The sequence below is a fragment of the Ceratosolen solmsi genome, unplaced genomic scaffold, assembly GCF_000503995.2.
Source record: "Ceratosolen solmsi marchali unplaced genomic scaffold, CerSol_1.0 scaffold30, whole genome shotgun sequence".
NCBI classification, from domain to species: Eukaryota; Metazoa; Arthropoda; class Insecta; order Hymenoptera; family Agaonidae; genus Ceratosolen; species Ceratosolen solmsi.
The window spans coordinates 4,490,419-4,562,507 of NW_011948421.1; the positions used below are offsets into that span (position 1 = coordinate 4,490,419).

Genomic DNA, 72,089 nt, shown 5'->3' on the forward strand with positions numbered 1-72,089 from the left:
AAAAATGAAACTTTAACTATTTAATAAAATAAACATTAGATTCAAATTGTTGACATATGATGCAGAATGATATTAATTCTATTTATTTTTGCTATCTTGATTATCAATGATTAATAAATACATCAAATAAGTGATGTCACAATTATATTTATATATTTTAATTATCTAAAAATTAATTAATCAAAAATACATATTTTTCATTAATTAATAGAAAAATTAAGAATACTTTAGAGACAAATAATTTCATTAAATAGATTATTATTAGTTCAATAATAATTAAATTTTAGTTTTAAAAATAGCATTTTTACAGTAGCTGATTAATTTCGTAAATGTATATTTTCTATCGATATTTTAAGGTTGAAATGAAAAACAAGGAGCAAGAGGTTTTGACAGAAGAATTACTCGATAAGCAAGCTGCCCTTAACTCAACGGCTTCAGAACTGCAACAACTTCGTGACATGTCAACTCATCAGCGCAAACGTATTGCTGAGATGTTAACGAATCTGATCAAAGATCTTGGGGAGATCTGTGTAGCCATTGGTGGTGATGAAAATCTTAAAGTACTACCCGATGGCAATGGTAAGCTTGAGGAGGAATTTACTGTTGCTAGGCTTTATATTAGCAAGATGAAGTCAGAAGTTAAAAATCTTGTTCAAAGATGTCAAGGGCTGGAATCTTCACAATCGGATTGTAATAAAAAGGTAAGCATATCTATTATTTCTAATTTCTTATCTGACAATCATTTAAATGTATTTAATATAAACTATTTACTGAATTTGCAATTAATAAGTACATATATATATTTATATATACACACGTGCAAACATACAAAAATATTGATTTAGATTTCATGCATGTAAAATGTAATAATATAAAGAAATGGTTTTAATTTAATTGATTTAACAGATTATTAATATAAAAAAATATAATCGAATTTTTTTATTGTTTTTTTTTTTTTTTTTTTTATTGCAATATTTTGAACGGCTAATTAAATTATATTAAATAAAATAATAATAAAATAATAATGATTGGTTATTCACAATATGTATATCAATAGTTACAGGTACCAATACTTTGCAAAAATTCTTCTAATTTGATTTATTGCTTTTCGTGTTATACAATAATAACAAACTGAATTATCAGTCTATTTGGGTTTAAATATATACCTGATATTGGAACGTTGACTATAATTCTTTATTCTCATTATTACTATCTCGTTTACAATTTTTGGTCTTTCTTATTGAATCTACTCCAATTTTTCTTTCATAGAAAAGTTGCTATTGCTTCAATTTTTATAAGTTTAATTATTTTTATTAATCTCAGCGAATAATGATAATGACTATCTTATATTGTTATCTTTAATTTCTTTTAATTTTCTAGCGTCTATTTTTTTAACAATATAAGATAAAGTTATTGTGATATCAATATTATTTTCAGATAAGTTGCAGAGAGGATACATAATATGGTTAAACATTTTAGGTTTAACTATTTAATATCACTATTAATTAAATTTTAATATTAAAATAAACAAAGTTTGTTGAAGTTGTATTAACTTTTACATTATTGTAAATTGCATTATTAGCAAACTACAGGAAACCCAGTTAGATATTAACGTATGATGTTTAATATCATTTTATGAATTTTAAATTATCAGGTATCCGAGTATGAAAAAGAGCTCGCAGAATGTCGGCTACTAATTTCACAACATGAAGCACGAATGCAAACTTTATCTGAAACAATGAAGGAAGTTGAAGCTCGCAAGCGTACCTTAGAAGAGGATGTGGATGCTATGCGCGAAGAATGTGCCAAGCTTAAGGCTGCAGAACAGGTACAGGCTGTTAGCAATAAAGAAAAAGCTGAGGAAAAAGAAGCCGCTACAAAAATGAGATTGGCACTTGAAGAACAAATGGACCAATTAAGGGACGCGCATCAGAAACAGGTATAAGAACTATTTAATGAATTATAAAACGTAGTATATCATTTTAAATCATTTTAAACAAAGTATAATACTGCTGTTAAATATTTAGTAGTATTTTAAAGAGAATCAAATTTTACATTTATTAATATTTAAAAAGATAATAAAAAATATAATTACATTTTAAAGAATTTAAAGATCAAAATTTTATATTATTTATTTTCATTGTTAATATTTTATATATTTTTTAGTTTTTAACTAATTAATTTTATTATTTCATGAATAATGTAAATTGATATATTTTGCATTTTTAATAAATATAAAATATACGAAAGTTTAGAAAATTAATTTTAAAATAATTACGAGACTACTTAAACATATATAATAACATCATATTTACATCACTTTATAATTATAAAATTCAACAAAATTATCAATAAAATATTAAATATTTTTAGGTTGCAACATTACGAGATGAAATCTCTGAAAAACAAGAAATGATTAGCGAATTAAAAGATATTAACCAAAAGTTCACTTTGGCTCATCAACAAATGCAAGCAGATTATGAAAGGTTGAAGCAAGAAGAGTCCGATAAGTCTGTCAAATTACAAGAACTTTTATTAATGAATGAACGTCGTGAACAGGTATTCTAAAATTTACATTAATTAATAAATAATGGTATAAACACATTAAAGAAATTCTCTTAATTATTGATTTATTCACAATTTAAACACTACAATTCAAATAAAGTTGAACTTAATATATAGTAAAATTTTATATTTTCTATTGCAGGCAAGAAAAGATCTGAAAGGTTTAGAAGATACTGTTTCTAAAGAGCTACAAACACTACACAACTTACGAAAACTTTTTGTACAAGACCTCCAAGCTAGAATTAAAAAATCAATAATTGCTGAGGATAATGAAGACGATGGTGGTTCTTTGGCTCAGCGACAAAAGATTAATTTCTTGGAAAATAATCTTGACCAGTTAACAAAGGTGCTTTTAAATATTTAAATTAGTCTTTGAAACAATTTTGTTGGGTATGTAAAATCCATGTACAAAAGTTATAACATTATTAAAATTAATAGAATAGAATATTAATATAAAACGTTAACAAAGAATAATTAATTTTTTATTTTATATTTAAAAAATAATTTTTTGTCAAAGTTATCATTAATTACATTATACATATTTAGGATTTTTATTGTTTAGTACATAAATAACAACTGTATGCGTAATTTTGTTTATATTTCTATGTTTGTTATAAATTTGATTATTTAAATTTAATTAATAATATTGAAAAATATTTAAATGAGAAAGTATTATCTAAAAGAAATAAAAGTCATGTTTAATATATAAATAAAAACTATATAATAATTATTGTATTCAATTATAGTACAATTTTGTAGTTAAGACATACTCGTATTTGCAATAATTTTTTTTTTAATTTTTTTTCATATTGATATTTTGGTAGGTGCATAAGCAATTGGTACGAGACAATGCGGATTTACGTTGCGAATTGCCAAAACTTGAAAAGAGGTTGCGTGCAACGATGGAACGGGTGAAAGCATTGGAAACGGCTCTACGTGATGCAAAAGAGGGTGCTATGCGAGATCGTAAACGCTATCAATATGAGGTTGATAGGATCAAAGAAGCCGTAAGACAAAAGAACTTAGCGCGCCGTGGCCCAAGTGCACAGATCGCCAAACCCATTAGAGCGGGTCAACATCACATGAGTAATCTCAATGCGATCAAGATCTGCTGCCGAGGTGAGCAAGATATGACAACAAAAGAGTAGAGGTTTTTATTTTTCTTTCATTTTCATTTCAATTATAATATGAAGAACTTTACATATAATTATAATAATATATGTATTTTTGTTAATCTATAAAATTTGTTTTATTTCTCATTGATCTTTGGACTTCAAAATAAATTTACTGGATAATTTAATTTATAAATATAAGTGTTTATAATACAAAATTATTTTCACTTTTCCAAACTTTATTTTCTGTCCTTTGTAATTATTTTAAATATTTTTGATGGTAAAAAATGTATAAATATTTCTTTATCCAGATTCATTTTGACAGTATATTTTATTTCATTGAGTTAGTAATATAAAATTGACCACAATGCTCGTTGCTTTCTTTCTCAAAATATTCACCCTTTTCTAAATTTCGCATATAAGATTTTTAAAAAAAAAAATACAAAAAATGAATTATTTTAATTTTTATTAAAAATTTATCATCCAAAAATTAGTATTAAAGCAAAAATTTTAATACAAGATCTTAAATTTGTATTGGAATATAAATGATACATTCTTTTTCTAAAGGGTTATGTTACACATATAAGCTCGTAGAAATCCGTAATTCAGATTTACAGTAATTAAAAGTAATTTTAATCGAATGCTAACACCAAATTTTTGTTGAGAATTGAGCAACTTATTGGAACAATTGCTTGTAATATATTGTTTTATTAATATCAGGTTATTAGTAGATTTAATCTAAAGATATCTTCTCTCACTATTTATCTTAATAATATCAGTAATATTATTTTGATGACAATATTTATATTAGATTCATTAAATGTTTCGCAAACTGTTTTAAACTGATGTATTTTAAACTGATGTAAATATAAGAGAAATTTTATAGTTTTTATTTTAATAATTGGAAGTATCCGCGTTAAACTTAGCAGCATCTATTCGTGAAATAAAAGGTTTAAAGGTTGATGACAAAGAATTTTAATTATCTTTAATATCAACAATTTATGTAGGACTTGGCTTTAATGATTTTAAAGTGAATTATTTTTATTGTTTATATAAGTATATTTTTCATGAGCTATAAATACATTGTGTGAATCTTAGATATTTTCACTTGAGTCTCTAATATTAAAAAATTTCTAGATGAAAAAATAAATTGTAGTGAACAAGTTTCTAATTATATTAACAATTTAAATTCAGTTAAAAATGTAGTTTGCTACACAGCACTTAATGTTCTAATGTTCTTATCCTACCATATATTGCAAAGTTTAACAATTTACATCTATGAGTACTAAGTTACTTAAACTGTTTGTAGTATAATTATTTTCTGGGCAGGGCTTTGCCCTCATTTTCTCTATTTCAGCTCGCTAAAAATCTGTAACTAGCACATAAATACCTTTTCTTACTTAAATAATTTATATGAACGAGTGTTAAATTATCAGTCATTTATATTTATTAAAACTAAGATAATTCATATATCAAGTTGCCCTATAAAAATTTATGTTTGTAGATATAAATTGAAAGATATAAATTATAATTATTTTTTTAATGGTGCATTTTTTTAGTAAATATAGAGTTATATTGCATATGCATTGTTATAAATTCATCAAAGCTATTCACTTTTATTCAAACATATTATTAATATTATTGTCAATATTGTTAATAAAGAATATTTGTTTCACTAAAAAAATTAACTTTTTTTTTCATTTGTCTATCGGTTAATATTTCCAGAAAAAATTATAATTATAAACAAGTAGATAGCATTTAATGTATGAAATTGTAAATATTTATTTTTATTATAATTGAATGCAACACTTGTAAAAGCAACAGGTTACGTTTAAAATATTTATATGTTCATTTTTTTGCTTTCATGCCTTGGTCTTTTGCCGCTGATTTAGATGGCGACTTTCAACCGCGCTTGTAAGCGTACACAATTGAAGCAATGTAGACAATGCCAAAACGAACTTGTCTTCACTCTTTTACCAATAACAACTGCGAGAGTGCTTTTGTAATGGATGATGAAAAAAAATTATTTCAAAGATAAACTTTATTTATAATTAAAAAAGAAACACTACTGCGATTCTAGACGTATGATGAATATGAAGCGGAAGTACTAATTACGCAAAATCTATTATAAATATTAATTATTATTACTATTAGCTCTATAATGATTAATGATTAATTATAGTTATAATTAGCAGTAATTTTATCATAATTATTATGTTAAAATAATATATTCACAACGAGCATTGCGTGGCTGGCGTTACGTTACCAACATCAGGTGCGTGACGCATTGTATTTCTTTACGAGGCTTAAATAAACGCGAGCAATCAGGGAGTCGTGCGTGCGTGCCTCACCGATAAGCGCTCGAACGCGCAACGTATGTATGTGCACTACTTTTTGTCCATTCGATTTGTACATAAATAATTTTTTTCTTTTTTATATATACTTATAAATTATTATTCTTAATTATTATTTAATTGAAGTAATAAGGAGCAAGCAGTCGAAAATAAACAAATAATGAAAATCACACAATGTGCACGATGCTAAGTAGAATTGTAACAATTGTGTATGAGCTCGTTTTGTTGTATATCAAAAAAAAGTCCTTGAGCATAGAAAATGAAGGAAAATGGAAAATTGTATTTACCAAAATTACTCAACTTATATTTGCACTAGAGCTTTGTCGAAAATTTTCAATATTTTTTCAAATTGCTTTACTCGCAAGCCGTTTATATAAATAAGTCATTTGAAATTTTTAAATAGTGGAAATAAAATGAATAGAACGAACAATGAATCATGTGAAATAAGCGAAGTGATCAAAGTTCTATTACTTGATCTACATATATACTTTTGAATAATGATACACGAGCAAGGTGAGAATTTTTTAAACTGCAGAATGTCGCTTTCATCAATCAGAGTCAAAACTATAGGTTTACAAAGGGGAAAATCATCTACATTGTTTGGAGGATTCACTTGATTCTCGGTCAAGTTTTGTTAATCCATCCGAATACAATTGTTTTTATTTGAATATAATCGAGGAAAATAATTGTATTGATGTGGGTGCACTAAGGCTGACTGTAAAATATGTTGGCCAACAAATTTATGTAAAAAATATATTTGCGAAAATCATTCGTCCAAGGAGGTTTGAAGTGCACACGCCGTTGTTTTTGCTATCGCGCGAGCCGCTTCAGTTCCTAAATGACTTTTGTACGTGATCGTTCACGTTGTATTGAATGGTGCGCTTGAAGCGAGATATTTTTTAATAGTTATTCGTTATTTATGATGGCACTTTTGAATCAATTGTAACGTCGATTCGCTTTTGACCATATGTTAAAGTACGCCTATTGGATGCTTTCTTATGCACGATATTGTAATATGTCTATGTATTTACTAGAAATGGAAACTCCACGCATTGACGTCACATTTATTTTTACCTTTCAATAAAAATGAAAATTAAGTTTACTTTTGAAATTTGTTGACTTCATTGGTCATAAATTTTCTAGTGAATGGGTTGGACAGACTTACAATCTATGCGATGCTTGTTCTCATCATTGTGAAACAATGTGTCTGCTTATGTATTGTTATGAAATGAAATTATTCACCATTATGGAAAAAGAAATTATAATTAATAAACGATCATTATTTAGATGATGTGTATAAGAAATTTAATTTCAGAATCAGATAACTCAAGAAGCTCTGCCGTCGCCCTTATCCCCTATTTAAAAAAGAATTAATTGTCGGCAATAGCTAGCCTTACATAATTTAATGACAAATTATTCTAAAGCCAAGTATTACACTGTCATAACGAGTATATAAGATCTAAAAAATAACGCAGAGGGAAAGGCAAAAAAAAATGATGTAACCCTTTTCGTAATACAAGGGAAAATCTTCGACAGATCATTATGGATTTGAAAATATTTATTTTTATCTCGTACTGTAACACTGCAATGTGCTTAATAAATATTTTGCATAAACAGTAATTGATTTACGAGAATTCAATTTTCTACCTTCTATTAATTCAAATATTAACAGAATTTTTTTAATATGATACACAAAATTATTTTCTTTTTAAAAATAATCAAATAAATTATTCACTGTTACTTTGCATAGTAGATCACGATTTCTACTTCTCTACATACTGCTTTAAAGTTATCACAAGTTATTATTTATTAACTTTCTATTGCCTGAAAATAAATATTTTTTTATATAAAACTACTATAATTATTGATGTTCAAACAACAAATGCATGCAAATAAAATTATTTATATATCTTGTGTACTTTTATTTTACGGCTTATTTAAAATTTTAAACAAAATAACATTAAAATAATACTTTTCTCTCAGTGTAAAATAAATAAATTAGTTTATTGATTGTTTCCTAAAAAGTTCTTTAACTTATCGTTACGCCTCTATAATTAATGATCATTATTATTGTGAGTTCGTATACTATGTTTATTAATTTTTATATATATATTGATAATTGATAATTATTGAACTTGTATTAATATCCAATATGAAAAAATTGAGTTTAATTTATTGGAGTTTTAGCCTTTTTCAAAAGAACTTGCGCGAATTAATCATAATTTTATTTTTTTTCTGCATGATAAAGGATAAATTTTTAAAAGATTCAATATTAAATACAACTTCTGAGATTTGAAATAATTTACAGAGTTTCAATGTATGATAACGGATGAATACTTGGGCATTGTGATATACATTAATTAAGAATTTATCAGGCTATATGCATTGATTTTAAATATGCATAATCGATTTTAAATACAATTTTACAGATTATTGAAGTATTTTCAATACAATGTTTAATTTTATTTCTTGTAAATTTGAAAACAAAAATATTGATTACATATTAACAATTTAACTATAAACTCACGTTTGCTTACCATAAACTATTATGTTTAAAATAATATTTATCATTGTATTCATTTAAGACGTAACAAATGGCTTTAATATGAATGTTAAAAATATTTGTTTTATTAATCAAAAAGCTTGTTCTCGCTGGATATTATATATGTAAGACAAATCGAGTAAAACATTAAAATCTGAATGGGTCGTTAAAATTTAAATAAACGCTCACTAGCTTACTGTTAGCTTTAAAAGACAAATGTGAAATATATATATATATATCTTTTTATTATACATATTCTATAGAATCTTTTGGTAGCTTGAATAAATATGTAATTGTTCGTTATACTAAAGTACAATTACAATATTGATACTATGTATAAGTTAAATATTAAATATTATTTGTCTTTAGAGTACAAAATGTAATATGAAATCAATATTTATTTTACAGACTTAATATTATAACACTTAAAAAATTTCTTATTAAAATTAAAGTATCTTAATAAAAAATAATAAATATCCATATACATATTTGTTATAAAATTATTTTAGTGATTAATTCTGAGTTGATTTAATAATTAATTTTAATGATTAATTTATTACAATTTTAGTATTTAAAAGGATATTATATTTTATTAATCACAAATTACTTATTTACATGTTAAATTAATGGCTCTATTATGATTATATAATTGGTACGATGATAATAAGGACACCAATAAACCCAATACATTGAACAATCTACGATACAATTTGATTAATTTTAACATTATTTTGTTATAAATTATTTATCAAGCAATTTCTATATTATCGTATAGGCTTCAAAACACACATAAAATCATATAAATATAAAGTCTATATAAATTTCAGGTTTGACATCAACCTCCTTCAAAGTGCCTAAAAGTTAGAATGCTACAATGACATTGAATAAAGCGACGGTTTTTAAGGATAGATTTAATTAGATTATAAAGTAGACATATTTTAATTAAATTTAAACTACAATTAAATATAACATTTTGGTTTCAATTTTGAATCGATAGTACTTAGATTGATCAATTGTAACTAGATTGTATCAGGCAGCTTTTGATAAATTATATCCCTATATTATAATTATATTTATATTTTTATTTTACACTCATTATAAAAATGACTTAGTCTAAATAATAATTAACAATAATATACTAATACGTATATAACATTTATTAGATGTTAAACAAATAAGTAAAAAATATATATTGATATTGTAATTTATTAGTTAAACAAAACAAATTATATTTACAAAAGTAATCAGTCGATAAAAGCATAAATAAATAATTACGAATTCATAGTTTTCTATAAACAATAAAAGTTTATTTCTACATAATGAAATAAAAGAAAAGAAATTTTTAATTTGTATTTATAGTTATTTTAAATTAAAGAATAATTAAATAAAAAGTATGTGCTACGTCAAAATTTTATATATTCTGAATAATTAAAAAATATATTTATTTGCTATTTAAAGAGGAAACGAATAATACGATATACTCATATGAAAACACATTTCATTTTTATTTTATTTATTTGTAATAAAATTATTAAATATTGAAAATCCTGAAATTACATAAGTTAACAAAAATTTTATTTTTTGGAAATACTTATTCATTGTGCCAATTCATTTTTATTTATAATATTGGAATACTATATTGAGCCTTTTATTAAATGAGATTGAAATGGAAGATTACAGTCTATATCTAAGTGATTAAGGTAAGGCTCATTCATTTTTCCTTTCGGCTTAAAACGTCTAAAAATAATAAAATTTTTTAATATTTTTAGCATTCTATATATTGTTAAACATTTTTTAGTCACTTGCCTCTTTTCTTGTTCTGTACTAGTTGATTCTGATTTTTTGTTTAAGCAAAATTTAGTTAAGTTTCCAAAATTCTTGGTTAAGTCTATTTCTGGTAACCACTTATTTTTCCTAATAAAAATTATAATTTTATATACTAACAAGAAAAAGTGAATTCTAAAAAAATTTTGTCCAATTTATTTATAGTAAATTATTTTAGAAAATATATATTTTACTTCTAATAATTGCTGTAATGGATATTAAATATTTATATGGTTTATAAATATTGAAGAATAAAAGTTACTGTTATTGCAACAACTTTTTATTTTCAAACTTAAATTGTTTGTTTTTGCATTGAGTAATCACTCTATAGCACTTACTATTATCTATTCTATTCTTAATCTTTCATATAATCAATTATATATTTAATTATCAGTAAAAATACAAAATTGAAGAACATCCATTAAAATACAAAATTAAAAAACATTAAACTTTGCATAAATTTAAATATTCTGTTTAATTATTTTAATTATGGTTTTAAAATAAAAGAATTATGTAATAATACTTATGAATAGAAATTATGAATATAAAAATAAAATTGTATTCGAAGCATTGATACTTCTAAGAATAAGCTTATGATGTTAATTCGTTTTAACAAATTTATTATTTCTTTTTATTAATTTTACATTTAAAAATAATTTTAATACAAAATTTGTTTTATATGCATTATTAAAAATTGTTTTTGATTCAATGTAACTACCAACGCTAAATTCATATATGGATCTTTTAAAAATATACACGTTACTTTCATTCACATTTTTCATGAAAATAATTAAAATAAGCAAATTACAGCGTTTTTCGTCATATAAAAAAAAAAATAAGGAGCTTATTTCCTTTCGAAGTAATACACACCTCTTGACAAGTTCAGTGCATGAAATTAATTAATTATGAAAATATATACAATTCCTATATTTTAATTTCAATGTGAGACGGAGTTATTTAAAAAAATATATAATTATAGATTTTTAATAATATAGAATACTGATTTTAGTGTTGTTAAGCATGATATGGTATATATTAGTATTTACAACAGTGTACAAAATGAAAGGTTCTTGATCAGAAACGGTTGTAAAATATATTACGATTGAACTGTTTAACTGTTGATTGAATAACAACAATGATTATAGATTAAACGCCAAATTAATTATAATTATAGTTTTCATTAAAATAATAACGTATTAAAATAGGATTCAGCTAACAGCATATCTACCTTCCACTGAATTTTCGTACTTGTTTACCGTATAACCCTTTTGGTATAATTCGAAAGAATAAATCATTTGTAGTAGTGAAATTGTTCTCAAAAGTATTTCCATATTCTTTGATTAAGAATTCTGAGCCCAAGCCGTGCTGTTGCACACAAAAATTTTTAAAATTAAATATAGTATGGAAACAAGTTTTATAAACCACTTTCATATTAAAATTTTATTTTTTAATTATTTGATTAAAGTCAAATAGTAAGTCAAATGTAATGTTACGCACCAATGTATAATACATTTATAATGATTAAATAAAATAGAGTTGGACAATTGTTAAAAAAAAGTGATACCGAGTAGTCTTATTTTGGACAATAAAAATGATTTTAACTAAATGTTATTAATAATTGAAAACATAGTCTAACTAAAAATTTATTAAAAATATTGAATATAAAATTTTTAATGTGTTATGTAAATTTAGTTGTATTATTAACAAATATTGAATATAAAAATGCAATGTTTGAATTTTGACACATTTATTTATTGTCTTTGTTACCAATGCAATCTTATAACAAATAAATAATTTTTTCTTTTTACACAAATTAATTATACGTTGGATAGATTAGATTTCTATATAATAAAGTTTTTTGCGTATTCGCAGAATCTAAATTGATAATATTGCTTATAGTTAAAAGTTACCCTTTAATAAATTTGTAATCATTTAATTACTTCTAATTTTATTTACATACACTTGTAAAATATTATTCCATATTTAATTACATTCGAATACATACATAGTGTACATACTATTAATAAATGAATTTATAAAATATAAATTGATCAAATTATCAATTCAGTAATAGGTGAAAATATTTTTAAATATTTCTTCAAAGAAGTAATAATCGTGTTTTTTAAGTATCAATAATGAGAATAAGTTATATCCGTATTTATAGATCATTATATATATTCTCCGCGTCGTTACATTTAGAATTTAATTTCGAAAGAATACAAACTTTATCTACACAAGTAATTGTTATTATGAAATATCCTAATGTACCATTCATGCAAATACTAGAAATGAGTATTTCATCATTTTTTAAATGCTAATCCCAATAATTAGATTGATTATGCATTACTTTGCGAGAAAGGTACATTTTTATTTTGCCTCACCTCAGCTTTCGTCTTGTTATCACTGAGTGCGATTCTATCTTTCTTAAGAGCCGGATTCGTTTTACAAATATAAGTGGTTGCATAAATAGTGAGCCAATCGTTGGACGGACGTTCATATGTAGCTCTCTGGTTAAACCAGTTGCCGACAAGCACCGTGGACTTGTACCTACATTTGGTCGGCTCTGCCGCTGACTCGTCTTCCCGTGCCTTCGAACCCAATGATTGACCCTGCTTCTTTTTAGCCGGTGGAAGAGGAGCGTTTATCAACTGAAACTTCTCAAATTCGAAATTCATAGAGGCCATGGCAAACGAGAATTTTGATGAGCGCACGATATGTACAAAAGTGGCATGTGTGTATGAAATTTACAATTTGAAGTTAAAAAAAAAAAACAAGAGACACACGGCTAACGCATAGAATATGACATTTTTCAATCTACATTAACATATTGCATTGGACATTTCACGGTTTTTTCTAACTTAAGTTTTGAACACATTTTCAAATGTTTAAAAATTTATCAATATCCAAATTTTAAATAAATAATAATCTGCTGAATCATATATAAATATATCAATTCGATACCGATAAAGTATGACGCAGATCTAAAAACTTGTGGTTTAAGAATGAAAAAAATTGTTTTAAATTATCAGTTTTTTAATAAAATTTTATTAAATAATCACTGGGCAATGAATACTAATCAAATATGTTTTTATAATATCGCATACAATAAAACTTAATCAACTAATATGTAAGTATAAGTCCTTTCAATTTGAAATATTTATAAATGGTAAATATTAATATTATTAGCAATGAAAAGAAAATTCTTTTTAAAAAAGATTTGGCAAAGTATTGAAAAATTCTTAGTCTTTGCAACAATAACAAATTAGATTTTTTAACAATATATGTATAACAGCTTATACTCAACTAATCTTAGCAAACAAAATGAAATTATGTTTCTACAAATAATTTTGCTAGTGCACATATTATGACATGAAAAAAAAAGAAAAGTATTATTTTAAGTTACGTATACAATAAGATAACTAAGATAATTGAACTAAGTTCTAGTAATTACTTAGGTTACCATCGATTTCATAATTGCCATAGTTACTTTTATGAAAATATAATTTGTATGCGTCATTGATATACATGATTTGTTTCTTAAATGATCAATTTGGACATTTAAAATTTTTTTAATTAGACCATTTTTCTATAAAATATGATAACTATTATTTTTATTAAATAATTTATATATTAAAGAAATTCTTAAATTAAAAAATTTCAAATGAAATTTGTGAAATAATAACATATTGCTTCTTAAAATGTATAAAAATATATTGATAGTTAATTTTTAGAAAATTCAAAAAAAAATTATAATAAATAAAATTTTAAATTTTAAAATTCAAGAACCTCAATAAAAATAATATCCATTTTCATTTCACTATTGCAAAATGAATCAAAAGAATATAAGTCTTTTAAGTCGATTGTCGACATTATTCTATATACGTAAGTAAAAATATTATCAAAACTGTTATGTTTCAACCGCGCAAAATAAAGTTATCTTATAATGATATAAAGATATTAATATCTTATAAAGTTTTTATTTTATGAATATTCAATTTTTACACCTTTTTTCAAAAATTAATATTTTTTTAATAAATATAACTACATAATGATAATAAATTAAAAGTTTGCTAATAATCGCAACAAGAGAGTAAGATTTATTTGGGAAGCTATCTAAACTACTGTTTACCAGAGAAACTACTAATATTTAAGCTCACAGAAACATATTTTATTTAAAAATATTTGATAGTTAAGCAATTGTAGTTTTTGTTTATTATAAATATAAAGTTGTAATTTACTCAATATTCTATGAAGATGTAAAAATATGAAACTTTTCATTCATTATAGTGATATCACAGACTCTGGGTACACGTTACATTAAAATTAAAAAGGATGATATTTACATACAACATCTAATGGGTTTCTATTGTAATTCAGTTAAGTATTGAATTGAGTAAATAACTTAGAAATTAAAATGTTTGTAAAATTTTTTTTATATATTTTAAGAATTTCCTTAGATTCTATAAATAATTTCAAATTATCTAACTAAAAAGTACATTCCATAAAAATAATTAATTTGCATTAATTATCAAAAAGTTGCAAGTTTTCAATGATTTAATGATTTTTCTACACATTAAGAATTATAATGTAAAGAGAATATTTTTATAGAGTATACTTTTATTATAATAGATTAACAAACTACATGCTTATTCAACCTATTCCGTGAATTAAAGTATTAATATACGTTTATCCTTTCTTCCCTTATCAAACATTATCAAGTATAGAGTTCTGTTAAACCCTCAACGCAATAAAATAGTACATAGTACTACCATATTGAAAACGAGTGATCCACATAGTAGAGCTGGTAGCCAAACAGGATTCGTAACGACGGTTGTATGTCTGCTACAATGGTTATCATTTCTTAAACGATGTTGTAGTGACTCAGTATTACAAATCATTTCAGTCATCTGTGAACACCTTGGCGAGCAATTGTCACCTCGTCTCCTAACGGTGTTTGAGTTTTTCGTAGAGAGAGGATTTTCAGGTCGGACAAAGCAACAATGCTCAGACGCCACTGAGTATTGATCAAACTCTTGAACCGAGGGTTCACGTGACAGGCCACAATTCGAGCCTGATGATCCAAAACCCGAACTTTGGCTAGATGATCGTGAGAGCGTCGGTGTATCTATGCCCGACTGCCAATAGCCTCCAGCAACCCATGATGTTTGTGTAACTGATCGTAACCTTGCTGGTGCCAGGATAGAACGCTTCTGACAATAGCGCTGTTGCTTATTAAACAGATCAGGCGATGCTGTACCATAAACACGCGTTTCGAACATACGTGGATAGTGTAATGTCGGAATCTTTTCCTGTGTTCCTAAAGACAAAGAATTTAAACTGGAAAGGCTGTCATTTAAAGAATAAGTTCGATTGATGTAAGATTTCTCTGTTTCAGGTACAAAAGTTGATGCTTTAGATAAGGTGTAGTTTTGGGCATAACTAACTTTTTCTCCTGATAACCTATGATTATGCAAAAAGCAATATAATAACACTAAACATTGTTTTATATAAAATATAAATTAAGTTATTCAAATTAATTTTAAATATTTACCAATGTGACAAATTAGTTGGTTTTAAGGGAATAGGTGTTTCTATAGTTGAAGGAGTGACTAAAGTATCTGTTAGATTAACTGGTGAATTTTTCCTTGGTTCCTTTTTACTCAAGATCTTGTAGCTAGTTTCTTCATTAAGCAATGCTGCAGTTTCTAATGAAGAGGGATGCATAAAAATATTTCTATTAGGAGATTCTAATTTTTTAAAGGTTAGATATTCGCTAGAAAGTGTTTTGTAAGATTTAAATTTTAAATTTACAAGAGCTATTGCTGTTCCAAGAGTAATAATCTAAAAATAAATAAAAAATTTTAAAAATTGAAATATTTTTTTTTAAATAAGTATGTTTATAATAAAATTAAAGGGTGCCTATAAATTTTCAAAGTAAAATTTAATACTTACAAAGTACTGATAGGTGCTATCATCAACAGGAGTTGAATCGTAATATATTTTAAGCATTTTCAAAATTGTACTACTTGAAAATGCACTAACAAAAATTAAGCAAGCCCATCCAGTTAATGGTAGAATATCAGATGTTTTTTTATTAACTGGGCTAACAAAACATGCAGATAATTGAAAAAATATTCCACATAGTGGAAGGTACAAAACTTCAGCAAAATAAGTAGTTACTATAGCAATAATCGATAAAAGTATACGCAAAATTTGTTCCACCTTCTCTCGATTCTGAAATAATTTTATTTATTTATTTTCAATTCAGATACAACTTAGAAATAAACTTACTTCCACTACTCTTCTTATAGGCTTTTGTTTAAAAAGAAGCATTTTATATTGAGTAAGCCATAATGTTTGTTTGTATAAAACTTTTGTTACAATATTTTGACATTTAAAACATAATGGATACTTTTGCTCAAAACTTGCTTCAAATCGTGCAATTTGTTTATCATTATATACATCAATAGAGTCTTCAAGTTCTCTTAATTTTAATAATTTTAGCTCTTCTTTCCTATTACACTGTTTACAAAGACTATTGTTGTTGATTGAAATATCCCTTCTTTCACAATACGATATATTTTTATTACAACTATCATTTGTTATTTTATACTGGTCAGGTATTTCATAATTATAATCACCATCCTAAGAGCATAAATTTATTTTTATGTTATAACGTTATATTAAAGATTTATTTTTAAACTATTTTAAATTTACCTCAGAAAAGCCATTATGCTGGTTGCAAAAAAGACAAAGCCACCAATCAAGTGATTTTCTTTCTATTCTTGAGTTATTATTGCAAAACCAACAATTTACTTTAACTGGCCAGCGATTCCTATTAATAGGAAATAAAAAGATAAAATAAACAATAATTGGGATACTATTGTAATACTAACTTCTATAAATGATATCGAAAAAAATTTTATGTATACTAACTTTAATTTATAAAACACGGTGATCCAAGTGACAAGTGTTAAAACTGTAGCAGAAATTATAGGAATATAATTTAACAATAAATTTGCCTCCAAGTCCATTTTTATTAAAACATTTATTGTTCTCCCGCCAAGATTGCTACTTCTAACCTTAAAATTGTACGTGTCTTACTTTCATGTACAATTCAGAAAAATAAATACTATTTTATATTTTATCTATTACATGACCTATTATAGAATATTTTCAAAAGAACTTCGGTATTAAATATATCTGATTTATTACAAATTTTAGTAAGTGTATGTCACGAACACGCGCTTTCACGTGTATTTTTGACTAATGGTGGTGTTAAGGAAATATTCCAGTGATTTCTAGTTTCTTTTCAAAATTTATAATTTGAAGATAAAATTCCCTAGAATCGCTCTTTATTACATTTATAGACATTAATAGCGCAACTTTTGTTTAAGTTTCTTTCTATTTTTTCCCAAATTTACAATTATATGAGAAGTTGTTCTTAAAAAGAAAAAAATTAATGATTTAATATTAATATAGTTAAATTAAGATACAAACCTAAAAGAGTATTGCAATAACCCATTTCATATTTTTTCATAATCGTTAAATTTTATATAATCAAATATGTTATCAACTTTTTATTCTTATAAAGTTTTCTATAAATTAGAATATTGATAATAATCAATACTATTTATTATATAAATGAATTAAATAATTTATGTTATAAAAAAATATTTTTAAAATCTTCAATTATTTACAAATATTAAATTTATGCTTTATACAGTTAATTGATAATTCTACTTAATATTTAGTTTGGATAATTTTAAATAAATTAACTAAATAATTTGAATCCAACCATATTTTTTACAATCAACATATTTGATTACAATTAAATATGAATATATTTTATATAAACATTTTTTATTGACCACATAATGATATTTGTTTAAATATTTTTATCTTTATGATAAATCAATAATCAAAATTAATTAAAATACATAAGATGCAACGATTAAATTTTACAAAAAATTCTATCAAATAATTAAATATATTAATTGTTATATTTATAATACGATTAATACTCTCCAGAAAATAATAATGTAGTAATACTATTAAAAAATATTAATGTCATCATATATTAGTTTAATATACTGTAATTCTGAATAATAGTATTAAATATAACAATAAATAAATTCAATGATGAATATAACAATAAGAAATTAACTTTATACTGGTTATAATATGTTTATTTAAACAAAACAACAAGAAATAAAAATATTTAAAATACAAAAAAATCTTTAACAACCATAAAAATTTTTGTTTAAACACAGACAATTTTCATTTAAAATTGTACAAAATTCACACATAAAATATTTATTTTATTGTAAAATTTATTTTAATCTAAAATTTTGTTTAATGGCAAAATATTAATAAAAGCAGCTGTTTATTTTTCATGATTATTACAACTATATATACTGATTATTTATATACAATATTATAATATTAATTTTAATCAGATTAATTAAATTATTACATTTATCTTATTGCAATGAAAGATATGAATAATATTGCAATTTACTAGTTGTAAAACTTTATTTTTTATTCTTTGATTTAGTTTTCTTTTTTTAAATATTAAATTAAATATCAATATCAATTCATTAAATGTAAATTAAAAATACATGGATAAAGGTGATTACTATAATTAGAGAATGTAAAATAAAATTGAGAAAAACTGAAAAATTACTATAAGTTCTATCCATAAATTTTTTTGTAAATTAAATTTTCTTTAAGTATAGAAAAAGTCATAATATTTTTGGAATAACTTTCGAATAATTAAGTGTAATAATAATACTAAAATAAATTATTATCAATAAGTTTATAACATATTATAAAATACTTTTATGATATTGAATGTTTGATCATTTAATAATTTAATATTTTTTATTGTAAAGAACGTATAAAATAGTAATTTTTAAGTATTTTTACAAAGCATATAACATTACAGATAAAGTTTCTATATTAAAATATTATTGTAATATATATATATATTCAAAATTCTATTGAAATTAATAGTTGACAACATATTTTCAAATAGCAATATTTTACATACACATATATCTTTTGTATAATTGTGATTTTAGTTATTTTAAATTATGAAAACAATTTGATGTTCCGTTATTCTAATGATATTGGTAAAATACATCTAAACTAAATTTCATACAAATACTTTTTACGCATATATAAATATTCTGAAGAAACTTTTTCGAAGCATACGTTTATAAACTTGGTGTAAGACTTAATTAATTTTTCTTGATTACCACACTTATATAATAGCTTCCTTGACTTTTGTAACAGTTTTAGGATTCTACTGTTTTGTAATATTCTGTAATTTTTGTAACTTGATTAATCTGAATGAGTTGTAGTTCGAATTCTCTAAATTAACACTGTTAGGAAAAATATAGATATCTGAACTCGCATCAGGTAGTTTTTCCGTTCTTTGGCTGTAATACAATAAATCAATCATCTTTTAGATTTCGATCTGGATTTATAGTTTAATAACTTTATGAATGAATGAATTAATGTAATGAATTATTCAATAAACGAAATATTCAATAATAAAGATTAGTTATGTATTTAAAAGTATTGATACACCCTTGATAAAAATTTTGCAAGCACTTGCTTTTAGTAAGAGTTTTATCGACAATATATATCTTAACAGAAAAATGGAATTGAAAGTATTCACCAAAGAACCATTTAATCCTATATTGACTAGCTTTCGAATTATTGATAAAATTGTTATTACATTATTGATAAATATTGATAAATATCATTATATTAAATAATCTTTTCGAATTCTTAAATGTTTTCCTATTTAAGAATGAATTCAAATAAATTGAAAGACAGTTTTCAATTTTAATATGCATTCTGTAATTCCCTACAAAAAGAAGGTACCGAAATATTTTGATTTTTATGACGTCAGAATTTTACAAAAAAAAAAATGTCTGCAACATTCATCCATAAACGATTCAATGCTTAGCTTATTTCAATGTAATTTTTGGAGGTGGATAGTGGTGGTGTGAATCAATGGTCAGTTCTAACAAGAACGCAGCTGGAGATGACGAGAGCGAAGTATGAAGAGGAGCGGCAGGGAGAGTTACGTGGATCCGACGCTGCTTGTCTTTCGCCCATTAACCCAGTGTGCCGGGAGTCTGCCTACATCTATAAATAGAAGCTCGTCCGACCGCGTCCTCACCTTGATTTCCAGTTCTGGCCTCGGTGCCGATCGTCCCGGCGGTCGTTGCTCCGACGTTAACGGCCCTCGGCGAGGTCATCCCGAGACTGCCGCACCTCCATTAATGTTGAGTTCAGCCTCCTCATCCGCTGGGCCGAGTCATGAAGCTCGGCGCGAAGTTCGTAATTCACGTGATTCAGCCGTGTGTTCTTCTGCAAAATCCAGAAGATGTAGAAAGGCGTTTAAATAGAGTTAGGAGCTTGCTTGATTAATTTCTTGAGGTTTCACGCACGAGTCCTTACACGGATAAGGCTATCTATCGTAAAGGCGGTTACCAGGCCAAAATAGTAGTATTGTTAATAATAAAAGCATCCGCTTCATATTTGGAATTGTTACAACCTCCAAGTTGGTGCATTCCCATTACTTGTACATTTTTGAATATATATTAATTCTCAATTAAAAAAGAAAGTCTTCAACGAATCACATCGAAATATGTATTTACAATCTAAAATTATTAACGCGCTGTCCAGTTAAGTAACATTATTTTAAAACTTCAGCATATATATTATTATATATATTAATTTAATATATATATATATATATATATATATATATATATATATATATATCTTATATATTAATTTAATTATTTGAAATCTAATTTGTTAACATTTCTTGAAATAGTTATAAAAGAACTGATGACATTAACGCTTAATGGGTTAAAATTAAAAAATTTTAATTCAATTTTGGTGAATATAGAATGAACTGCGCAATCTTAAATTGGTCAATATTATGTTCTATAAATAGTAAAATATCTTCGAAGTAAATTAAAAAAATAAATAAATAAATAAAAACGAACAAAATAAATATATTTTTTAGTTACTCTAGCGACTTGTATTTAACTTATTTTTGAATAAATAAAGATATTACATCTTTATCGCATATTCATTGTGTTGTAGAATGCTTAATTTATACTAATTAAATCAATAAAATAATGAAGCAGAGACTATATAATAAATTTGTTTAAAAATATTTCGAAAGGTATTGAAGTTTTTTCTTGTTATTCTTATTTGAATTATATTTCCGAATTTATATTATATTTTTATTCGTACTCTTGTAATGATTTTCCACATGGACGTATTGTCAAACAACATGAAATAAAATTATTTAACCTAATTTTAAATAGATTTCAATATAAATTTAATATAATTTAATATAAATATAAATTTAAATAAATTCAATATATTCATTATAATAAACATTACTATAAACAAATTAAACCGTAATTAATACGAGATTTGTATTGTTTCATATACTCATGTGATCATATATTTCATGGTAAAAATATTTTACTCATCTAAGAAATAACGATTTAATATTATTTTTTTTTATCTTATTTAATATCATTTTAGATGGATTATGCTTTTTATTTTTAATTTCAAATTTTCTATAATAAATAAAAATTTGTATTTTATTTAATTATGTTCTAAGTTCACGATATGATTAGAAATCTATTTTACATATAATAATACTAACATTATAAAATAGTTTTAAGCAGTCTTAACTCTTCTTCATTTGAGTATAAATTTAATTTAATTTTAATTAATAATAGATAATATCAAATATGTTGTAATTTCATATGCATATTATATCTCATTCACATTACAAAATTAATTCAAATTTAATAGCTAAGAAAATTATAAAAGATACTTGTATAGCTTTAATGAGTAATTTATTGAATATATAATTTAAATTTATAAAACTGTTATTATGTAAAATTATAAACAACAGCTCCACATCGTTTGATATAAATACATTATTTAATATTAAAAATAGCGAGTTACTTTAATTAATGAACAATAAGTAATAAAAATAATTAAAATTTTAATGTTTTAAATAAACGATAATAAAATATTCAGTATACATTATATAACAGTAATAAATAATTGAAATAATATAGTATATTATTTTGAATAATATATATTGTTTTCGTCTTAAAAAATGAATACGTTATTTGGATAATCATAATTATTTATATAATCATAATTTTTATTATCAGCTACACATATTTAAATTTACGTAATTGTAATATTTTATAAATTTATAATAATAGTATAATATTAACCTGTTCATGGAACTCCTTCGTTAATTTCAGTTTCTGTAATTTGATAGATCTAAGTAAGTCATCATGTTTTAATCTCACCATTTCCTTTTGAATTTTATGGTATAATTCAATAAATGTTATATTTGATTCTTCAATTTTTTTTATTATTTTGTCTTGATTATTTATTTTATCATGTAATGATAGAATCTATAATTTATATTATTATTTAAATACACGATCATGTAATCACTAGATAAATCAATTTAAACATCATTGAAATCCGTTTAATTAATTACTGAAATTCATGTGCAAATTTATTATATTTAATATGTTGCTAAATATTAATAACACTAAAAAATATATTTTTGTATATGAACTCTAAAATTATAAAAGTATTAAATCAATATTTAAATAAGAACAGGAATGTACTTTATATTTATTACAAAATTTCTCAGTTTATTAGAAAGTAATAAGTTTGTTTTTCTAATAAACGTATTTCTAAATACTTTATCAGAATTATTTGATTTATTTAGCTTCGAAATTTTTTTTAGCCTGGATAGATTATTTTTCTTATTAAATATGAATTTAGTTATTGATTTAAAAAATCTCTCATTCGGAAGAATGTTATTCAAAAGTAAATCATAATACAATTAACTCATAAACTCTTTCAATTTATGAAAACTAAAATTTTTAATTACCATAATAAATAATAAATTATACATTTTTTATTTTAAGATATTTTGAAAACCGCTATTTAATATTTTAAAAAAATTTGTATATCACATGAATAAGAAAATATATCATAAAAATACTAATTTAGTATTAATAAGTAAATATATTAAATTTTATCTCATTCTATATATTGAAATTACAAATAGTTTTTAGTTAATTCGAAAATTGAAAAATAGAAAAAAGAACTTATCAAAATTTTAAACAATAATTATGTATTTACATAATTTACTTCATATAATTATAGAAAATACTACCACAGCTCATTTAACTACTAATAAGGTAACTAATAACTAATAATTTTACTGTAATTGATTTTGCTTGCCTCTTTTGAATGAATATCTTTTAATTCATTTACATATTTTTCCAAACCAGTCCATTGGGTATTCGTTGAGTCTTTTATGACTTCCAGTTCAGTGGTAAAAGAATTACGTTCCTATTTTTAAAATCGTATTATTTAAAATATATTCTTATATCATATTTTATATTATTTTCTGAATATTGATAATAGTTTTTAAAATCTTTATTACTTATTTGAATGTACGAAATATTTATTATAATATTGAATACTAAATACCATATCTGAATAAGTGAAACTTCCAGAGTTTCCAAAAAATGTTGTTCTTTTGCGAATTATGGACGAACAGTTGTTCAAAATTTTATTCTGAAAGTAATTCCGATCTTGCACTACGATTTCTTTAACGTCCCGTAGTGTCCTCTCTAGTTCTCTTGTTTGCTTTATTTGTGAAAGGAGTTTCTTTTCTGCTTCTAATAGTTCATAGCGGATATTTACATCATTTTGCACTAATTTTTTATGCATAATCTGTACAAATTTTAACAATAATAATTATATGTTAACCTTAACAAATGATAACAATAAAAATTATATATTATATCATATAATATTATTTATAATTAATAGCTAAACAAGGTTCAAATAACAATATATTGTATACAAACAATAAAATATAATTAATTAAAAATACTATTAAATATTTATAAATTATTTTCTTATAAATACGATATAATTTATTAGTTTCATTAATTTAAATGTTTTAATGTTTTATGAATTATATAATTTTATAACATACCTTAGTTAAATTACTTAGATCATCACTTGGTTTTGTAAAATCATTTTTCATATAAAAGTTAGTTTCTAAATTTTTAGAATTAAATATATTCTGATCCCTATTTTTCTAAAATAAGTAATGAAAAAAAGATGTAATTAGTTATGGAAAGATAATCAAGCAAAAAATATATTTTAGAAAATACAATAATTTATCTTCTCTAATAAATTATTGACTAAAATTATAAATTAATAATTATAATGAAGTAATGTTTTCTTATACCTTGATAAAATAATCGATATTTTTAGAACTCTTACAAAATAACTTTTTAAGCATACTGCTCCAAATATTGGCAAAATTTTCACAAAATAAATATTTTATACTTAAGGCCCAGCAATAGCTATGAAATATACAAAATGCTAAAAATATTTTATAATAAAATGATAATAGTATAATATATATTCTACATCTAAATTATTAACAGATTCAAGTAATATTAGTCAAAACTGATGTAAATATTGTTCATGATTTATATTATGCAATTAATAATAAATTAATGTTTTTAATAATTAAAATTTTATAAGTACTCAATTATTGTTAAATAATTTAATCTTAATAATTCTTAATAATATTTATATAAATAAATAAATTATATATTTTTCTTTTATTATATTACGAATGTTGTACATTATTTAAACTTGGTATTATTAATCAATTGTAAATAAATCATAAATTAATTAATAGTATAAATATATATACATATCTTTAATATGTGTATAATTATTATACTTACTTTGATTTACAAATTATTCTAATAAAAGTATATATATTATTTAAATGTTTGAAAATTGTTAAATTAAGTATAAAATTTGAGTTATCTGAATTGTTGGATGGCTTATAAATATTAATTCTTGAGATGTCATTAATCGTATTAAAATCCATTGTTAATATGACTATACGAAATGAACGTTTAAAGTGTAGTCAAACAAAGCTTTAAAATTATTAGATACAATAAAGATAGAAGGAAATATATGATCATATAGCAACACTGATACCGAATTCCAATAACATATTTCGTCGATTATCAAAGTTAAAGTTATATTGTTTTTGTTTTGATTGGAAGTACAGTAGGTAATTATAATTAGAAACTTGTATAGCTTTTATAAAATAAATTCAGATTTATATTTATAAAATATATGTTGATCTATTGTACATTTATTTCAAATTCGACGATAAAAATCTTTATACATTAGATTCCTATAAAAAAAATTATGACGCCGCAATAAATATGTATACTTTTCATTATAAAAACAATAGAAATCGAGTATCAATTATCAATAATAGTAAGATACGGCTTACCCGAACTGGTATGATATTACATCAAGATAAAGAAACCAATATATGCAACATAATACATTATACAGGCTAATATTATACTCACATCAATAAGAAAAAATCACTCAGCATAAACGAAACAATTACAGCTATACTTACTTATGTTGGTTTAATTTTACTTCACTATCATTTCATTATTTTATTTTATAATTAAAAATTTTTTTAATTTTGTAAAATTAATGTTTATTTCCGATATTTAAAAAATGTTTATATTTAATATGTACTCTGTAAACAATTTATTTTTAGTAACTATACATAGGCATTTTCAAAAATAAAGCATTGAAATTGTTGAATAATGAGTAAGAAATAAAATTATTTGACTTAACGATTATGTATGAAATAGAATATACTTAGAATACAGTTTCATTTTTTATTCCAATATACTTGATTGTTCATAATAATATAAAATTGAAATGTATTACATTGAGAACTTATAATTGTTAATTAATGATATGTTATAATATTTATCAATGTATCCTTTACATGAAATTATATATTTTACATATCAATCTTTTTTACTTTTTCTATACTTTCGATTAATTTAATATAAAGGTATATTTTTATAAATTAATAATGTATTATAATCTTTAATTACTTTACAAATAATTCAAATGTTATACATACACACGTTTGTATATATAGATTCTGTATATGTAACGCATGCATGCATGTAACTGATCGATTATATATAAATTAATAAACCTATATTTATTTATTATTGGTATTAATAATTAATTACTTAATATTCTCTTAATTCTAAATATAGTCGTAACATAAAACTATGTTTATATCTTTCTTTTTTCGTTTTAAGCTTACAAACAAATGATAAAAGAATTTTATCTTGTTATCAATCAAAATTTTATATTATTTACATGCATATTACCGAACAGAACCAGTTTACATTCATTTCTTTTAATCGTTGATCGTTATGTATGATCAATTTTATATGTCGAATCTATGGTCCATTAGATTCCTACAAATTATTGATAGTTCTTTATTCTTAATTGTCTCTGTATTATTATTATTATTATTATTATTATTGTTATTAATAACAGTTATTTATAGAAGTCGTTAACACCAGTGCTGTAAGTTTTATGAAAATTTACTTCTTAGAAAGTTCATTGTCAAGAGCTCGAGAAGAGTTGAAACTGGGCTAGATCGAAAGAGACATTCATAACTCAGATATAGGAACAGAAATTGTAGTAAAATTTCTGAATGTATCGATCCATTTGATGAATGTCTGTATTGCAGTAAATACAGGCTAAATCTTTATTTTTTCTTGTTGCATTTTCTAAATAAATATTTTTATAATTCTCGAAAGTTAAAATTATAATTTTTATTAAAAAGACTTATTTATTTTTAATAATACAAACAATATAACGTTATAATATTATAATTATTATGTGCAAAAAGTTAAAAATAGCAGTAAGCATATATATTAAACATAAGAAGTCTGTAATGCAGGAGGAAATCGTAAAAAGTTGTAAATCCCGAATAATTAGTAAACATTTTAATCGTGTGAACATTAAAAGTAAATATTTTAATCTTACTATGGTTTGAAATGCATTCCTTTGAATCTGGAATTCTGTCAAAGTCTAGTGTTGATATACAACCTTCTTTCATTTCTTTCTATTTAGATGCATAATTAAATAAATAGAATTATACTTGAAATATTGTATAATGCTCATCGCACATAGGCTAAATGTTAAGCATATACGTATTTGATAGGATCTTATAATTTTTCACTACACAATATACTATATGCAATTTTTATTAATTTAGAATCAATTGCGAATATAATTACACATACGAAAGTATCAGAATATAAAACAAATTGTTATTCATAATTGCGAATAAATTAAGTTAAATATATGGTAATATATATAATATATAACTCGAATTTAGTCATGAAACATTTAATACACAATTATTCTTTACTTAATAACTTAATGTATATGCATTATTTAATTTCAAAACTATAAGAATAAATTTATTAGAAAGTCATTACAATTTGTATCGGTGAGTCTAGGGATTTATTTTTTGTATTGACTTTATCAGTGATTTTATTTAATAGTTTTATTCAATAGTTATATATGTATATATATACAATTTCTTTCCATAGGACATAAAAAATCATGCTGGTTTAAAAATATAATATAAGCTATCATCAACAAGATGATCTATCGGAAAATTCGCAGATTGTAGAATCTGAAACTCAAATGTTAAACACCGACAATGTAGAAGATTTTTAAAAGCTTGACTCTTGTATGATATTGACGATATGTTGCAAAGACTTTTTGTTTAGAAATAACTTAAATTATTTTATAGAGAACTTGTAAACACTACTAAAGAGTATTCTATTGTGCAAAACTTCTGCTAATACTGTAACGACAATTATTTTAAATTAGTAAAAGCATAGGGCACTAGAATATGTAGTTTAAAAATATGACTCAAATCAATTCGATATCAAGACACTATCTGTTTACAAAAGCATGTTACAATATAGCATTATCGAGATCAATCGTATAGTTTATGAAGACTGAGAACCTTGATTTTATATTCTTTAAAATGTTCTTTCATTAAACCTAATTTATCGAAAAAAAATTTAATTTAACAAAGTATAATAATAAAATAGTAATAGTAAACATAGTAATAAAAATTAAATAAACATAATAAAAAAAATTATAAGAAATGAAATTATAAGTAATTAATAATTTACTTAAATATTATTAGTTTATATTGTCAGAATTTTCATAATAATTTTTTATATATAAAAATTAACATAAAAATTATCTAATATTAAAAGCAAAATATTTTCTGTCTCCCTAATACGGCGATCATAATATTACATACCCAAAAATGTATATATTTAATTTAAATATAAACGTTAAAATTAAAATACTTAATTTGTAAATAAATTTATGAAGATAAATATAAATAAATTTAACTTCATGCTTTCAAATATTTTAATTTGAATCTAAATGAACTTTTATTATTCATTGAAAGCAATTAAATACTTTCTGAAAATGTTTGAAAAAGCCCCTCCAGCAGTAAAAGAAATGAATTTTATTATTTTTAATTGAAGGCGTGTGAAAATCAATTTTCACTATAGAAATATACCATATTAAAAATATTATCTGACAAAATTCGAATTATCGTATGATAAAGAAATATTGTAGGAGTTTTAATACAATAAATAATGTCATTTAATTTGTAGATGGTATTATTATTATTATTATTATTATTATTATTATTATTAATGACAGTAGCGATAAAGGTCAGTCAGGTAATACTACTTTATGTACAGGCAAAGTACCGTATGAGGCATGTTAAATGACATTGCAACAGGTTACTCCAATTACTTATTTTCTAGTCTTATTACCTCACTGAACAATAACGGAGACCGTAGCCGGAATACTTTGAAAAAGATAGAATTTCGAATTCTAGAACAGAAATTTTCTTTAAATCAATTAAGTAAATTAAGGTCAAGTATGTTCGACACTGAATGTGATCATTCATCAATTTATACATATTCAAAACTTGTCGATCATGCGCATTAACTATAGTAGATACTTGTATAGTAGATACATAACTGTCCTTTATCGAAAAGTTATACATGCCACTGTATAAATATTTTGTATTATTTCCGGTAATAAATACTTGCAAAAGACTTTCCTTGAAAATTTTATTGCAAATTCAAATCATATTTAAGAATTTAATCTAAATAATAAACAAAAAAATATATCGTTTTCTTATCAAATAGATTAAGCAAATACACAAAAGCACTAATATGTTCTCGAAAATACGAAGCAAGGTCAGAGTAACCGATATTAAGAACCGTTTGCATCATACTCAAAGAATTTTTCGAGTTCTTAAATTTATATTCTCTATAAATTATGTTTGACACCCGATCGAAGAACTCGAGTAGTGATTGTAACACAAGCAAAATATTTTAAGCTATTGAATGTGTATATAAAAATTTCCAAACATCCCGGTATTAAAGGCGTGTGGCACTGACCGTGGAAAGTTTGAAGGACAGACAGGTCATTTATAGCATTTTTGTATTGACAGTGCAGCCAATATTAAATCGTCAGTAAGGAGATTCATTTTTTTTTTTTTTTTCTTCATTTGTTTTTTATATACATGGAGAATGAATGTTCTGTGTTATAATTGTTTTTTTTTTTTTTTTTTATAGAAAACATAAACATTTAATAAACGAATATAGCACAACATATTCGAAATATAAGTCGTTATAATTAATAAATAATTTATTTTTATTTATTTAATGAATTATATTTTGGGGTAAGCTCAATTGCTATTTAATAAATAATACCAAACACATTATGGAAATTGAATGAAAAAATATTTCTACCTAAAGTATGTTGCAAAGTGAAAATAATATAAATACCTATAGATTTGATGGACGGTGCACGGAGACTACTTTTTATAATTTGATAGAATGGTTTTTATGCTTAGCTCGATTTACTATTGTTCACATTAACTTTATCGTTTATACTAATAAAAGATCATATTTCAGCAATTACTTTTAATTATGTCCGTAGAGTATTACATTCATTTACGTATTATTTTTTGTATTAATTTTTTTATAGATTATTTATTTTCAATGTTTCTAATAGATAATGTAATTCTTATATATTGTAGTTTATGCGATAATCTCAATTATTATGTTATTGCATTTCTTCATTCGTAGTCTTATATCCGAATATTGTATAGCATTCTATTTGGAGTACTCACATTGCAACTGCTATTACCGTAACAACTATAACGTTTTTTATATTATATTCTTATTATATTACAATGTTTTTGATCATTAAATTCTTATATCAACTAGGTTTTATTTTATATAATTAATTATTTAAAAGGTTAGCTTTATCATAGAAAAACTACTAATTCATGTTTGGTCATTCATTCATATAATTGCAGCAATTGTTTGCAATTATTTATACAGATATTATCATAGAAGTTATATAATTATTAAAAATTTCCTTTTCTAATGTTATGTTTTATTTAAGTATATTCTACAGTGTATATGTACAATTTATTTCTGAATGAGAATAATATTATATTGTATGTACATTTTTGACAGATATAAAAGTAAGCTTTTATCTATCGACGGAAACTGTTAATTCTTTTCTGTTGATCTTAATAATACAATTATTTACGGCTTATCTATGATATCAAGTCAAAGTCTGATATATAATTTTGTTTTAATTTAAAACTTGTTTTACGTTACATACCAATTTTAACGAAAAATTCTATAATAGGATATGGATACTATAATAAATTAACATATTTACTTTTTTATAATTTTCAAGATTTTCATTTTGATTATATTTTTTAGCTAATAAATTACACGTTTTACAATATTAAATTATAATATAATAATTAAAGATTAATATTCGGTAAAGAAAGAAACTTATGTGAAAAATAACATAAATTTTAAGTTTTAAATTTTAAATAAATTACACAATGAAATGTATAATTGTATGAAAATATAATAAATAAACGCGTAAAATAGAAAGTAAATGAAGGTATAGATCGATAAAAAGCGAATATAGAAAAAAAAGTATTTAAAATGATGTAAAAGAGATAAGATTTATTATTTAAATATAATATTATTTATTAATTGTAAAATTTACTCCGCTAAAATGATTATTGTAAAAATAAAAATAATATAATTTAATCAAATGACATCAAATTGCATTATTCGTTAAAAATATGAACATATTTCAATTATATGAATGACAAAAGGATATATATATATATATATATATATATATCTATTAAAAATTTATTTATTTATATAATAGTATAAATAAATGAAATATTCGGAAATTAATTTTATAATTATAAGTTCTACAGGTAGGATCCTCAGAATTCAAAAGTTAAGTTATTTAGAAAATAAGTAGAACATACAATAGTTAATAATATTAATTAATAAAATATTTAATAATAATAATTAATAAAATAGTTAATTTTTTAAATAAAATAGTTATATAAAAGAAATTTTTTTTACTATGATTATGTATCTATAAATATTTCTTTAATAAAGTATTTAAATAGCAATTATTAAGTGTACAGTGTTTAATGTTTATTAAAGTAATGCATCTATAATACATAAATTCGGCGATAATAATCTTTAAAAATGGTGATTAATAAATAAGAATATGACATAAAATAAAAATATGAAATATCAAATAAAAGCGAAAAATTTTAAGATTTTATTGTGTTTGTATAATATAATATTTTAATAACTTTTATTATTATAATCATCAGAAAAGCTATTTTATTTTATAGAATTACGTGTCTAGGTATTAGCTTTCGAATTTTATGCAATTAATTGACGCAAAGCCTTAGGTGTAATAATAGAAAAATATGTCATCCATTAGATGAAAGATTATGTATAAAATTTAGTCATAATGCGTAAATAGAAATATACATAAATCAAATAGTGATTGTCTTTGCAATATAAAATTTTTTCGTAGCGTAGGCATTGGTTGGCTGACTAATAAAAAAGAGACAATGTTTATATTTTAATGGCATGACTACATAGACAGGATGGCTATTGTATGGATGTGTGAGGTTGACATCCCACATGAAAGGCCGCGGCGCTACAAATGATCGCATACGTTGTCATTTTATTTTGGCACCTCGCGTTACATTATTAGAAAATAAAGATGAGATTATGAAGAAGAAAAAAAAGATAGAATAAAAAAATGAGAATTCTTTGATTCAATTCTTTGAATACCCAGTAAATTTAAAATTTAATATATTAGAATTATAATAAAGTGATAAATTATATCCATTGAAAATTATATTTACATGTAGTAATACAAAATAAATGTTTTGAATTATTCGTATATTAAGCATTATTAATATTGCTTTTAAATAATCCTTTTTTTTTATAATTTACGTTGAAATTATCAACAAATATTGGAATATTATTATTTTATATAAAAATGAAAAAGTATACTCGTACAGTTTTGTACCAAATTAAAATATGATTCAATACTTATATGAGAGATTGTTAATTACTTTAAAAAGTTTTATGATTTATATTTAAAGTACTTTTAATTTTGCACATGCATTAAATATGAACTGTGAATAAATGTATTTGTAATTGCAAGATTTTTTTTTATCACAATTTATTCAAAACATAGATTAACTTTTAAATTTATAAAATCTCTTGTCGGCATATATATATATATATATATATATATATATATATATATATATATATATATATATATATATATGTAGTCTTATAAAAATATACTCCTATAAAATTTTAAACTACTAATTTAAGAATAAATAAGTTTCTATATTAGAATAAGAAAATCATTATAGTTTTTTTATAGATTACCTATATTTAAAAGATTAGTTATTAAATAGAATTACTACCGAGTTTATAAACGGTGCTTTATTTAAAAATCATATATTTAATAAAGTAAAAATTAGAAAGAATTTGAAATAAAAATGTTTTATAATATCTTATCTATATAAGATAGAAAAGATAAAATCTAAAAAATGTATAATAATATTATGATAAATTTTTAACATAATTTCCAAAAATAATTAAGATTCACGTTATAAAATCATTTGATTCAACAGACAATAAAATTTAAGGAACTAATATTTAATTTTATATTATTTTTATGAAATTTCTTATTACGAAAAAGTATGTATAAAAATATGGAAAATTTATAAGCAATAGATTTTTTTTTTATATACTTGTAGACTTCATTATTAAATATTATTTCTTTTAATATAATATTTACTTAATTAGATTTTGTAAATTCCAAGATTATAAGTTTATATTTTTTCAAATTCTAATATTTAAACAAATATAAAATATAAATATATTTATTTTTCTAGAAATTATTGTTCTTATTATTACCATTACTATTACTATTATGATTATTATTATATTATTAATCTTGTATGAAATTACGAATCGAGAATATACTAAATATATTTCTGCAAACTAGCTTGAGAAATATCGAATGCAGTTAAAATTTTTTTTATTTCATTTTAGAAGTAATAAACAGTAATTGATGCGTTTGTATCATTATTTTAATAAGGAATTTTTTTAATTAACTCAACATACGTGAATAAAATATACTATAAATATAAATATATCTACAATATAAAAAATAATTTCAAATAATATGAGTGAAAATAAAATTGAAACAAGTAGCAAAAACATCAAAATTTTATGAAATTAAGGTAGTTTATACAAAAAAATTTCTATCGGGGCGATAAACAATATTTTTTTAATTAAATTAAAAAGAATAAATTTAATGTAATTATTATTAGTAACATTTTTAATTTTATTAGATGAAGTAAATTACAATCAAGGAAAGGTTTTCAAATCCTTGCATTACTTTAATTGTCTTCATATCTATTCTATTTAAGTACACCTTAAATTAATATAATTGATTAAAATAAAATTTTTTAAAATTTTGTATTTAAGTAAGAAATTTGTAATATTGTATACAAGAAAAGACAGTATAAGCTCACGAATGTATAATGGATTGTACAATAATCTCGTATTAATGCATTATGGATTATGATTTTGTCCTATACATTTGAAATTTAAAATATCAATTTAAAAAAATACATTTATATAATTTTTAAACAGGTATTTAATCTTGTTATAGTAATTTTAAGTGCAAGGTAATTATTAATATTGTTTCAATGCTTAATAAAGATTAGAAGTACGTATTCAAATCTACGATAATTGAAATATTATTTATATTTAAAAAAAAACGTGAAATACACTTATATATAATTAAATAAGATGTTTTAAATTATTATTATTATTATTTTAATTATAGATGTGTGTAATAGGAAGTTAACATTTATTTAGAAATACGCCATAAAATAAGTTTCATTTTAAAAAGAAATGTGTTATTTAAAAGCTATAGTAAAATTAGGACTATCCGATTTAAAATTTTATGTTCTTTAATACGACCATATTACAATATTTATGGAGTAATCACAAATTATTTTTAAAATATCAAAAAAGTTATCTATTTGTGTAATAGATAAGCAAAAATACTAGCTGATATAGTAAATATTGGAATAAGTAGAATAAAATAGAAAGTAAAATGAAAAAAATTCCGGACGGAAGGACCAGGGTAAACAAGAAAGTAGCGAAAACGAACGCAATCACACGAGAATCGAATAAGAAAAAAAAAATATTTATATATATATATATATATATATAATGATTATTATATTAACAGTTGAAAATTTAACACGTAGTAATTATTGAAATTAGAATTTTCTGCTATAAGCAAATCATTTAGTTTCATTTATCATTTGTTTCGTTCATAATAGTTAATCTCTATATTATTTAATTATTATTACTTATTATTTAATTATGATAATTTTTTTAAACTAATCATATGAATGTGTGTATATATGCGCGCGCGCGTGTGTATAAACATGAAAATAATATAATGTTTTTTCTGAAAATATATTTATATAAATAAGAGAAACGCCATGATATTGACGGTTTTTAATTTCTTTTATAAAATAGACATTCGAAATAGATAGAAATTATCAATGTAAACTAATACAAGAAAAAATGATAAAGAAAATAGAACGAACGATCTTTTATATTTAATAGTGTTTACGTATTTGTATTGTTGCGAAGAAGAAGAAGAAGTATAACGAAAAAAGAGGAAGTATAGGAACGATGGTCAAACTGTTCGTATACATGAATGAGTATTCGAAAGTGTAGTTTGTCCTTCAATCGTGACTCGCCGTATCTGTGACACCAAGAATTGATGTGTCAGCTTCGGTATTTTGAACTAGTGTTGCAGAATATGAGTTCGCAGTTAGCCCCATATATACCTACACATATCAGGGACAAGTTTCACCGGAAGCTGTTTTTCAGATTACGATTCTTTTAAAGAGAAATGCTTATTTGTAATCGTTTTCGTAAATGACTATTAAACTATGAGCATATGCGGTCAAAATAAAATTTAAGTAAAGTAAACAGGCATAATTAAATTTAATTGTAAATATATTAGTTTAAATTCAATTAATTAAGTGGATTTATACAGTCAAATAAATAGTTATAAAAATTTCTTCTATTATTAAATATTTAAATGTTAGTTTTTATTTCATTTAAACAATCTTATTTCGATTTCTATTTTCTTTCTGATTTTTTAATATTATTATTAAAAATAATTCTATTAACTACCTATCATATAAAAAAATATACATGTATTTATTTATTTGTTTTAATGTTAATGTTTTAATGTTTTAATATTAATGTTTTAATGTTTTAATGTTTTAATGTTTTAATGTTAGATGTTTTAATGTTTTAAGGTTTTAATGTTTTAATGTTTTAATGTTTTAATGTTAGATATTACACTTATATTAAATTATTATATCATCCAATATTTACTTTTTAATATAAATTTTTTTTGTGTGTTTCAAATTTAATACGAAAAGAATAGAATAATAACTTATTAAAAATTTTTTTAATTTATGCAAAATATTTTCATTATTTATGTGATGTAAGCGAATTAAAATTTAACGATAAATTTTTCATAAGTTAAATATTTATTAAAAAATAAATCATTTTGTAATAATATGTATATAAAAAAAACTGTATTATTTACGAAATCAGATTATGCGTATAAAAATTTTGCGGTAAGCCATTTCATTAATTCAATTACTTAATTACGAAATTTGATATTCTGCAATGAGAAATAATAAAAACACATATTGTTACATATATACCCGATTATTCCATATGTAAATAATTTACATTCTTTCACATCATGTAAAAATAATTACTTTGCGTAATATTAAAGTTTACAAAATAAAGTCGTTTACAAGTGCGTGAACAAAAAACTCATGATTATTATTCATGTTTTGTGTAAATTGAAGTAGTATTATATTTCGATAAGTTTAATTTAACAACAGATTATTCCACTTCAAATGCATTATTGGTCTTTAGAACTGATTGAATATATTGCTTATATTATGAATTTTTAATTTTGCTACAGTAGGGATCGCAGAGCCCATCGAGGTGAATTTTTTTTTTAACTTACTACACAGTACTACTTACTACATAAGACAATAGTATATTGTTATTCTCTTTTGTTGTAAGACTCAAATATATTCTGATTTATCATTTTTATTCCTTTAATAACTGACATAATTGACGTTGTTGTCGTTCATGCTACCTACCGGTTTTATCATTAAATCCATTTTTTAATATTTCTGAACAAACAATAAACTATAAAATTATATTTGGTAGTAATTTCTCGCAATTTTTACGCAAATATTTGATCTTGTTTGCGCATGCGTTTATAGATGCAATCCGCTTATAATGCAGGCATGGCAAATGTGTTTAGGCACGTGAGGCTGTACATGTACATATAGCAGGTTAAACCAGATATATGTTTGCATTTAACAACGCAATTGCTGATTGTAAATTATAGAAATATTTAATATTCGGGTGTGATACAAGAATGCTTCAATTGTAATATTAAAATTTACATAAATTATATAAATTTTTACATATTATATGCTTAAAAATTATTTGTACAGTGTCCTTTAAAAAACAAAACGATGTCACTGAAAAAAAATTGCTGTTTTGGTTAGATTGTTAAAGCACTGTAAATATTAAGATTCCTAATGTTATATTATGCACTATATATTAGAAATATTTTAGTTGTAATATTCCACAAATATTAATTTACTTGTGCGCTTGTGACAAAGGCTTAAAAATATTTCTACTTAATGTTTCAAGCATATAGAATTTGGATTATATAGTATGTAGTATGTAGTTGTTATCCATTACGAACATTGTCAAAAAATATATTGTTTAAATATGATTCATAGATAATAATACATTTGTTGTAAAGCAATTAAATATAAGTATTTCTGAAATATTAAGAATCCTAAACGAGCTCATTTTATCTTATAGGATAACCAGAGTTTTCTATTTTTTCTAATATTACATTAACTTTAATAAAATAGAACAAGTTATTTGATCATTCGCAGTATTTGGCATGACGCGACTTCATTCTAGTAACGTTTATGAGAATTAGTTATATTATACAGTAAAAATTTTTGTTAAATAATTGTTTTTTATACGTCACTTTGGTGCATGCAAGACGGCTGTTTCGCAATCTACAATTAATGAGAATTTGTCATTTTAAAAAATTGAACAAGTATTTTCAAGTGTGATGTCATTTTTATGATACAAATATTTTCACAAATGTATGAATTAATATTATCACGAAAATGTTGTAAAGCGGTCGTAATAAAGCATAAACAATGTATTTTTCTACATATGTGTAAATTGTAACCACATAGTCGATAAAAATGTGTATGTCAGTCACGTAAACGGTTTATATGATTGCAATGTAAGGCTACTTCTACAAAGTTTTCGTGTCTAAAAAGTTACTAAATAGTCAAATGATACGATGCGAGGACTAACGTCGATTTTAAATAGAAACTCTTTATTATCTCCCAAACGAATAATGCCAATTTGAAAGTATAAATTCACTAATTGTGGAAAATTGTAACTATTTGAAGCTGCAACTATATACGCAGTTCAAATACGTACGCACACGGGCGGTCGCGATGAAACGCCTTCATAGGCGCGCGTGCGTGCGCAAAGCAAGTGCGCATGTGTACGTGCGGTCTCTTGCTCGTGTGGGTACGCGTATAGCCAATGTGCAGTGCAGCAGCTAAGTGGCAACTCGCGCAGCACACGCGCTAGACAGAGACGCAGCCGATAAGTAGTTCGTTTGGAGGCGAAGGAGAAAGAGAGATGTTACACATGACTCGTCTATAGAAAGGGAGGTTATATGTCCGTGCATCCGTTTCGTGCCTGTGTACATTTATGGAGGACGGGCGAGAGCGGGAGTGACAGAGATCGAGAGACCGATAGAGAGTGAGAGCGAGCGAGCGCGAGAGGAGCGAAGAAGTGTGCGCGCGTGTAGTGTCCGTGGTGGTGGCTCTCTACGGTTTGTCTTTCATTGCGCTCTATTCAACCATCCGGTGGCCGCGAGTGTGTGATACGACGGAACGACAGGTCGGTGCAGCGAATACGCGCGCAATGCACCTCGTGTCCAGGACGTTCTGATTGAAGTGCGACAACGAGCACCCGAGGCGGTTCTAGAGCCGGTGCGGCCACATAACATCAGAGAAAAAACCCGCCGCTAAACTAACGAACCTCTTCTGGTTTTCTCCGTTTCTCTCTCCTTCTTTCACTCGCTCTGTCTCAGTCACTTCCTTGTGTCCTTCTTTCACTCGCTCTCGCTCCCTTCCTCTTTCTTTTTATCTTCTCTTTTGCTCTATCTCTTCGTTATTCTCTCCTCTCTCTCTCTCTCTCTCTCTCTCTCTCTCTCTCCCGCAAACGCATACACGCGCGCGTGTGTCACCAGGAAAACGTGAATAGGCAACGTACACCCTTGCACACATTTTTATACGCGGGTGCACATACGTACCTATACTGTCCCGTGCCATGGTGTGTTTCGTCTGATATAAAAATCCAAAGACCACACTTGTACTATATATCGAATTGAACGACAAGATGTTCGTACGTTAATTTGAAGTTCGAGTAAAGAAAGGAAGAAAGAATATATACATACATACTTATGCATGTGTATACGTATAGGCAAGGAAATACATAAGTTAGAATTGTTCGGCAGGCTGTGAAGACGGCAGAGAAAATATACCATATCGATAGAACAAGACAGAAGGAGATATATATATTTTTTTCCTTTCTTATTTCTCATATTCGTTCACTTTTTTTGTCTCTTTTTCTTGCTGCGTGTCCCTTTCCTTTCCAAGGTTCGGTTTTCGTTTATCTGTCTCCGTTTTGCTCCTTCGCCGATTCTTCGACTTCACTTTTTCGTATTTTTCTTTCTGCTTCTCGCCTTAACTGCATTGTTAAACACATATAAAGCATCAAATATACCATTTTGCTCTCTTATCCTGATCCTTGGTAGCCTTGAGTTGTACGAAGCACTTGCAGTGCTCCATATACATTATCATAGTTCACTACATCGATGCATTTATAAGAAAGCTTTCAAACATCTTTCATAGTATGCAATAAGAAGTTTCTGATTTATTGTGCATATTTATTGATATGCTTGTGGCTTGGTGAACTTTCCACTGCATTATTAACAACTTGTGGATCAACCGTATGTGTCATCAGTGTCGATATTATCTGTTCCTGTACTCAGTGTGCGCAGCAGTACTGATGTACCTGGCCAAGCTGCTACCTTCCATCAATCTGTAATAACAATTCTTATTGATCAAGAGTAGAGTGTGTGATGCCCGGCAGTCGCGCCAGCACGGATCCCGAGCACAAATCCCCTAGGGAAAGTGGTGAGGACTCCGAGGATGAGAGCGAAATACTGGAGGAAAGCCCATGTGGGCGATGGCTTAAACGCAGGGAAGAGGTATCTATTTTTAATTTTATTAAATATCTTATTTGTGATAAACAATTTATATAATTAATAATTTATTTGCAGGTATTAAAGCATGGAGTTTGAAATATATTAAAATGTGATTAAACTGTTATGATCAAGCATCTAAAAATTATATAGAATTGAAATGTTTTTTAATATTATTAAAAAAATATTTAGTGATTTTATCATTGAACTGAACAATATTTTTTGCTAAATTAGATCATAATCAATCGATATTTTAGTATTTTTAGTTCATAATTTATAGATGAATATAAATTAAAAAGTGTAGACATCAAGATCTTTATTTTATATTATGTTAAGCTATATTCTTAAAATTAATTGTATAAAAAGAATTTAATCGATTAACTCTAGTTCAGATTCGCTTTTTGACGTAATTCCAACCTTACTTTTATAATATTATATTGTTCAGAAGTTATTTAAAAATATTATAGATTAATATTAAAGAATCTTTTTTACAAGAATAATAAAATATTCGAATATGAAAAATTTTTATACATAAATATAGAAAAGGTTATTTTGGAACAAGAATTATATATAAAATTAACATTGTTTATATATTCAAATTTTAAATAATATATATTTAAAAGTTATGATTTTAATTATAAACACTGGTCACCTTTATAAAACAATATCATAAAATCGTACAAGTTTATTTTTATGGAAAGTTTTTAAATATTCTTTGATATATTTTTTTATAATTTATGAAATATCTTAAACTAAAATATTTGTAATACATTTAAATGTTTTCTTTTTGTTACTAATTTGACAATAGTACATTAAATTAATATTATAATTTTTAAAAAAAATTTGAAACAGCCATAGTTATTCTTAAATTTTGTTATATTAATTCTTTACGTATATTGGATGAAATGGTATGATATATTATTATATAATATTTGAAAATGTAAACATCATTTTATTAATACTTTCTTAATTTGTTCCTTTTCAATTATTGTTATTTATTCAATATTAAACATAATTTCTAATTTTAGATTCAGTATAAAGTAAAAATCGTAAATCATACTATAAATATTTAAAACTGTTACATAAATGTATTTATAATAATTAAACATCATCTAAATAGTTTTGGAATTCTTATTTTTAAATGATTTTTCCATAATTTTTTTGTTAAATTAATGTTAATATTGTGGCATTATGTAAATATAAATGAAAATAATATCCTAAATAATTAATAAAAATAAATGTTTCTCCGTAATATTCTAAAATTGTACTTATAAATTAATCATGAATCAGTAATTGAAGGTATTTAATAATTTAATTCCGGTCTTAAATAAAAATTTAGGTAAAAACAATTAAATATATTTGGCTAAATGTAATATTAAGGTTAGATTATTAGACTAGAAACAATATTTAATATAACACTATTAAAAGTAATGTTTTTGCATCCACCTTATCGCATATATATGTGACTTTATTTAGCATCAAACGTAACTTTTAAAGATAGAATAGATTTATGTGACATTAAGATCTAAAGTATCTTCAAAGTAATCATCTTTTATTCAAATCTTGGCAAGAATAATTTAATCTGTTTCCAAATTTTCAATATTAATAATACAACTATTTTATTTAATTATTGGGCATTGCTTGGTTATTGGAAATTTGAATATATTCATCACTTTTTGCCAATATTTATTTTACTATATTTATTGAAAAATATAATTTTTATTCAATAGATTTCAGATTAAGAAACATATTTATAATCTGTATATTAAATTAAAATATCAACAATAATATCATTTCTTGTAGGTGTACGTAGGTTCCAAATCCACAATAAGTGATGGCACGAATTTCAATACATCTAGAATCAGTGACAATGACATAGCCGAGTCAGAGGTAAATTAAGATACTACTTATATTAAAAATTATTCATTATGAAACAGAGTTCTTATTATCAAAAAACATGTGGAAAATGTAACTAAATAATATCTACAAGATGTGCATGAAATTACATGCTACTTTAATTTAGAAATGGTTTTTCTAATAGACTTCAGAATATAACTGTTTGGTCATTGCAATATATATCTGATAAGATATTCTATGATTCATAATATTAATTTTAATCTTATTTTTTATATAAAGAATTTACAACGATTTTGACAATTTGAAATTTTTAATTTATAATTATATTACATACTTGACAATAAGTATCACCACTAAGTAATGGTTTGTAAGAAATAATTATTAAAAACTTTTGGAATATATATATATATATATATATATTATATTGCACACGCGTATGAGCACATTAATTTTAAATTGAATTATAAAAAAAATTATTTTATTAAGAGAACTTATTAAAAACTAATTATTATTTTGTTAAAGTGCTTACTTAATATTATAAGAGTAATTATCATTTAAAGAAAAAATTATAAGTACAAATAATAATATGTAATAAAATTATAAAGTATTATTTATGGATGTTTAATTTTGAATCCATTTTAACAATAGTAAATATTAAATTTAATTTAGTTTTTATTTTGATTGTATTAGACATAATAATGTAATTATCAATAAAGAGTTAATCTTATTCGACAATAATAATATGTGTTTATGAATATTGTCAGTATATAAAATATTTTATACATTATATCTATTAGATTTGTATTTAATTTTTTACATATAATTAGTTCTATTATAAATATAAACAATTCTTAAACTATTTTCTTCCATATGAATATATCGTGGTTTTGACAAGGTTTTTTTCACAAGTTGGTTTTGATAAGCAAACTAATTTACTGTTGTAAAAAGTACTTTAGATCAAATAAATATTGATGTTTAAAATCAATTCGGAACTCATATTTTAAATGAATTTTGTGAAAAATTTTTTTTTTTTAACGTTCAATTTTAATTATTTTTAATTCTGAAAAACTTTACTCCTTTTTATTGAAGTATTATTTTGAACAAATACGTCATTGAATAAATCGTGTTTCTTATTTTTCATCATTATATATCCATATTATTAAAATTAAGAATTTCTTTCGAAAAATATGTTTTGTATTGATAATATTTATACAATCGTAATATAATGTGGTTAAAACGGAGTTGCATATCTTTTAATTGAACTAGTATATTTGGATAGAAATTTTCGGTAGGTGATATTGCCAATGTTATTATAAAACGAGATTGTGATAGCTTATGATAGAGAGCAAAACAGAGAACTTATGCGAGTTGCGTCAGGAAAAGACAGAGAGAGAGAGAGAGAGAGAGAAAGTGAACGAATGAATGATATTGCTCGTTATTTCGACCACAATTTTGATTATTCTCTATTCTGCTTTTGCCCTGTTACTTCACGGCGGCTCTGAAATACTTGGCAAGGTCACATCCATGTAATGGCCAATGAGTATGAAAGCGCTTCAATTGCGTTGTTCTTTCCACGCGCGCCTTTTGCTACATATTAAGAGGATTAACGCAGCTAAGCAGAGAGGAATTTGCATGTGTATACGTGTGTGCGTGCGTACGTACGTGCGTATGTACGTACTTACGTGCTTATATCACGGATAGTTGGCATTTACCAGATATTATTATAATAAATTTGTAGCGATATCCAGCTTCATGACGATAAAATGAAATTGACCGTAGAAAACGAAATTCCTTTTGATCAAATGATTTAACCGTTAATTTATGCATTTATATATTCAATTAAGATTATCTTTAGAATTTAAAAATTTCGAATATTTGAAATAATCAAATAATATAATTTTATACATAATTTTATCACTTTGATAAGGTTTAGAAAAAATCGATTAAACTGTAAGTTTATAAAAATTATTTTAATTGTAAATAAATTATAATAAATTTATATTATTTAGAATTGAAATGTTTTATAAAATAAATATTTTCTATTCTTTCTGTTCAAATCATATATTAATCTTAATCAATCTTAATAAAGAATATATATATAGCAATGAATTAAATTAACTACAATTTTAATTCAATGTTAAATTATTGTTTTAGATTTAAATGAAATATATTAGTATGTATTTTAAAAGCCAGAATTATTATATTATTACTAGTTTTAACAATTTAGTAGCTATAAAAATTATCATTGAAACATTTATATTTCACTAATTGTATTATACTATTATATTATGGAGGAAAATAATTTTTTACATAAATAGATTTTTTTAAATTCGTACTGTTAAATGATTTACGGTTACGTCCAATTGTATCGGTGGTATTATGCACTTTAAATTTTAATAATTTTTTATATTATAAAATATATTATTTACAGCATTTTAAATTATTTCAAAAAGTTACTATAAAACCCTAGTTTGAAAATTATACGTAAAAGTTACGTAATATTTAATCAATTAATAAAATATTCAACAATTAATTATATTAGATATTTAATTAATGATTAATGCAACTCAGATATAATTTATATTATTGGAAATAAATTTGCTTGATTTCTGCTTGTGAATTTATAATAAATAAGGAAGAATTACTCAATTATTAAACTCAATTAAAAAAAATACTTTTATATAAAGCCAAGCAATTTAATAATTTTATTAAAAAGTCTTGTTTTAGACAATTTAATCGTTTCTCATACAGCTCTATATTAAGTTTTATATAATTATATTTGTATAATTCTTGATATAGGGAATAATTAAATATATTTATGTTTTAATATTACAAGATTTTAATTAAAGATCTTTTTTTTTTGAATATTATTAATGATATATTTATAATTTATAATAATGTGTTTTAAAGTTATTGGATACGTTTTGGAATTAAATATAATGGAAAGTTAAATTAATTTGAATTTATTAATTTTCATGTATTATGTATGTGAGTTTTATTCAAATAGAATGAAACCGTTAATTCTTGTCTAAGCTTATACGTAGCTTAAGCCAAATAATCGGGTCGCTTGAATGTCAACATCGTTCCAGTATTAAGCACTATCAGTATTAAACACTAACTTGTCTGTCATCCATTGTACTCATTTTCTTCTTGAGTTCGGTTGTGGTTTGACCCACTTCAGTACCTTGTAATAAAGCAATTATAATCTATAGTCCCTCATCGCATTGTAACTATTGTCTTCCGCTATTGTATCAATCAAAGTATTTTAAAAAATTTTTGTTTCGTTCGGTTTGTGACAAAATAGAAACTCATGTTTATAATATTTTTATTATAATATTAATACATTATGTTTTTACACGTTCTACTATTCGCAAATATTTTTAATTTTACTCTTCATTACGTAGAAAGACGTCAGGTTTATCATAAAGCATGAATATATGAGTAAGATAATGTCCTGTATGGATGATTTATATAGGATTTATAAATAAGACATTATATATATAAGATATTATAATTATCTTATATAGGATTATTTGTTTGCTATAAGTTAATATTATTAGGTAACTATATATTTTTGATTACACACATAGGTCAAATATTTCTATTCTACGTGATACTAATGAATGCAGTAAATGAAAGTAATTGAATTGCAAATATGATTTATACTTAATCACATCAAAAAGGCTGTTAGGTCTATAATTTTATTGTTTGTTTATATTGGTCTTCGAATTCGAAGACGAAGCAAGGAATTACGAGTGTGTAGCGTTCATTAATTGACATAACTTGTCTGCAGTTGTTCTTTCAAAGTAGGTTTTTAAGTGAATATTCATGTGAAAACTTATTTCTTTTTTAAAATTTGTTTCTTTATTAATTCAATATCAAATAATAGCTAATTAGTTAACAAGTGCGAAATTGTTGCTAGTTGAATTATGCGAAATTAATTATTTATATTTTTAAAATATTAATACATTAGCTTCTATTTATACATTTAAATGAATTTCTTTAATTTATTTTCTAATGTTAGATATTTCACTTTTTAATATTTATTACTTTCTTTCTATTACCTATGTAGGATTTTTTTAAATTTGTAACTGTTTCCTTTGATTATTAATATATTTAGAGTAAAATGACACTTGTGTTACGAATAATTTTTTTATTATAATTAGAAATTTACCTTGATATATAATGAGTTGTATACAATAACAATATTTTTAAATCATTTAATTTATTCATCTTTTTTTGTGTAAACAGGTGGAACAACAAGACTTGCCAGGAATAGATTGTGCTTATTTAGCAATGGATACAGAGGAGGGTGTGGAAGTCGTTTGGAATGAAGTGCAGTTTTCTGAACGCAAAAATTTCAAAGCACAAGAAGAAAAGATTCAGTTGGTATTTGAGAACCTCACTCAACTTGAACACCCAAATATTGTTAAATTTCATAGGTATTGGACAGATACCCATAATGACAAACCCCGAGTAAGTTTTCTATCATAAACATTCTGCCTTTTCTGAATTTTTGATTAAATAATTATTTATGAGATCAGTTTTTATACAGAGCTATATTGTAATAATATTATATTTTTTATTAACGTATATTTTTTATTAAGTCATTAAAATTGATTTAATATTGTATATATTACAATAAATTATATTTTCATAATTATATATTATAAAATAGATAATTTATTGATATATAAATTTGTTTAGAAGGTTTTAATAAAAAAAAGAAACAAAGAAATAATTAAAGATTTTTTTTATTAAAAATTAAAGCTCAAATTAAATTTAAAATAATTTTATTTGTATTAAACATTATTAATAATGTGCAAAATAATCAAATAATTTTTTATATTGATATTCTATAATCAATACAAATTTTCAACTTTTTAACAAGTTTCTGTATTAAATATTTACTTTCTAAAAATCTTAACATATTAATTTTGTAATTATGTTTGCTGTAGCTATACATATTATTGTAACATGTTTTATGTATTACATATCAATTTAGAAGAAAATAATCGATATTTATATTCTTCTAGGTTATTTTTATAACGGAGTACATGTCATCTGGATCCTTAAAACAGTTCCTAAAACGAACAAAACGTAACGTAAAAAAATTACCGTTACAAGCGTGGAAACGGTGGTGTACTCAAATTCTTTCAGCACTCAGGTGACTATAAATAAATGCATAATTAATTTCTCATTTGTCAGTGGTAGAGATTTTATGTAAAAAAATTTATTAGTATAAATAATATTAGTAACATATTATAGTAATTATTATAAATTAAAAGCTATTAATATTTAAATTATTCTTACATGTGCGAGAATTGTTAGATAATTGTAAATAATAAATAACATTAAGTTAAATTACAAGTAATACTTCATTATGTGCTATTAACGATTATATTCAAGGAAAATTAATATATTAGAAATTAATTTAGATGAAAAAATGCAACTTTCCAATTTCCTATGCAATAAGAAAAATGTTATTTTGGGCTTATTTGTGCTAAATTAATATTAAACAATGTTTTAGAATTTAATGTTAGTTCAACAGACATAATTTTATTCTATATTTTTACACAATGCCTCTACAAAATATATTTTATAAACAAAATTGAAAATAGAAAAATAAAAAATATTTTAATATTCAATTTCAATTATCAGTTTTTTTAATGTGTATTGCAATTTTCATCTTAAATAAATTTTAAGTGTTTATACAATATAAAGAATCGATCTTTTACTACATAAAGACTAAAAATCTTAAATTATTCGGTTTTTTTTTTATTATAATTTTTCATCAAATAATGAAGATTGTATATTATTGAAATACTGAAAAAATAAAGCATTATAAATTATTTCATACAGAACATAATGAATTTTATTTTACGAGTTAGTATATTAATTTTTAACTGTAATTTGTCAATTAATCTTGAAAAAATATTTTCAGTCTCACCTCCTATTATTCATGGAAATTTAACTTGTGATACTATATTCATACAACATAACGGTCTAGTCAAGATCGGTTCTGGTAAGTTATTACCATCATTGACAGTCTGACATTTATTCATAAAAGCAACATTTAAAAAAATAATAACCAAATATAACCAAAATGTAAATGTATAAAATATAAGTATAAAAATATGTTTGTGTATAAATAAAATGTATATAAAAACTGAGTGATTCATGTTAAGAGTATCTCGATTATTTTATTTTGTCAATGAGATAATATTCAAAGTAGTTTAATTGTTTTAAAATAAGTGTTTTTAATCGAGAATAGCTAAATTCTATTATATATCTTCTATAGCATTTCTATTTACTCTGTCGGTAAGGTTGACAATCTTAATGTATGCATACATTGTAAGAGTTTATAGTAAGAGTAACTTCCAAAAATCATAGATTAATCAACACTGAACATTTAATATACTTTCAAAAAATTATATTACAAGCATTATATTAGCAGATCAACAGATTAAGATAACGAAAAATATTTAACTTGAGTAGTTTAATTGTAGTATTTTAGCTTAATTGTAGTTTAAATTTATTTTATATTTTATTGTTTTACTGATTACAATTTGAAACTTCTAGTTTGTTAGTATTTTAATACATTCGCTTAATCTATGAATTTTTTTTTATTATATGAGGAATTATCTGTATAGAAGGACTTAATTTACTCATAAGATAAATTATCTAATACAAAATATTGAATAATATTATGTAAAATATAGTCAAATGTTTAATGAATATTTTATTAATTGATGCTTTTGTTTTTGCTTTTAAATTTCAGTGGCACCTGATGCAATACACCATCATATAAAAACTCATAGAGAAAATATGAAGAATATGCATTTTGTTGCTCCAGAATATGGAAGTTAGTATTTTTTATATAATTAATTTAATTATATAAGTAAAAAATAATTTAATAATTTTGAATTGCAAAATAATAAATTGTTTTATTTTTTAATACATAATGATAATATATATATATATATATATATATATATATATATATTTAAAGAAAAATTAAATAAGGTATTACAGTTTAAAAGATAAAATAGAATACTATTATATATGAATTGTAATTGATTTTGTATATTATTTTATAAATATATTTGATTTAAATTTTTATTATATTATCTTTTTTTAATTTTAGACTTAGCAACACCTGCCATTGATATATACTCATTTGGCATGTGTGCATTGGAAATGGCTGCATTAGAAATTCAGGGAAATGGAGACAATGGTACAGTTGTTACAGAGGAAAATATCAAGAAGACAATAGAATCTTTGGATGATGCACAACAAAAAGATTTTATTCGAAAATGTCTTCAAGCTGATCATTTGAATAGGCCAAGTGCCAGAGAACTGCTTTTTCATCCTGTTCTTTTTGAAGTTCATTCATTGAAGTTACTCGCAGCACATGCTTTGGTTAATTCAGCCAGTAAGATTAATTTTTCTTTTATATTTAAAGTTAAGATATTTAGACTGAATATTATATTATGAAATATTAATTTGTAGCAAATATTTCCGAGACTATAACGGATGAAGTGTTGCAAAGGCTTTATGGTCCAGATACCGTCGTTGCCGAAATTAAGTATCAAAATAGGCCTTCTCATCAAATTCGATTTAGTGATATACCTGTAGCAGAGAAGCTAGAAAAGTTTGTTGAAGATGTAAAGTTAGTAAAATTATATTTAATATAAATTCAGATATTATAAATCTATTATAAATAATTGAATAATATAGAACAATTTTTAACAAAACTATTGTTTTTCCTTTAATAGTAATGAAATAAAATAATTTGTAAAATAAAAGTAAAAGGAATTTGTTAAATTTTAACAAATAAGCAGTTAAAAAAATTTAAATCATAAATGATTTATGAGAATAATAATAATAAATGAGAAAACTATGATGTTTGAATAATTTTAAGTAATAATTGAATATAATAAAATCATATTGTCAATATATACAAGATTGTAAAAAATAATTTTAGATATGGAATTTATCCATTAACTGCATTTATGGCCAAACTTCCACCACCCGTCCGGCCTCGGGCAATTTCTCCCGAGGTTACGGAGTCTGTGAAGTCTGTGACTCCAGAACCTGTTGATGTGGAATCTCGTAGAGTAGTTAATATGATGTGTAACGTCAAACCTCGAGAGGAGAGCTGTGAATTGCTTGTAAATTTTTTATATTTTTTCTATAATTTAATTTATAATTTCTTTTAACAAATGCTATTTTATATTGTATCTGCAGATGACAATATTGTTGAGAATGGATGATAAAATGAATCGACAGTTAACTTGTCCAGTTTCACAAGCCGATACATCAATGCTACTCGCACAGGAACTTGTACATTTTGGTTTTATTAACGAAGTGAGTGTAAACATTTTAAGTATTGTGTTAATAAAATTGATACCGATTTTTTTTCGGTATATTAAATAATTAAAATTTTAAAGGTTTGTTAATAATAAAATTCTTATATAGAAAGATTTTTTTATATTATATTATTACGCTTATAACAATAGTATTTATTTTTATTTAATGTAAATTTGTTATCTATGCCAATATATTAAGTAGTAAGATAATTAATACGTTGTATGCAATGACAATTATTTGAGAATAAATTTAAAAATAAACTTATAAAAGAAATATTTATTTTGAAATGTTATTTTGGTTTAACTTCAGAAAAAGTCTAAAAAATTTTATAAAATTATACTTTAATAAAAAAGACTTCTTATTTCATTGTTTATAAAAAAATATTTTCAAACATATTTTTTATTTTATATTTCATTTTAAAAATTTTTATGCTCTTTAAAATTAAATTTTGAAAAATAAAATACATATAATTATCATAAAATTTTAATCAGAACCATTAAATTCTTAGTATATAAAAAATATACTAAAAACAGATTTTCTATACAGTTTCTAAATGTTTTATTATACCATTTAAATGTATTATACTATTATACTGTTTTACTATGTACTATGTACTATTTTATTATACCATTTAAATGTATTATTATTATACTATTTAAATGCTGAATACATTCAGCAAGATTATGTTATAACTATAAAACAAGGAAATTAGTCATAAAAAATTTCCTTTAAATGAAAATATTTAATAAAATATGAAATAAATTAGATAAAGGGGCAAATATATCTGTTTGTATTTAAATACAAATTTATTCAATTTTTTTTATAAAAATAGATACTTTTTTATTTTTATTTATAGGATGACCGTGACAAGATAGCAAATTTGATTGAGGAAGCGCTGCGCAGTTGTTTCAATAAGCAGCAGTTGCTAAGCCCTGGTCTTGTCTCGCTTACTAATCTGCCTAGTCAGACAACGCTGTTATTGCCTGGGCCCGAGTTTCCTCGTCTTCAACCTCTTAAAAGTATGGAACCGGGTACGAGGCAACAGCAGCAGCAACGACATTACGATCCTGACATGGAGCCTCAGACGATTGCGAACGAAGTCGGCAGTTAACCGGCAGTTGTTTATTTTTTTAGTGTTCGTCGATTCTATCGCTGTGCCACTTCGCACACTCCATGTATAGACTGGCTATGTATTTTTCTATTTTAAGTAAGAATGCAATGGAAGAGAAAACGAGAAAAGGAAAAAAGAAAAACAAAGCATTAATGCTGAACAAGGGGAACATGCAGAATTTTTCATTTGTCTTTCAATCGACAGATATAATATAAGAAAAATATACAAAATAATTGCACTAAAAATAGTAAATAAATGGGGCAGTACTGAATATTAATATTACAATTAAAATAGTAAGTAATATACAGTAAAAGTTTTATAAAATTAAGCTGTATTGAATATATAGCATTTATAGGTGTGTGCTAAATTACATTGAAATAAGAGATTTGTGAATTTGAATGCATATTAAATTCGGTACCAAATATTACATTACTTGGTTTGTTTTTTGATTGGTTATCTTATATATTCTTTTACTGTATAATTACTAAAATATGAGGTTTATTTATAAATTTTATAAAGTGAAAACTTAAGGTAAAATAAATATAAAGATTATGGCCCATGATTATAATTTGACTTAATTTACCTTAAATTTTGAATTATTAAAATTTTATGAATATTATAAAAATAACTTTATCAGACATTATTTATTAATAAGTATTTATTGATTACTATTCAAAGTTCTGGATTTGAAAATTAATGCGAGTTCCCTGTTGTAAAGATATGCTAGATGCGAGAAGGAGAAAGAAGAGGGAGATGGCAAAGAAGGTCCCCGTGGCTTGCTTCGATATGTATATTATGATTTATTTTTAACGTCGAATCTGCATTACATGATGTTTTTTTTTGTCTCCTTGCTAAGAAAAACCAGCATCAGTAGGGATCAGTGCTGGGTGACCATGACGATTCGAACGTTCCTGAGTTTTGTTTACTTGTTTTATACGGTACAGAATAATTAGTTTTTGTACTTCGGGTAGGTACGAAAAATGTTTAACTTATATACTATCAATATTATGCTATAAGCAATTTTTATACGTTACGCTTGTTCTTTTTTACATTCATTATTTATTTGCAGGATTTTATTATAATGATCTTTATTTATAAAATGAAGTGATTGTATATTGTTATTTAATTTCTTAATCCTTTTTAAATTTCAATATTTAGAAGACACTTATTTTAATATTTATTATTTGTCATTTTTGTATACTTTTAGTCATCTATGATGCTTCTTAAATTGATGCTTTTAAAATATGTTATACTTCTATTGCTATTAAAAAATTAATTATTGAAGATTTTAATGTTTAAATTATAAACCAATGTTAAGTGTTGATCAGTTTTAAATATTAACTACTAAACTATATATTCAATTTTTTTTATTTTATTTAATATATATATTTATATATCATGAGTTTGTGATATTAGTGTATATTTTAAAATAAAAGCAAGTTGAGTTGACAAACGTTCGAATCGACGTGCAGTTCTGGACCAGAATAATTTAGCAATAGGAACGGACTGAGAATATCTTAATATATTTTTTCTGAATTAATGTCGAGAAATTTTGGTTATTTATTTATATAAAAGGAGTTTGAAATTCTAGAGTAGTGAAATCGATTATAAAATAATTGTCGCGCAAATATCTTTGTTTCAAGAAGTTGTTTATTAAGAAGATATCTACACAGTATAATATAAAAGAATTTTTGTCTACATAATTTTAGTAGAATATTAGGTACATCTTAAGATAATAAAAATTAAGATGTTCACATTGTTCCGTTCCAGAACATTACATATAAAGAATATTTTGTAAATCTTGGCGCTCTGTGCAGTCCTCATTTTTTAATAGTGAATTAAAATATATTAATATAATACTAATAAGAAAACAGAACTCTCGCACAAAGCAAATGGAAGAAAGAAACCCTTTTTGGCCACCAGTGCGAATCGTCTGAATGAAATCGCTAAAAAATGATAGATTTAACGTAAATGTAAAGTTATGTATTAGGAGTACTCCCAAAAAAATTTTACGGCAATAAATTTTGTCGAAGAGAATAGCCACGGGAGCAGCGCAAACTTTGGTATTATCGATGTGATGCAACCAAGGTTATTAAAAGAATTACTCTTTTTCATCTTGTCTCTTCCTCCTTTTTCTCCAATAATTATTATTTTTTCTTTAGAAAGTGAAACTCGATGCTTTGCTAATTTGTTTAATTCAATCAAACCATGTGATATAGATAAATATTATTTCTTTCAACTGACAAATAGTATACGTGATACTTCAATTATAACAAGGAATGACCGATTATTTAATATAGATAAAGATACGAATTCCTTGCGTTACTTTGAGATTAACATTATTTATTCATTTGTCATGATTCTTTCAAATGACTTATTTTACCGACTAGATCCTTAATATATTTTCTTAAAAGCATTTATTTAAAATATCAACATAAATAGTAAAAATGTTACTTATACTATTATTTATTTCTTACTTAACAAAATGTCTTATTTATTATAAAGCTTTCATTTTATAGATGAATATTTAAGTAAACAAAAAGTGTATAAATCAAAGTAATAAAATTGGATATAACGAAATTAGTTAAAGTTATAACATAATATTTAGAGGCAAATCAATGCTTTAGACATCAAGGGGAAGGGATACTGAATAAGAATAAGGAAGAGACAACTGAAAAAAGAGATCCTTGTAAATAATTATATTTTTAAGAGAACTGTCAATACAGAAAACTAGTCATATAGCTATATTCGAGTATAGAACGAGCTAATACATCGACCTCGTTACGTCTCTTGCATTTACAATGATACGCGCTGGGCCAAGACGGGAGGGAGACATTGTGAAAAAAGAGAAGAACGAAGTGTGAAATATAGGCGTCGATTAATGAGAGTTTAAAATAGAAATTCAAAATTATGCATATGCAATCGAGAATGTAAGAGTGTGTGAGAAAAAGGAATAAGAAAAATTACGATATAATGATTCACCTAATTTACCTATTCCAATTGAAAGCAAAAAAATTATAGAATTTTTGTTATATATGTTACACACAAATGAATATGCATGACTGTAGAATTGGGTGTGTCGGTCTGCGTTCGCGTAATGTATACGGTCATGTATGTATGCATGTTTGCATGTGTGCATCCAGTATGTAGGTATGTATGTATTAACGCATGCATGCATTCATAAAGCACGAAACGAGTAATAAACCCTCAGCGATATTATATGTTTAATAGGATTGCAAATATGGTTGGTCTCGATGATTTTGAATATAGTGATTATTTGGCGCAAGCGTAAGACAAAGTGTTGGATGTATAGCTTTGTAAAATATGATAAATCATAATAGAACAATCGTACGGGAGCGAGTGAAAAGTATCAGGATAAACGAAATATGTTTTTTTAATTAAATTGCTTTAAGCGCAAAGGAGTAACATGGGAGAACGAGGAGTAATAAAAAGCGACAACAGTGATAACATAAATAAAATAGTTTAAGCCTATGGCGCGTTTGCTTTCAATATGGAATTTATATTTTCTTTTCTAATTTATACATAATAAATTCTTACAAAAATTTTATTTTTTTTTATACATGGAAATAAATAGCGCGCTAATAATTGGACAACGAAGGAATATTAAAAAAATTATTGAACTCGATGTTAAATGCTTTTTCCCTTACCAGTTTTTTATGTAACTAATATTTTTTATCAATCGATGTAACATTACAATATATTTTTGTATAAAGTTACTATATTTTTATCTAAATATTGTTTAAATTATAATATTTCGAATAATTTGTTATATAAATTAAAATTTATATACTTACTTATTTATAGAAAGAAAAAATTGTGAAAAGCATGCAGATGAGAACATTGTTTTAATCTCTCCAATTTTGCAAGATTGTACATTTACAATTTCGATTAGGATAATGATTTAAATATATTTTTTATTTTCACGCTGATTTCAATAATTTTCATGGAGATGTTTTTTATAATTACGCTATCTTAATGCAAAAAAGATATCTAAATCAAAAAGCAGAATTTAATTGTAATTTGGAATTTACAACAAAATTATGCTTATTGCTCTTATACATTATCATTGACGTTGCAATTATAAATTTGGAAATATTTGATCGATGTTGTCCTATTTTTATTTACATAATTAAATTATACGTAGGAGCCGTACTAAGCTTCTCCTTCCATATATAAATACAAAGATATAAGTTCCAGTAGGCTTTTTTATAAGTTGAAATTATATGTTACAAATTACCAAATTATTCAACTGTCAATTTAAATAAAAGCCAATGCATTACAATATTGTTTTATGTTGCTCTTATTAATAATATTCTTACCATTGAAACAAATTTTGGATATTTTACAAATTATTATAAAATCAGTAATTCCCATATTATATTGTATATAATATTGATATATATATATATATATATATATATATATATATATATACATATATACACACAGAAGATAAACTATAGTATTATAAGTTTTCATAATTGAGGGATAAATTTCAATGAATTTGTTTAAGGTTGAATGAAATCATTTAGAAATAATTATTTTTGTTTTGGTAGATTTTTGGATGAAACGATCCAATAATTTTTTCAGATTTTTAAATAAATTTTATACAGAATATAATATTTTTTATGTTTTTTCACAAAGTATATTTTTAATTTTTAATTTTAAATCACACTAATTTATTTATGTTGAAATATCTCTATAAATTATATACAACATTTATTTTAATCATATTTTTAAAATTTATAGTTTTAAATATATATATATATATGGGTGCGCGCGCGCGCGCGTGTGTGTGTGTGAGTGTGAGTATGTGTTCAAACTCGAATAAGTTTATTTGCGATATTCATAATATACTCTTTTTTTCAGTTTCGTAAGATCTAAAAATTATAAAATTTTTTTAAGTTTGTCTTATTTAAAAAGTATTAATGATTAATAAATTTTGTTACTAAAATATATGTGATGTTAACTTTAATTTATTTATTAATTGTAAAGATTAGATAATTTATTAAAATATGGAATTAAAATGTGAAATTACAAAAAAATGTATGTTTTTTTAATCTGTTCCGTTATTTTTGTAATCTAAAGTCATGTATGAATTTATTAATATAATTTATTTAACAAGGTAATATAAAGATATTATTTATAAAAGTTTCTTTAATTTAAAAAATTAATGTCATTATTCATTAAATCCAAATTACTTATACATTTTATATTTCCCAAATCTATTAAAAAAAAAATTAATATTGTTAAGTTAACTTATAATGAAAATCCAAATATATATTTTATTTTTTCCTTCAACTAATGATTCTACTAATTAAAGGAATTCATAACTTTTATTTTTCAATAAAATGACGTTTTATTCTTCATTATGTAAAATTAAAAATCATCAAATTGTTTCACATTAAAAGTATTTTGTTTTATAAAATTAATGAGATTTGTTTGTATATTTCTTCTCCTCTTTACTTTTTATTCTTGAATGTAGAAAAATATTGATAGCCTATTTTATATTTTTTAAAAAAGATAAATAGAAATTATCTTTATTAATTAATTTATTTTGTATATACTAATTTTTATTGGATTTTGTAAATTATTTATTGAGTGTTTATTTATTGGGTAAATGTATTTAAATAAATAAATAAATAAATAAAGGTATTGAAGTGTCGAATACGCTTTTCCCCCAAAATCTTTAAGTTCCAAAATTTAGTAAAATTTGTAGCTTTAATCTTTAATTATATATATAATTTGATTTATTACCTTTTACAGTATTAGTATAAATTATATTAGTATTAGTATAAAATTATATATTTTAAGTCTAATAATTATGAATTATGAATTTGCTTATGTTAGTATTATTACAAAATATCGAGTAGTACTTACGAGTATTAGTATTGAACTTATATTATTTGTATATGAGTTAATTTATTGATATGTCTCTACTAACTTAAAATTCGATTATATTGAAATTCATTTAATTAAATAATTGAAAAGAATTTCTATAAAATTTATTGATCTAATTATTAAAATCCAATGTTAATTATTTTGAAATTTCTCACTATTTATAAAAAATTTTTAATGAATTTGAAAATGACCTGAACTTTATTCGATTTTTTATGCCATTATAAACAATTTATGATATTTTAATTTTTTCAGTTTTGTTAGTTATTTTATTTATCACTGAATAAGATTTCCTCAAAGTATTTTACCAAAGAAAGCATTATTCAATAAATCTAATATGATATGCTTGAACGGTATTATCAATAGTATGTTGGTGGGTTTGATAATCCATTAAAAATTTAGTTAGAAAAAGAAATTATATCGTTCTAGATTTATGAAGATCAATAATAATTATTTGTCTATTTAATATTTTATTTATTTGATTCTAATAACATATGATGCAAATAATTGTATTTATTGTACCGATAGAAAAGCTTTAAATAGTATATTATAAAAAAAATAATATTTTCTTTGATATATATTTTTTGTACTTTATTAGTGTTTTAGTTAAGTGATTAAGTTATTTTATTAAGTTTTGGCCGCAATTAAATCAAATTTTTTTAAACAAGATATTCATATAGAAATCTTCAAATAGCACACCTTTTTAAAAAATTTAAAAATAGAATTAAAAAAATTGTTGACGTTAATAGACTTTAATTGTTAAAAAATAGTTAAATAATAACAAATTTTTTACACTGCTTTTTTGAACACTTCACAACAAAAACCATACTTTAAAATATATTCGATTAATCTTTTATTATAATTCTTATAATATCAATTGTTCTTACATCAAAGAATTAATTCGAATAAAAAATTATGAATTTCGATAATTAACTTGAGATTTATGAATAATGTGTTATAATGACATAATGTTACTAGAAAGAACTTATAAAAAATGCTAATATATTTTAATCTTGATTTGTAATTTGAAGTCATTGTAAAAGTTACAAGGTGACTGAGTAATTGCCAACATTGGCCAGAATTAGTATAAAATGTTAATTATTTAACTAAAGTTATGTATATCATTGAATAGAAATTGTATAAAAATGAATTTATATAGTTTATTGTATTCCATGGACTAATTTATCTAAGAATTTATTAATATTTTTTATATCAATAACAATTATTGTATATCTATCAATTATCTATCAATTATAAGTAACAATTATTATATATCAATAAAATTGAAATTCTTGTCATTCAATATGAACGCCATGCAATTTCTTAATTTTATTTAAGTATGCACAGTATTTTTCTCATATTAATTTTCATAATTTTATAAAAATATAATAAATTCCAATGGCTGCAGTTTATTATATATTTTGATTGATTTGCGGCCTAAATTTTATAAAATAAAGAAGTTCTGACTGTTATTTTCATTAACTATTCTCAGAAATATTAAAATAATATTTATGCAAATATATGACTTATTTATTTAAACATTTCTGATATTACCATAATGTAGAGTTAAATTATAGTCTTATCTAAATATCTCAAATATGATAAAATATTAGAAGTAATTTTAATACTTATCTTCAGTAAATCTACATGATAGGAAGGAGAAATCAAAGAAAAATTATTGTTTTAATTTCAAAATGAATTTGAATCGATGTAAAATAAAGCCAGTATAAAATATTTCATTTACTGCAACGATAAAATCTGTATTATATAATGTTTTGCTGAGAATTCATTAATTACGAAAATTACTTAAAATTCACTGTTTTATTCTTTTTAATTTTAATAAACATTTATTAATTATTTTAATTATTAAAATATTGTTTCATTTTCTTTATAGTTAAATATTCTCCAATTGTGATAAAATATTTCTAACATTGTATTAAAAATACTATTTTTCATAAAATTGAAATTATTGCTTCTACTTTAGTTGCACGTGTACTTCTATAGTTATTTAATACTATATTTATTCAATTACAAAACATATTTAACACACTTTTGATTTATATTAAAATTTTTATGTAATCATAAATATAATAATTCAATTTCTATAAAAATATATGTCATTGTATTTTAATTTATAATCAATATGATTATATAAACTTCAAAGACAATATAAAATTTAAATAAATGATGTTAATATCAAATATTAATATAAAGCCACAATTTTTTAATATTATATTTACAGGGGAATATTTTGAAAATAGAAATATTTATTTATTTATTTATGATATATAAAATAAAATATATTTGATCAAGTATTATTAGTAGTAAACCTGAGACAAAGAATGGAATAAAATGTATTCATTATATCTTTATACGTATTAATTAAATTATATAATAATATACTCCTTCTTATATATATTTAATTATTGAGGATTAAAAATAGTAGAAAATTGGGGCATATAATTCCTAAAGATAACTCTTAAAGATAACTTTTTATCATATTTCTCAAATATTACAATAATCTTTTTATGTTATTTATTCTTTATACAAAAATTTTATTTATTATAATTTAATTTTAAATAAAATAAAATTAAAAATGTTGTTGAAATTAATTATTCAATTAATATTAAAAATATCTCTATATTATTAATAACAATTCATATGATAATCTTCTATTAGAGAAATCTTGAATTATTGTGTCATTAGTAAATAATACATAATAATAAAAAATTTTTAACAGTATATTTTACAATTGTAAATAGTATTTTTGACATTAAATAATAGAATTTAATATTACACAAAATAGATATTTAATTATCACTAATTTTTTACAGATTACTATTTTTTATAAATTATAAACTTAATATAAATATAATATTTATATAAGCCAAAAATAATCAAATTGTCAATATCCATATTATCAATAATATTATAAAAGTAAAATTTTCATAATACCGACATTTAAGTAATCGTAACACAATAACATCTTATTTCTTTGTCGTTTCTATGAATATGAAGAAAATCCATTGAATCACATAATTGTTGAAGATAGAATGAAGAAATAATTATGAAATAATGCTATATCAATGATTTTTTATTCTCATGGTATATTATTGCCAATTTTATTATCTGTTAGTGAAAATTGTGTAAAAACTAATAAGTTATATACATTATTGACAATCCAAAGATATAAGAAATTAAATAAAAGTCTTTTTTGCTAGTTTGTTTACACAAATATTTACATTGAAACAGTAGCGTACATTTTTGATATTATAAACATGATTAACATGTTAATTCGATGATTATTTGTTTTATGAATATAAAAATGATTCCTATCTTTTTATATTTCCTATCGTTACCAATTATGACTAGTTTTAATTTTATCTTTTTAACGTTTCTGGAAAAAGTAATTTTTGTTTTGTTGTATCAACAGTTTTTGTGTCGTCTTTCGTACGATTGAGCAAATAGTCCAGATCGTGGGATATTCGATCGAGCATTCCGTTGGTTGTTAGACTTTGATCGTCTTCATTGACGATGATCCCACACTGTTTATTGAATGTCTTAAGCATCACATCCTCGCATTCGGGTTGTTTCCTTTCCATAGTGTTGGCGATATCAGGCATTGTCATTGAAGGCGTTGTCGTAGTGGTTGTCGTGGTTGTCATTATATTTGACGTTGTAATCGTCGTTAGAAGTGGTGGTGATGATGATACCGACAACGTTATCACTTCCTTGCCATTCACCTGTTTACGAATGAAGGTCTGCTCCGAAGTGACGGATATTCCATGGTTATCCGCGTTGCCGTTTACCGACAGGGTGACGTCAGGCATAGTTAAAGTTTTACCGCTCACGAGGCAAGTTTCTACCTGAGCATCGCAGAGGATTTTTGTAGGAAAATCCAATTGTCGTTCGCGATGTTGGAGTTGGTGAAGCTCAGTCGTCATTGTCGCTGTTGTCGTAGTTGATGTTGCTGTTACACGTATACCGGAGAAGCTTACTAATTCATTGTGCGGATTCTGAAATAATTAAATGGAAATTATCATTTTCCTTCCAAAACTTCAATATCAAATGAGAAAATGGACAATCTGTTTTAAATTACAGCAAATTTAAAATGTAGATTTTATTTTTTGCACACAATAAAATATATAACAGCCTTCATTTTTTCAATTTCAAATAGAGTAAGAAGTTTAAAAAAATTATAAATTTATTTCTTATGAATACTTTAGAATTGAAATTTTCCTATAAGTTTTAAAACTATTATAAAAATCGATTTAAAATAAAAATTTATAGTTCAGAAAATGCTAAATTATAGCGTATGTATAAAAATTAACATATAGAAAATATTAAACAAAAAGTTTAATATTTTCGGAATTATCATATCAACTTATATTATAAAAGTGAAATTAATAATAAGAAACTTATTAATGAGCAAGTGATTCAAGCGATATATTAGCAGTAGTATATATTGCCACAAACTCTTTCCTTAGTTACATAAGATAAACAACAATTATATATTAAACTACTTTTATTACCATTTTTGTAATAATATAGGCTGTAAATTATTATTATTTTAATTATTTGAAATGCAATTCAGTTTAATTTTAATCATCTATCTCTATATATTATACGGTTTGTTTATTTCTTATATATATATATATATATATATATATATATCAATAATTGTAATCATTTTATTTTATTTTATTGCAATAAATAACATTTTAAATGTTAATTTAATTACATCATTTTGTATAAAATGAAAAATATTGAATAATAATATAAATATAATAATAACAAATTAATAGTTTTTATGTATTTCAGTATTTATAATTTCGTAATATTTCGTCTATTTAACCAGAAAGGAAATAAATCATTTTTCTTATATTCACAATTTATATTTAAAATTATGTTTTTTAATTTTATAACTATTATTTTATTAATAATCTAATATTTTATAACTAATAAAATAAATAATAAGTCTAAATTATGTTCTCGGCATATATATTATCTGAAAGAATATATATATATATATATATATGAAAATTTAATAATGGAAGATAAATAATTTTAGTGAAATTTTAAATAATTCGTGTTATAAGTACTGTTAACACTATAGCAATTTTATCATTTGTTCAATAGAAACAAAAAGTTTCTTATTTATGTTTATTAAATTACACACATTTTATTATGTAGTATTATTATGCACAAGGTATAAACAAGGTATCCATAATATGTATAGCGGATTAATATTCGAAAGTAATTTTGTTTTATTTTAGTTGGTACATTATTCTTAATAATTACTTAAAAATAAAAGACTAGACACAAATAAATTCATTAATATTTTTTATGTGCATATTTTAATCTATAGTTAGGCATCGCATTGAAGGTAATATTACTTTTAAACTAGTAAATTATATTTTTAAATATTTTAATTTTAAACAGATTATCATTGTAATTAGAACATAAAACTTTTGGCATTCATATAAAAAAAGATTTATTAAATATTTTTAACATTTTAGTTATCTTTAAGGAATTTATGCAAGGCATTAAAATATTAGATGTTTAATTTACATTAATTTATAAAAATTATATGTTATAACTTAAAGAATTAATTATAGAAGATTTATATTATAAAAATGTAAAATAATGTAGTATTTTGAGTAATATACTCAGGTCATTTATAAATAAGACTAGAAATTCTTTCATTATATGTTATTATGAGTTTTCAACTGTCCAAAAAATACTTTCACGTGTGCATAATTTTTTAATTGTTTATAAATAAAAGCAAGTACTTAGAATTTTAGTCCGTTAGCTCATCAATTATGAAATAAAGTTGGAATCTTAATGTAGAATAGTTAAAGATTATTAGCCATTTAAATACGTTTTCGAAAAAATAACAAATATTAAAAATTTAGCAGATTTTTATCAGAATTTTATGAAATTATTAGATTTGATGAGTGAATAAATAATAATCTCATTGAATTCCAAGTATTAATGTTTTCAAAAATAAAACAAGATACTATAAATAAATTAGTATTATTTCGTGGAAGTTATGGATAGAGAATTTTTAATTATTCAATACAAGGTGTATAATCGGAATCTCTAGATATTTGCCTTAGTTATAGTAGCTTTGGTAACATCAACGTCGCGGTATCCGAAATAATAGTTCAGCCATTTGTAAATGTTCTTACTGTATACTCCGATGTGGCGCAGGTCTCGAAAGTAGCGAAGCCACTAGTCGGTCCATATCTCCGTAGTGGCTGGTAACTAAGATTGGATTCGTCAAATGTTAGGTTGTCTACATGATGCACTTGGATTTCTGGTGTTGAATGGGTGTGCATCGACTCAATGTAGCTACCTGCTGGTATCTCGGTTATGTACTCGTGGGTTTCGATGCCGACAGCGACACCACGCGCTTCTGGATAGACGGCAACTGATTCAGCCCCAAGTAGTAGACTCGCTGGTATCGTCATTGCCGTGCCCGAGGGTGAGGACGATAAGTCCCTTTCCCGTTCTTGGTATTTCGAATGAACTGTAAATATTCCAGTTAATGTCTCGTGAGCTAGAGAGCTTGATTGTTCGGAAAGCAGGAGATAGAAGAGGTGGGTGATACAGCACTCGTTGGGTAGCATTGGAGCAAGAGTTTTTGAGATTAAGCTTTTAAGTTTTTGTATTTAATTAATGGCTGCTTTACTTAGCTACAAGATTTCAATAATATTAAAGATGAGTTGAGTTTTGCAAAAACTGGTTTCGTTGACCGTGATTGTAAATGCTTACTTAAGATGAAAACATTTTTCATTAAGTTTTTATAAATTAAAAAATAATATTTTTGAAACCTGAGAATACATAGAAAATTTTCATATTGTAATTAGGATTGTACGATACATAAATTTTGTGACTAAAAATTTACTTTTTATATATGTAATTTTATAATTTTTATAACGATATACTTTTTTTATTTCTTATTAAAAATAATAAGTTATTGCAGAATATTATAGTTTCATAGTTGCATATACATATATGATCCTATTTATATAATACGTTAAATATCAGTAAATTCAAAATTTGTAATGAAACTGTTAAAACATTTTCGTTTGATCAAACGTTTTAATATCTAGTCATAAAAATTTCATTAAATTTGATTTTTGAATAGAATTAAATATAGTTTTCGCTTTACCCGAATTTCTAGAAATATTTCGAAAAATTCATTAATTGATGTTGTGAAATTCTCTTTTCAATATTTTACTTTAAGTAAAAACGTCAATATAATTTTTTTGCTAATTACTAAGTATACATAAATTTTTATTGAATGGAAAAATTTTAGCAAAATACAATATTTACGTTAAAATTTAATTATTTTTATAATTTATTCATGAAACTATTGAATGAAAGCAATGTTGAAAGTAATATTGAATTATTTCATTATATCATTACAGGATTAAAAGGTTTTCTTTGGAGAAGTCATTTGTAAAATTCAATGAATTTAGAGTTTTATATTTTATGATTAATCCTAACAATCATTTTTTTTAATATAAATAAATAAATTCACACACGCACACACACACACACACACACATACACATATGCATACACGCGTTTTTGTTAATTCTATTATTTATTTCAAAATCAGAATATATATATATATATATATATAAATATATAAGAAAAAATAAAATATTATTGTATAACTATATAATAAGAAAAATTTATTAAATTGGCTTTTTATTATTATTACAAAACTATATGAATAATTATATTTTCCCTTTTATTATTTCATTATTTTCATATTCTTATTTTTATCATATTATAGAGCTTTTATAATAATTAAAAAAATGCGAATAAGTTTTTTTTTTCAATACAATAGGTTACTACAATATTAGTACAATAAATTTGTCTTACTAATCAATTTAAATATATATATATATATATATATATATATATATATATATATATATATATATATATATATATATATGTTCTTATATAGTTTAGTATATTATATATAGACTATATATACTGTATATACACTATATATATAATACTTATATACAATATTTTTAATTTAATGTCATAATGTATATAAATAATAAAATAATAATTTAAATATTTTTATATATTAAATAATTAATAACTTGAAGTTAATTATTAGTATAAATTACATTTAGTTTCTAATTTATATTAACTCAGGGGTTTGTTTTACAAAAATTAATTAATTATAAATAAAAATTGTAAATACCTTCAGTTTGTTCAGAAGTACACTCATCGTCGGATTCTGTCTGACGTTTTAATTTATGAAGCACTGGAGCAACGACTAACACTTCACCACTCATTACGTACATTGCTAGAATTATAAATCCCTGAAAAAATCCATTCATACTATTTAATAACGAAAAATATAAACATTTATGTATGCAAGTTGCATCTAATGAAAAACGGGCTCAAATGTATTTTCAGATTATAATATATTATTGTTTTAATATTTATTTAAATACATCTTTTTATAAATGTTATAAATAAAATATAGTTTTTTTTCCAGAGTTCAATAGTTCTAACTTTAAAGAGTATATTGAGTTTGCGGCTCAACAGTTAAATGAAAAAATTTTTAAATACAAAATATGTTACACATTTTTATATTTTCTATATTTATTAAGTCCATGAATGGTAGATTGGTTAATATATTTTTTATATATAATCTTATCTAATAGTCTTTCAATATAGATGATGTTATAATTATAAAAATTAATGTAATACTAATAATAATGTTCATAATCAATTTAAATACTTATTATCATAATATAATACATGTAAAATTTATAGTAATTATAATATCGATTGAGTATCAACATTATATAACACGGATGTAAAAAAAATGTTTGTCATATCACATTTCATTATTGACTAATTTTTAAAGTTTAAATGTTATGTACATATTTTATTATAGATTAAAAATACAGAATTATTACATTATATATGTTACTTTATTCAAATATAAAGAAATAACTATATTTTAATTAATAGTCATTATTAATCTTTTAATATTTATTTTATTTATTTATTTAAATCATTAATTTAAAAATCTGTCGTTCAAATTTATGTATACTTGTAATATTTTATACTCTTTCATTATCAATGAAAGGAATAATTATGTAGCGAAATTAATAAGCATAAGATATAAAATCAAATTAATCATCAAATTATACGAAATAATCTACGTAGCAAAATATTACTATTTAAAAATTTATCGAATTGAAGTTAAATATTATATTAAGAGAGTAAACCATATTGAATATTTTTGACCATATGAGTAAACCATATTGGAATATTAACATTACAAATTGAAATAATTTTCTAAAATTTTCTATAATATTCGATACAAAAAATATTATATAATTATAATTAACTTTCCTTTAATTTCATTAGCATTTTTTTCTATAATTATTCAGTTCATATTATTATTAACACTTGCTTAAGTAAATTTATATATTTTATTATATAATAACTACTTTATTTTCATGAAAGTAATATTCTATAATGGTTGGGGTAGTTTAATAATAAGAATAATAAATTTCCATACCTTTTTTTTTGTGTAAATTAAAAAAAAAATTAGCATATTTATTTTGTATACTGCGTTCTCGATATATCAAGAATGTTAGAAATTTATGCGATTAATATATTTTTTTTTTAATGCAGATTTTAAACCAGTTTTATTTTAATACAATTAAGATACAACAAACTTTAGATAATAAAACTTTTGTAAAAAAATGCTTTATAATAAATTTTAAAATTATAAGTAATATAAGTAATATAAGTAATATAAGTAAATTTATATTATGACTAAATTCAAGTAAATTTGTCAAAGATTCCCTAATTTATTCATATGAAGTAAATAATAAACTTTGTTATGCTTATTACTCAATATTTAGGATACATAGTAAAAGCATTTATTCTTAAAAAAAAAATAAGGAAATTTATGAACTCTTTCATACTATTATTCATATAATTATTGAATTCTTGAAACCTTAACTGTAGATATTCTGGATCGTTCACATATAAACTGTCATTACATAATTAAACATTACCTCTCAATTACATATGGGAGTTTTAATGTATAAGTTCGTACCTTGTAGTATTGTTCGTTATATTTTCAATTATTTGAATTAGATGCTTTAAAGTGCATGTAAATTTTAAATGTAATAATTGAGCTTATTTACTTATTATAAACTTAAATGCTCCTATAAATAGATTTAATAAAATCGACAATTTATTTTATAAAATAAAATTATTTTAACTTAAATTTATATAAATTTTATAATATATATTATTTTTATCTATAGTACTATTAAACTGAAGTAAGTGCTCTGTAAAAAAAAATATTATTTTTTTCTAGTTTCATCTCTTTAAAATTGTGTACTTCGAAAGTTTCGAATAAAGTATAGTTAATGTTTAATATTGTTCAAAATAATTGTGCTATTAATAAAAAAATTATATAACAAATAACTTAATTTATTCCAATAATAATCTGAAATAAACTCATGTAATTAAAAACATTCTATACAAAATAAAGATAAAAATTATTAAGTAAAATTAAAAATATATAAAATTTTTTTAAGAGAATCAAACAACATTTTAATTGATCAAAATATTAAAAAGTTAACTTTAACTTATTGCCTTCAGTTTACAGTTTTACAGGTTTCAATTGTATTAGATTTTTATTTAGAATATAATTAAATATTTAAAGAAATAAAAAACATGTGAAATTCATTAATAATGATATTTTATGAATAAATTCTAATTTATAGGTAAGTAAAGCTTCAATACTGCAATATACCAATTTTTATATAAAAATCTTTCTTAAAATGTTCTATCATATATTCAATAGCATTCAAGGAATTGTAGTATAGAGTTATCAATTAGTAATAGTTGAGGTTTAGATGGTTCAGATTACAAAACCAGAAAAGTACGAATACCCGTTCTCCGAAAGTCTAGTGTTTATAAGATCAATACAGAGGATACGGAACTGTATTTAGACAAAAAAAAAAAGAAAAAAATAGATAATAAAATTTATACATAATAAATTATTAAATTAAGCTAATGAGGCAAGAAAAAATAATCATTGAGGTGTAGGTAAATAGGATTTAATCTGAATTAATGAAATCGGATATTTATACGTGCATAAGATACATTCAATTTTAATTAAAATTTTATTTAAAGAGAAAAAGCAGAATGATTTATTAAAATTTATTAGTTTTTAATACATCAGACTGAAATTTGGACTCTGGAAAAATTACAACCAATTGATAAACACACTTGTGTGTGTTTTTTATTAAATTGTACATATATATTACTATCTGTATAATCCAATAAAATCTTTTTACCAATCCTCTTTACATTTTCTGCTAACATTTATGTAATTTATGTTATCTTATCAAAGCAAGTGTAATCAGGGCAGTGTTCATTTATAAAATGGAAAAAATAAAAGCTTTCTATGATACTTGAGATCTTTAATATGATTGAAATAAAAACCATAAATGAAATAAAATACAATCATTTTTAATTGAAATTTCCATAAAACTGTTATCATTTTTCAGAAAATATGTTTTAATGTTCAATGAATTATATTTGAAAGATCTAATTTTCAATGATTCATGAAACTTTTGCTACATTTTTATGTTAAGATGTTTAATGTTATTATAATATATTATATTATCACTCATGAATTATATTAGTTTTTAATTTCGGTTGACACAAGTATTTATAATCGTATTGATTATAGATTCAAGTATAGTAAATTATTTTAAGATTGTATTAAAAAAATTTAGAACAATAAATAAACTAGCAATACAGAATAGTTACAATAAATAAATGATTAAATTTAACATAAATTCATCGAAAGGTATTTTAATTCTATAACATTTTTTAATTTACATTTGAATATTAATCTGATACTTTGTTGCGTTATAATCTTTTATGAAATCTTTTATAGATATATTAAATTTAGTATTTGATGATAATATTGGGTGTGCTGCAATTTATTATTTATAAAAGTATTAAAACGGTAACAATTAAATGCTATTTCTATTAAAGTCTAATAATAGGTCTAATAATAGTTCAAAAATGCATATATAATTTAAGAAGATCAAAATATTTACTTACTAAAAGAGCTGATTGAAATGCAAAGAGGTAATGATAGATGATTGATGAAGAGTTAACGTATAGGACCGAAGAGATCTCCATTGCAACGATACCGAAAATAACGATCGCCGAACGATGTAACATTCGTATTCTACAAATAAGTAATAATAAGTTATTGATATGCCTTTCCAATATTCTAATTGTATGTTATAATAGTAGATTTTAGTATGCATGATGCTTTCATTTGAAGAAGTGTTGAATGACTTCGTTTTGCCAAATATCAATATTTAAAAATATGCAAACATTTTTTAAATAATAATATGAATACAATATTTAAATGTTTTAGTTTAATTTTTCATCGTATTTACTTTTTCATTACTATATATTTTATAAGTAAAATTAAATGTTATAAAATAAGTTATTTATTATAATTTATAATATAATATGTTAATTTATATCGAAAATTCATAAATTTTTATGCGTATACTGTAGAAAACATTTGAAAATCGGTCCGGAAATAAATCAAAATATTCTATGAAGAATATTATATCTTAGTGATATATTTTGTTATAAATATAGAATATAATAATTTTATTAACATAAGAAGTATTTACCTTAGTTTTATTATACTTTTCTTCTTAAATTTGTACAAGGAAGGCCTAGTTTTCTGAATTACACTTACGTACAATAGTAAGAACGTAAGTAACAGTGTTATCGAACATATAATAAATATATTGTAGACACCAGTACCGAAAATCAACCACCAAGATTCATGTTTCCATCCGATAGTCTTTCGTGTCAATTCTGTTGTGAGTATAGCTAAAATTGGGAGACCTGCAACATATATATGAAGATTTGTATTATATTTATTAGAAAATAATTCATTCTCCTGCTCACTAATTCGAAAGATTAACTTAATAGATATGGTACTTAGGGTATATGTCTAGAATTTATTATTATTAAATTAATGAATAAATAGAAATCTACCAAAAACAACATTACATTCGGTAGTTTATATGGATAAAATTATAAATAAGTTATTATGTAAAAAATCATTATATAATATTAATATAATTAATATAATAATTCAAATTATTTCATTGGAAAGTTGGATAATCTTTTAATTAAATTTGAACGAGTCATACCAGTTATGACAGCTACGACAGTTGGTTGAAGCTGTTGACTTGGATGGATATTCGAGAGTTCGGTGTAAATAATTAGTGCCTGTGAAATTGGTGAAGATGTACCAATTAAAAGAAAAGCTTCGAGGCACATCGCCACGATGGATAAAGCATTCTGAAAGATTCGTTAATTTATATATTTTTTTTTTTAATTTCTTTAATAATATGAATGATGAAACGTTCTTAGTATAAGTATCATGATTATTCTGAAATATATTTGACATGGGAAATATTAAATATAATTTTTATTTCATAGTAGTTATATTATATATAGTCTTTATAATTTTTGTATTAATGAATTTTAAATATAAATTAATTAAATAGCAGGCATAAATAATAGGTAGGACTAATTTATGATGTTGAGATAAAACGCTCACAGATTTTTACTAAATTACTCTATATTCATCCAGAAATGTAAATTTTATAATTAATAAAATATATTATTCATCTCTCATTTATGAATCTGAACATATTTAAATTTAACGAAGGAATAGATAGTATTACTTAAATTATAAAAACTATATATAGAATAAAACGTTAAGTATTAGAAATTATCACGATAGTATTAATTATTTTAATAATTATTTATACAAATTTATTTCGATTATATTATTTTATTGTGATAAATATTGACAGTATTAATATTTCTATTAATTCCATAATATACAATTTGTAATTTATAGCTGCAAATAATTATGTGTAATTATATAGTAATTCCTTATTATAATTTGTCATGTCTTACTTAAAATTTAAATATTATAAAAATACTTACTCTATAATATAGCACTATTAAACGCAATGAAAAATTTGAAGTAAATTTATAAATCCCGCAACGTTTATTTATTTACAAAAATTTACAGTTGTTAAATTTCAATTTTACATTATTATATTTAAAAATAAATAAATTGGCAGCATTTATCTAATTCGAATATAAAATATAATTATTGTGTTTGGTTAATTAAAAATTGTTGATTTAAATTCTGTATAAATTAGCGAATTTTAATAATATTCAATTTGATTAAAAACATTATAAATTAAAAGTAATTGTATTAATCGTGATAATTTCTGCTTGTAAGTGAATCGGAAGAATAAATACCTCAGAAATTTTACTGTTCACGGCATAAATGAATGTTCCCATCGCAACAATGATAGCAGCGCAACATTCTATTTTTAAAAAATTTAACCATGTTC

At 23.2% G+C, this 72,089-nt stretch overlaps 6 protein-coding genes across 8 annotated transcripts in view; 2 read left to right on the forward strand and 4 right to left on the reverse strand.

Annotated features, from left to right (window-relative positions):
- LOC105361398 (kinesin heavy chain) overlaps positions 1 to 7,438 on the forward strand; it is a 14,568-nt gene extending 7,130 nt beyond the window's left edge. For 2 of the 3 annotated variants that reach the window (XM_011498561.1, XM_011498560.1), the window contains exons 8-13: positions 357 to 701; positions 1,655 to 1,939; positions 2,374 to 2,559; positions 2,708 to 2,911; positions 3,390 to 3,715; positions 5,570 to 7,438. In XM_011498561.1, coding sequence (XP_011496863.1) covers positions 357 to 701; positions 1,655 to 1,939; positions 2,374 to 2,559; positions 2,708 to 2,911; positions 3,390 to 3,713 — 1,344 coding nt within the window. In that variant the 3' untranslated portion in view covers positions 3,714 to 3,715; positions 5,570 to 7,438. The remainder of the gene's footprint in view (positions 1 to 356; positions 702 to 1,654; positions 1,940 to 2,373; positions 2,560 to 2,707; positions 2,912 to 3,389; positions 3,716 to 5,569) is intronic. The other variant, XM_011498562.1, reaches the window with a different exon arrangement.
- A 2,769-nt stretch (positions 7,439 to 10,207) lies between these two features.
- On the reverse strand, positions 10,208 to 13,125 carry LOC105361661 (uncharacterized). Its single transcript, XM_011498911.1, has 4 exons — positions 12,779 to 13,125; positions 11,626 to 11,762; positions 10,380 to 10,487; positions 10,208 to 10,310 (listed from the first exon to the last, which is right to left on the reverse strand). Exons 1-4 carry the CDS (start codon positions 13,079 to 13,081, stop codon positions 10,208 to 10,210), a joined length of 651 nt encoding a protein of 216 aa, XP_011497213.1. The 5' UTR covers positions 13,082 to 13,125.
- Positions 13,126 to 15,007: 1,882 nt separating this feature from the next.
- Positions 15,008 to 17,666, reverse strand: LOC105361399 (uncharacterized). The gene is made up of 6 exons (XM_011498563.1): positions 17,334 to 17,666; positions 17,115 to 17,232; positions 16,689 to 17,042; positions 16,350 to 16,631; positions 15,949 to 16,238; positions 15,008 to 15,857 (listed from the first exon to the last, which is right to left on the reverse strand). The coding sequence occupies exons 1-6, from the start codon at positions 17,429 to 17,431 to the stop codon at positions 15,137 to 15,139; spliced, it is 1,863 nt and encodes a 620-aa protein (XP_011496865.1). The 5' UTR covers positions 17,432 to 17,666; the 3' UTR covers positions 15,008 to 15,136.
- A 6,024-nt stretch (positions 17,667 to 23,690) lies between these two features.
- On the reverse strand, positions 23,691 to 24,546 carry LOC105361662 (uncharacterized). Its single transcript, XM_011498912.1, has 3 exons — positions 24,496 to 24,546; positions 23,982 to 24,227; positions 23,691 to 23,840 (listed from the first exon to the last, which is right to left on the reverse strand). The coding sequence occupies exons 1-3, from the start codon at positions 24,544 to 24,546 to the stop codon at positions 23,691 to 23,693; spliced, it is 447 nt and encodes a 148-aa protein (XP_011497214.1).
- A 15,440-nt stretch (positions 24,547 to 39,986) lies between these two features.
- Madm (MLF1-adaptor molecule) lies at positions 39,987 to 51,897 on the forward strand. Its single transcript, XM_011498564.1, has 11 exons — positions 39,987 to 40,331; positions 42,129 to 42,215; positions 46,434 to 46,658; positions 47,219 to 47,349; positions 48,074 to 48,207; positions 48,964 to 49,047; positions 49,330 to 49,617; positions 49,695 to 49,854; positions 50,170 to 50,356; positions 50,433 to 50,552; positions 51,412 to 51,897. Exons 1-11 carry the CDS (start codon positions 40,203 to 40,205, stop codon positions 51,664 to 51,666), a joined length of 1,800 nt encoding a protein of 599 aa, XP_011496866.1. The 5' UTR covers positions 39,987 to 40,202; the 3' UTR covers positions 51,667 to 51,897.
- Positions 51,898 to 60,965: 9,068 nt separating this feature from the next.
- Positions 60,966 to 72,089, reverse strand: part of LOC105361402 (uncharacterized) — a 102,347-nt gene continuing 91,223 nt past the window's right edge. The window contains exons 16-22 of the mRNA XM_011498566.1: positions 71,995 to 72,089; positions 70,863 to 71,013; positions 70,332 to 70,551; positions 69,739 to 69,868; positions 65,822 to 65,942; positions 63,777 to 64,117; positions 60,966 to 61,601 (exon numbers count right to left, since the gene is read on the reverse strand). The exon at positions 71,995 to 72,089 is cut by the window's right edge and continues 115 nt beyond it. Of these exons, the coding sequence (XP_011496868.1) occupies positions 60,966 to 61,601; positions 63,777 to 64,117; positions 65,822 to 65,942; positions 69,739 to 69,868; positions 70,332 to 70,551; positions 70,863 to 71,013; positions 71,995 to 72,089 (1,694 nt within the window). The remainder of the gene's footprint in view (positions 61,602 to 63,776; positions 64,118 to 65,821; positions 65,943 to 69,738; positions 69,869 to 70,331; positions 70,552 to 70,862; positions 71,014 to 71,994) is intronic.

Excerpts from the sequence above, each read along its gene's own strand:
- LOC105361662 (XM_011498912.1), bottom strand. The coding sequence starts at position 24,546 with ATGAAAAATGATTTTACAAAACCAAGTGATGATCTAAGTAATTTAACT. Across the intron at positions 24,228-24,495 it reads ATCTAAGTAATTTAACTAAG|ATTATGCATAAAAAATTAGT; the intron begins GTATGTTATAAA and ends AAATTTGTACAG. Across the intron at positions 23,841-23,981 it reads GTTTCACTTATTCAGATATG|GAACGTAATTCTTTTACCAC; the intron begins GTATTTAGTATT and ends TTTTAAAAATAG.
- Madm (XM_011498564.1), top strand. The coding sequence starts at position 40,203 with ATGCCCGGCAGTCGCGCCAGCACGGATCCCGAGCACAAATCCCCTAGG. Across the intron at positions 50,357-50,432 it reads AGGAGAGCTGTGAATTGCTT|ATGACAATATTGTTGAGAAT; the intron begins GTAAATTTTTTA and ends TTGTATCTGCAG. Across the intron at positions 50,553-51,411 it reads ATTTTGGTTTTATTAACGAA|GATGACCGTGACAAGATAGC; the intron begins GTGAGTGTAAAC and ends TTTTATTTATAG.
- LOC105361661 (XM_011498911.1), bottom strand. The coding sequence starts at position 13,081 with ATGGCCTCTATGAATTTCGAATTTGAGAAGTTTCAGTTGATAAACGCT. Across the intron at positions 11,763-12,778 it reads ATAACAAGACGAAAGCTGAG|CACGGCTTGGGCTCAGAATT; the intron begins GTGAGGCAAAAT and ends TGTGTGCAACAG. Across the intron at positions 10,311-10,379 it reads AGTACAGAACAAGAAAAGAG|ACGTTTTAAGCCGAAAGGAA; the intron begins GCAAGTGACTAA and ends TATTATTTTTAG.
- LOC105361399 (XM_011498563.1), bottom strand. The coding sequence starts at position 17,431 with ATGGACTTGGAGGCAAATTTATTGTTAAATTATATTCCTATAATTTCT. Across the intron at positions 17,043-17,114 it reads AGCATAATGGCTTTTCTGAG|GATGGTGATTATAATTATGA; the intron begins GTAAATTTAAAA and ends TTATGCTCTTAG. Across the intron at positions 16,632-16,688 it reads CTATAAGAAGAGTAGTGGAA|AATCGAGAGAAGGTGGAACA; the intron begins GTAAGTTTATTT and ends AAATTATTTCAG.